The sequence below is a fragment of the Haemaphysalis longicornis genome, unplaced genomic scaffold (assembly GCF_048455015.1).
Source record: "Haemaphysalis longicornis isolate Haplotype H1 unplaced genomic scaffold, Haemaphysalis longicornis Haplotype H1 scaffold_1, whole genome shotgun sequence".
Taxonomy (NCBI): Eukaryota; Metazoa; Arthropoda; class Arachnida; order Ixodida; family Ixodidae; genus Haemaphysalis; species Haemaphysalis longicornis.
The window spans coordinates 255,313,983-255,385,888 of NW_027526203.1; the positions used below are offsets into that span (position 1 = coordinate 255,313,983).

At 49.7% G+C, this 71,906-nt stretch overlaps 1 protein-coding gene across 1 annotated transcript; it reads left to right on the top strand.

Annotated features, from left to right (window-relative positions):
- Positions 1-5,042: 5,042 nt before the first annotated feature.
- Positions 5,043-37,416, top strand: Mrps18b (mitochondrial ribosomal protein S18B). Its single transcript, XM_077676023.1, has 7 exons — positions 5,043-5,225; positions 5,625-5,778; positions 8,250-8,347; positions 10,679-10,750; positions 16,786-16,852; positions 24,600-24,659; positions 37,258-37,416. The coding sequence occupies exons 1-7, from the start codon at positions 5,073-5,075 to the stop codon at positions 37,359-37,361; spliced, it is 708 nt and encodes a 235-aa protein (XP_077532149.1). The 5' UTR covers positions 5,043-5,072; the 3' UTR covers positions 37,362-37,416.
- Positions 37,417-71,906: the final 34,490 nt, after the last annotated feature.

Here is a 71,906-nt window from a genome sequence, read left to right on the forward strand (position 1 = left end):
AGTGCTTCTGAACGGGACAAAGTTCACCTTTTTATCGGTGCTCATGAACTTTGTGAACCGCAAGATGGCTGGATCAAACTTCTCGGCGTTCCAGTCAATAGCAAAGGCAACGGCACTACCCGGATTCGAGAACTGCGGAAAAACTGGGACGCCAGAATACACCTTCTGAAACGAATAGGCAACAAATTTGGAGGGGTCAGCACGCAATTCATTCGGCTTGCAGGTCATGCTTTCCCTACATCCCGGATCACATACGGAAGCGCCTGTTTCAAGTTGACTCGTACTCAACTGAAACAACTTACAATCTTGTACCACAAGCTACTCAGATGCATTACCGGCCTCCCAAGACACACCCCGACTGATCACCTCTATACCTACGCCGAGCTGCCAACAATCGAATCTCGAATAGTAATACTGCAACGGCATCCATGAAGACCGTGGGACACTGACGATCCAGGGCAGACATCTAACACATTACGATGAGACACGCAACATCAGCACAGAACCGATCCGCACTCATCCGGCCACACCACTACCTCCACCTTGGCTTCGGATCCAACCAATCACGCATAAACCTTGGTCCCGCAAGGAACAGTGCAGATACAGACATCAAAGAGCCACGCTCTCCAGGCTACATCGCTGCGCAGAGCCAGGAACGTATGCCATTTACACCGACGCGTCCATAAGAGAAACAGCCATAGAAAGCGTCTATCATGATTCTGACCCATCATTCTCGGAAGTAGTCACTATCTCCACTGCCGCTGAACTGGACTCCACCGCAGCAGAACTGCGGGCTATCCTCCTAGCTCTCACTCATGCTCTGTAGAGACATTGGGAAAATTCAAGCTAAACACAAAACGAAAAGAATCAATATATATACGGACATCGCGCCCGCAATACAAGACCTCCAAAACCCCAACCCAGCAAGCAGCCTGACCCACACCATTCACAATACAGTGCAACGATTGATCAATCTTGAAGGCATCCCCATCTTCATGGAATGGACCCCTGGGCACCAGAACAACCCAGGCAACGAGGGATCATGACCAGGCATCTGCAGCCAATTCCTCCCTCCAGAGTACGTGTCTTTTGAGTGACCCGTTGGCTGCTCTGGATGTCAACGAAGACGCCATTGCGAGGAGAATTCGCCATAAAATTAGGCAACGAATGCTAAAGGAAAATACGCCACGACCCGACCAACCCATTCCTTTAAACATTCCGCGGGGCCTACAAGTCCTACTCTGCAAAGCGCGGACTGGCTATGCCATCACGACAGACATAAGAGAGGTGGGAATGGATGCGACGTTTTGGCAAAAAAAGACCGGACGGCACCATACCCACACCACCACCTTTCCGTCCCTGCACGCTATGTCATAATAGCAGATCCAGCGTTGAGCACCTTATATGGGATGAAGAAAGGTGGAGACACAAACCACACTATGTTCGAACATATGAAGAATGGATTCAGCCACAGCAAAACCAAATAGAAACGTACATGTCCCTCTGGTTTTTCGCGAAAGATGTCAACCTTGTTCAGTGGACTTGAGGTGGTCCGAGTGCGGGGTGGACATAAAAACACCACCAAGCCACCAGTCGATTCTCTCGGAAAGTTATAACTTTCCCCCGTGGTCCGTGTGCGGGGCGGATATGGGTCATTCCATGCCAAACGTCCCAGCCGTAAAATCGACCATCACGGATTTGCTCAGTAAAAATTGTGGGTCATCCTCGCATGGCCCACAATGCTCCCTGAAAGTATTTTTGTCCAAAAAATTTTTGTTCCCTTTCTAGCGGCCCTTTTACCTCCAGGGTTTACAGCAAACTTACGTCTGTGAAAAAATTCATGAAAAGTACCTTCTCTTACAATAGCCACCATTTTTTTGTGAATATCATGTTGACGCCCTGGGCTGCTCTATGGCGAATTTTTAAAATGTTTTTCCCTTTTTTTGCTGTGATTACGCCATTCAGAAAATACACGACGTCGAGCATTTTCAAACATTTTTAGCAAATACGAGCACATTCTCTCAGCTAATGAAGCATTTGTACCTGTATCTCAGCATTGTGGAAAATTGGTAAAAACTATATTTACACTGAAAAAAGGTGCAATGTGCGAGAAAACGTCTGTAAAACTTGGAAAAATCTCCTTTCTGGCCCATATTGACGTTGAAATTGCGCATTGTTGTGCTCGTAGTAAAAATATCAAATACAAGCCATTCACTAGTACAAATGATCGCAGTTTATTTCAGAAAGTTTAATCAGAACAGTTTTTTGTTTTAACAGAGAAAAAACTTTTTCAATTTTGTACAGTGACACAACTTCACCCAGTTGTTCCACAGAGCGTCTTCTCTGCACGGCATGCACCTGCCTGCCTGAAAAAGGCGCGATTCAGCGGGTTCGCGCTACAAGAATACCTTTCGTCGCAATGGTATTTGTAGCGTCAGTACAGGAAAGAGGAATAATTCGCGTGTTAGTGGGAAAAGTACAACGTGGAGCTAGCGGGGGTGCGCCCATTCCATGAGTACGGGTAACTCAACGGCTGGACGTCAGATGTGCATTTCGCTTAGCTTACCCGATGGCGCCATTTTTGTGGTGCACCCCTCCGCAATCATCCGGACTAAGGCGCTTCGTTTTGTGTAAGCATCCATGCGCAGGACAGACATTGAGTCGTGAATGTTTCTAATGAAAAAATTCGGGGTGGGGGGTTGGGGGTGAAGCCCGGTCAGCCCCCCCCCCCCCCCCGCTCTTTTTGCTGCACCACCACCATGCAGGGAATCATGGAGGAAAGAAAAAGCCACGGTAGAAGATCTCTGCCGGGCATGGAGGGAATACCAGAAGCAGCAGTAGGGTATGCGTTGGCTTAGTCGACGTCAACCGGTATGCACAAATCCGGAGGTAGAAAAAAAAAATCACGCCATATCCACGGAATGGATGATGATAAGTGGGGCGAAGCTCGAGAGGGGGAGATCATCGGTAACCGTAACTCTCCCGTGAAAGTTCGCCCATTACATCATTAAGAAAGACGTAAGACTGTGCGTACATTGTACAAATCAACTTTTATTTTCGGAGTCAATTGCTCCCAGGCCCAGACCTGGTGAAAGACCCCGCGCCATCGAGGACTACCCCGCACCTCCACACCAATTTGTCACGTAGGATGGGACACAACGGTAAAGAAAGAACTTTTATTTAGGGCGAACTTGTGCCCGAACAAGACGAAAGGAAACGAGCAAAGGTCCTTGCGTCTCGTTCGATCTCCGAGAACGACTGCCTGCGTTCGTGGCGTGATCTCTTGCCCGATATCCGGATCGGACTGACACCTATGTTGCCGTCGTCATAGCCGCCACTACCGGAGAAATCTTCACCGCCGGCAGCATTAGGGCTAAAACAACACAGCAGGCAGAAGAAGTAGCCATTGCCTTAGCGCTCACTAACCCTAAGTGCACCACGATACTTAGTGACTCTCGTTCAGCAATCCTAAGCTACGCCAACAACAACGTGTCTGAGAGTGCTGTGAGGTTGTGCGGTGCCCTACCCCCCAGAACTGTGACCACAACGGTAAAATGGTTCCCAGCGCACATGGGACTTCTCCACTCAACCAAGGGACACAGCAACCGCAATGAGGAGGCGGACCAGGCGGCGCGTGCGCTAACCGGTCGAGACGCGTCGGGATGTCCGGATTCTCCATCTGCGGAACAGGAGCCCGACGAAGATTCAACGATCAACACGTACAGTGGGGTCCTCGAATGGTATCGATCCAGCCGTAGGACCATGCCCCCGCCACATCCAAGACTTACAAGACAAGAAGCAGTGACCTACAGACAACTGCAAACGAACTCGTTACTTACTCCAGTGCTCGCTAGACACATGTGTCCGAAAGTGTACGCAAGTGATAAGTGCAAGTGGTGTGCTAGTGAAAGAGCTACTACGGCTCATATCCTATGGGACTGTAGAACTCATCCAACCGAAGCAAAAGAAAAAGGGATCCCACCGCAGTTCATAACTGCTACTCGGAGTTGCGATTACAACACTCAACTCCTGGCCGTCCAGCTGGTGACGGAGGCCCTGGATAACCAGAGGCCTGAAAGTGACCCATCAGATGGGTTACGAGTAAGCCCTGGCTAGGGCCGCTCGGTCACGACGTGAGAGGCCACGTCCCCAAACAGCCGGTGTCTAATAAAGTTGTTTCTCTCTCTCTCTTGCGTGATCTCCCCCTCGCAGTGCACGTGCGCTCGCGCCTCCGTTGGCGAACACAGACAAGCTCGCGCTCCCGGTGCCGAGTTTGCGCTGCCGGTTCCAGCCGGTTCTTGCGCGTGCAACGCGGCCCACTTTGCGACATCTCCGAAAGCATGCGGCGGTCACGTACCACGAGACACAAGGGATGGACAGACCCATGACTTAAGGAGCTTCGCCCCTAAAACTTACCCTAAAACTACTCATTTTACGTCGAGTTCGTTACTGTGCCCGAGAGAGTACGCGACGCTGCGGCGATATCAGCGCTGGCTCATCAGGCCCAAGGAAGGCTCCTCTCTATCAGATCTCTTAAACGACCCTTCCCAGAAATTCCTGAGCTCGCGAGGGCGATGCACGATCGAGTCAACGAAATCTGCATATAATTAAATTACTATTACAAACGAATTACTATTACAAAACGAATTACAAAACTATTACAAAACGATACAAACAAATTTATATTTGTTTGTATCGCAAGCAATTCACCAAGCCGGCCTCGCATTCTACTTTACCCGTAACTCTAAACTTCTGGTCAGGGAGGAGAGAAAACCTTTCATTCTTCTATTCACTCAAGTTGAGCCCTTCCCCGTTTTTTGTCACAGTTGGTTCCACCAGCAGTTGAAAGGGAATTTTCCTCTCATTTCGTGCTGGCATTCCGTTACTAAGTGTCAGATTGTTTTTGAATATTGTTCACAGCATGCACACGCCACACGCTTCTGTCGCCTCATCTTGTGACGAGTATTTGCTCACGTAGGTCACTGTCCTCGAGTTTGAAACAAAACCGAAACTGATGGGTGGCCACTGGCCACCTCGGTAGTTCACGACGCCGCCACTACGCTTTTCTGAACATGGCCGCGTACATGTGGCGTGCATGCTTTTCGCGCAGCCTGCGCACGGCATGTTCACTGTCTAGTCGCAACTCACTCGCAAAGAAATATGCGCGTTTAGGCGCGTACACATGGCAAGACACAGCTCCTGGTTTTCCATGCAGCCAGTTCAAGGTGAGAATGCAAATGTGGGCTAACCCATTGGACACTTCAAGAAGCATCGCAAAGTACTCATGGTTCGGTTATTGCTTTTTGACATCTTAACTAGTCCTTAACGAATCTGCACGGTGATGTAAAATACGTTTTGTCACCTCGCAGCTTGCGCAAGTTACTGCGTAACTACCCAAATTGCTTGATTGCAAGACTGCTTCAAACACCTGCGACGAAGAAATCCTGTCGGATCGAACTCACAGAAAGGGAATATCTTCCCCAGTTCAGCTACATTATAATGACGGCACCTCTACACTTTACTCGGAGCAACCTTGTAGTGACTGCACCGTTATACTTTGCTCTCGCGAAAATGCATTGTGGAAGTGATCAGCCAACGGCTGTGTGTCGTCCGGTTTTGTGCAGAGCTGCAGGCACCTGGCCACATCCCAGTGTCGTTTCTCCGAGGCCGACAACGAAGAAGAAGGTAGCGTGGACGCGGAGGGTGAAGCGAAGCTGAACGTCAAAAAAATCACGCTTCATCCCCCGGAGTTAAGCATCCAGTACCTCGAAAGTAAAGGTTAGTTGTATTGATTGTTACTGGTGTTGACTGGGAAGCAGGGATTTATACACCTCTCCAAACACTTCCCCAGAAGGATATCGACACCCTCCCAAAAAAGGTTCCACAACCACGAGCACCCCGCCCAGGGTGCTCGTGGTTGTTGGGTGGAGCACGCGTTTGCGAATATGTTCCTTCAGGAAGGGTGTCAGACGTCAGACACCATCTCACCAAAATTATTTACAACATGTCTGGAGGGGTATTTAGGAACCTTGATTGAAAAAAGTCAAGGATACAATATATTGAGAATATGCGAGCCACTTGGGATTTGCGGACAACGTTGTCTTGTTCACTGATTCTGGGGAACACATGCCAAACATGCACTTGGGAAGTTTGGCTGTAGTGTTGAAGGAATCAAAGGTAATGTTGAATAGAAGTGGAGGAAGCACTTGTTTGCAGCTTGGGTAATGAAGACCTTGAAGAAGTGGATGAATTAAAACCTTGGACAGGTTGTAAGGGTAGATCCCAGTCACAAGAAAAAAGTGTGGCACCAAATTTGTTTGGGCTGGGGTGTGCTTCGCAAGCAGTCTCGCATAATGACCAGTAGGCTATGTTTGTCACTGAAAGGAGTGGCACGCAATCAGTGCGCTCTGTCACTGATGGTTTATGGGGCGGAAACTGAAAGGAGTGGCACGCAATCAGTGCACACTGTCACTGATAATTTATGGGGCAGAAACTTGATGCCTCAGTGAACACTTGAGAAGAAAACATGGGTTGGCCCAACTAGCCATGGACGAAGAAGGATGAAAGGAAATGAGTATCTTGGATCAGGGAACAGACTCAGCTGAAAGGCATCATGGCCCAAATTAGCAGAAAGAAGTGGACCTGGGCTAGGCATGTAATGCAGTGAAATGACCACTTGGGTAACAGTGTGGCTGCCCATAAACGGGACTAGCAGTAGAGAAAGACTGGCAACTCTATGGAAGGAGGAAATAAGAGAATTTGGGGTCAAATAATTGACTCTGGATGTGCAGGGATGGAGTGGTTAGAGGCCTTTGTCCTGCAATGGGCATAAATAGGCTGATTATGATGATAAATTTGTGAAAGGGATGTAACGCATTGTTGAGATCCAACTGCACTGTGATGAACATTTTTCATATGTAGTTACCGTTCTGGCAGGTTCACGGGGGCGCAGCCTACATTGCCGTTGTGCTGCAACAAGACGTGGAATCTTCCGTGCGAGCAAAAACAAAATGTTGCACAAGCTTCGCAGGATGCTTAGAGGGAGTCAGTGCCTTTCTTCTGTTCATTGGCTGCCCGGTTGTCTCGTAGCTGCCTGGGAAACTGCCAAAGTGGGTCCCACATTCGCGGCATGTTTGAGAAAAGTATCAGTGCTGCTTAAAAAAGCAGCACTGATACTTTTCTCAAACATGCCGCACAGTTATTGTGCACAGTAAAAAAGCACAGTTATTGTGCGTGGTGGCCGCTTAACTGCGATCAAAAATTTATGCCATGAAGTGCCAGCCATTTTTTTTTTGTTACTCTTCTGGGCCGAAAAAATTATGTCACTTTGCTTTAGTTTCCTCTCTGTTGTTCTCTGAAATCACCACCACTTGTTTCACATTGTTATTTCATAGGAGTATGCTCCTCTCTTTAAAATGGGTAAAATTCACGGAGTGATGTTTATGCATGGTATATTTTCTCTTCAGGTGTGCGCAATACATGGTGCTGATTGCTGCTCTAGGTACTGTTGAGATAATTTTGAATGGCGCGGTGTGGCATGGCTAACTTGTAGCAGAGCCGAAAAGTCATGTCTTATTACGTGAATGCTCCTTAGGTTCTTTTTTCTTTGTGCAACCTGTATTGCACTTTACAGCAGTTAAATAACGAATCGCAGTTTAAGGCTTCATTTTTGTGAGAGCTGGCTGATTTTTTCCCCAAGTGCCGCTTCAACTTCCTTGCTTTTATACACACTCCTGCTGGCACAATACCGTACGCATGCTCTGGGGTGTAATGACACGATTACTTATTATGGTGATACGTCAGGAACGCCGGGTAAATTGCACCCAGGCATCTGCAACGATTGTGGCTGGTCGACTGTAGCGGGCTTTGCTTGAAGTATTTTAGATCACGCATACTGATAATTAGTCCAACAAAATCAAGTTGACAGAAAAGCGGATAAAAATGTTTTGTTGCGACTGCGTGTCCTGTTTCAAAAGTGGCTTGGGTGCAACTATTGAAGGAACCACTGGCACTGCTGTTTTTTTTTATAACACACACTTGCGGGCAGTGCATGGCTGTAATTTGCTTTCGTTCCTTAAAAAAAAGAAAAGAAGAAGAAGCCTTCTCGAGTTGCTTCAGGACCCCAGCCGTATCTATTGCAAAATTTCTGTGAGCTGCGACCCCCCAGTTTCAAAGACAATGATTGGAAGCCCTTATTAACACTTAAACTGCGGTGATTGTTTGAACCAGCTCCATCTGTCAACTTGCAGCCTACAGAGACACCTATGGCGATGATCCCGTCTGGACCAAGTACAGGAGAAACTTCAAAGGCCAGTTTCCCCCTGCGCGGACCCGGAAGTCGTGCATTGTATGTACCGCAGCAACGCTCTCCCCCGTTCTACCTAATTGGTGACCAGAAGAGGTCAACCAAACCTTGTAGTTTCATTCATGCATGTGAATGGCTGGATTGGTTGCTGTTGACTACCTTAAACTGATAGTGAATGCATGGGGGGGGGGGGGGGGGGGGAGATTTTTTACATTGGTCAAAATTAGTCCATTACTGCATTTGGGGCCGAGTCCTGATTTTGAGGGAAAAGAAACTGGTATTTACCTGCTTAATAGAGTTTCATACTTTGTGCCCCTCTATTCTGTCCTTGCAATAGTTTGTAAGGTACCAGGAGTACAGAAGGTGGTATCGTTGAGGAAAAGTGTTTGGGGTGGTTGGTGGTGATGCCAAAACATATTTGTGCATGCCGACCACAGCAGCCCTGGGAATGGAACTAGTGACTCGCACTCTTTAAACACTTTTAAGACTTGAGTGTGACCAGTCTGTCAATAGCAGACGTGGTTTAAGTGGAGGAGTTTTTTGGATGGGCTCCATTGCTGTGGTCTGAATTGAGTGGGGGCCCTGTCTCAAAGTTTTAAGGGATGGGAGGGATGCAAATTATCACAGTTTGTATGAACTGTACAGCCGAAGTTGGCTCAGTTACGAAATGGTCTCTACTGCAGAAGACATGTGAAGGCCATATTATTTTCTTTTCTTCTTTTGTTTTTCAAAATAACCAAGCTAAGAAGCACCAGCATTTACCTTCTACAACGGCAAGAGGTATTCTGGTGCAGCACGCAGGATTTCAGGTTGCAGTGAACTGAACCTGGTGAGGCCAGTTGAAAACATAGACATGCACACGCAAATGCACACTCACCCCTCCCTCCCTCCCCCCATCTCTCTCTCTCTCTCTCTCTCTCTCTCTCTCTCTCTCTCTCGCACACACACGCGCGCACGCACACACACGCACGCACACACAAAAATGGTGTTTAAAAACAAAAGTTGTTACTGCAGACAATCGCTACTGGCGGGGCCAGTCTTAAAATAGAGTGCAAAACTCATTGCTTAGTTTGCCACATAACAGCACCTGTAAGGTAAGCTGGACCCTGAGAGCTGTAGTCAATGTAGCTGTAGCTGCACCCCTTCTTTTGGGCAAATTATCAACCACAAGGAAATTTTTGATTAAAGTTGTGCTGGCAAATGCCATTACAGACGCTGCGCCGATGAACCTGATGTACACGTCTTAGGAGTAGCCAGCGTTCATGTTTTTCAAAAACGTTCTCCTGTAAATTCCACCACTGCTCTGTTGGGAGAAATCCCCAGGAAGCGTGTTTATTGTTATTTAGAGGCTGAGTGTCATGAACTTGGTACAAAATTTGGCAGCCAAGCAACTGCTAGCACATAACTCTACTGGGGTACATATTTTGCATCTCTTACTAAACAGCAACATCGAAGTACTGCTGGAAGGTAAGACCTTTTTGACTAAGCAGGCTCAGTGGCTGGGGCACCAATAAGTACGATGTACGATTTCCGGCTGCTGTGTCTTTTTTTTTTGTCAACGAAAAAACAAACGAGTTCATGTGTATCGTGATTTTGCCACCTGTTAAAAGTGGTTTATATTAATTAATATCTTTCTACTCGGTGGGCTTATGTGTTGGTTCAACTCTTAAGCCCCAATTTGAACAACTTTGCTGGCGTCTATGATTTTATTGCATATGTCTTCGCAGCACTCCACTTTATTGGAATAAGCAGATGCTTTATTGCACAACATTTTTGCTTGTCACAATGCCGCCTCGGTTTCGTCCATTTGTGTACCTTGTCACGTGCTCACTGCGCATTTAACTACATTTTTTGGGGGAAGCAAGCATAGTGGATCCGAAATTTGGTATTTTCAGTCAGAAAATTCATAGTATACAGCGTATTAGAAGCTGATTTTGTGTAGTACTATCTCCTAATACGGGTGTCCTATTCTCAGTGATTTCAACAATAAAAAACTTCCTTAATTTAACGCACCAACTGTCAAAACTGGTTGCAAAAAATGTCCGGACCAAAATGATAGATGGCTTCGTTGTGTCCAGACCACAAATATGTAGAACTAACAAGACTAGGGAATTGGGCTTGCACCATGTAGGGCCACCTTTGTGGTTTCGGGGCTTTGCATCTGTCTGCGTTTGATACGGTCAGTCGTGACACAAGATGTGAGAAACTAGAAAGGGTGTACTTCTTTTCTCTGCATTACCGCATGCACTCCAGTCCACCCACAAGACCAATCGCACGTAGAACTGAGTTGGGGCTTCAAAAGAGGCAAGTGTTATTGTGTGTTTCAGGACTGTCTTTACATGCTTTCCCCCCCCCACACTTTTGGTGTTTCAGAAAAACGGTGTGATCAGCACCGGCAGCCCTTGCCCTCTGTGCAGGGACGAGTACCTCGTTGTTCACCACACGGTAAGCACAGGTGCATTGAAGTTTAAATCCTGCTTGTGTTTTGTAATTTCAGAATACGGCATAGTATTCCTCTGAACTGGTGGCTGGCATGCACATCTACCTTGGTTGATGTGCATGGTTGCACCGTGAATTCATAACTTGTACTAATTGCTCCCCCCCAAAAAAGTGCTCGATAACAGAAGGCTTGCACAATTTTTGCGTGTCACAATGCCGCCTCGATTTCGTCCATTTGTGTACCTTGTCACGTGATGTCATTCGTTGGCATCCCTCATGACAGTAGACACTGCTGTGATGGCATAGTGGCCAAGGCCTGCTCCGAAAAATAAGTTGCTTGCTTGTAGCTGTGTCATGGGGACTGTTGCTCTGATGGAGGGGGGAAAAGAAATAAAGTGCTAGTTGCACTCGGTGGAAATAATATTACCATTACCCTTGCTCAATATTCCTATACCTTGAATGTGCCAGAGACCTATTGTGCACTTTCAAAAGTAACAAGCAACTGGTTTGCTGTGGCATGTGCACAGCCATCCCAATTTTTTAAAACCAATTTTTCGTAGAAGTAAAAACGCGCAGACTCGCATAGAGTAAGAACAAAAAAGTTTTCATCTGCATAAATTGTGGGTGGGTAAAGCTCACAGAAAGCATTTATTCGCATTGTAGTTCACGTTCAGTTGTCGTGTCCGTGTTTCACTGGCACTGACGTCAGGGGTGCCTTTGTCGAAGATCTCTTTCCACAGAAAGTCATTTTTGGTGCTGTCAAGTGCATTTGAGATGCTACATTTCTTATAAGCGTAACTGATGAGTTCCTCAGGGGTGCTGGCCCAAGCATCCACGATCCAGCTACAAAGCATCAGGGGAGGCCCATGTCAGCCGTCTGGTAGCTGTTAACTTCCGGGTCTCCCCACCTCATCCACTCTAAGTAGCAGAGCTTGATGTGGCGATTGTTAATGCAAATGCCCAGCGGTTCCAACTAGGATGTCATTCTTCCAAGTATGATGACGAGTGCCGTGCAAGATTCGCGCAGTAGTTCTTTCTAGTAGTTCCCAGCGGACAGTGAAAAGCGTCCAGCACAAGTAGTAATGGCCACCTCAGCTGGGCTCCCTGCTGCTGACACCAGACAGACTTCATCCAATCAAGCACAAGTGCGTGGTTCATCTGCCCTTCGTCCTGACATTGCACATTTTTTGGCAGTGGTTTCTGCCTAAACTAGATTGGGTGGAAGCTTATGACCATCCGCTGTGCAGGAATAGCATTACGGTGACCCTTGTCTTCTCGTTGGCACTTGACGTTGTGCAGACTGGCTTGGGGCTTTTCTCCTGGGCTGTGAGCATCGACAGCATGGTGCAGTGGCATCTGATATGGCTGATCTAGTTTAGCTCAAACGTCAACATTCTACTGCACTTTTCTCACGTGCACTATAAACCATGAGCGGTTCTCCATAACTCTTGGGAAGTTTGTGGGTTCAGCTCAACACCCAGTTTTTGTTGGCCTTGAAGTCATTCCGCAGCAGTCCTTTCTCCCGGGCAGCTTCTCTGGGCTTCATTTGAGCAACTCTATGTTTACAGCCAAGTCTGCAGGTTATTTGGGTCGCACAACAACGACCCGTTCAATCTCGAGAAATTGTTTGTTCATTGGCCCCCGTTAACTTCTCAAGCTGTTGTGCGAAAAAAAAATTGCTTCCTGCAGCCGCAAATGCTGCCCTCAGTGACACCGTATTGCCGCCCTAGGTGCTATTCGTGGTCTCGGCAGCTATAACTTTTGTTGTAAAGGCATCTGGGTCCTGACTTTTGGGTCCCGACTTTTGGGCCCTGACTTTTGGGTCCTGATTTTTGGGTCCTGACTTCTGGGTCCTGACTTCCTGGTCCTGACTTCCCGGTCCCGACATCGTGTGCGATGCACTGTTAGTGAATGGGTTGATTTCTAAGTCGCGACGTCGTGTGCGATGCACTGTTAGTGAATGGGTTGATTTCTAAGTCGAGCGCGTCGCAGGGTTGCTATGGCCAAAAAAAATGCCAGTTGAAGCAAGAAGTAGCCTTCTGAGTCTACCAGCACCACAAGATGATGCTTCTGCTGCTGCAGGTCTTGATGATGATAGCATTGAGCAATAACGAAATCGGAACTGCAAATCTTGTGCTGCAAACTTTGGTATCTGTATGGGGTGCAAGGCAGAAGTTTCTCCTAAAATTTAGAAAAAAACCTGGTGTTATATGTGGGTTTTTTTCGGTAACCCCCTAACCCCCTCTGTTTTAAAGGGGCCATGGACACAAAATTAAATTTTGTTTTATTCGAAAGATTTGGTGTTTTATAGTGCCCCCCAGCGCTTGTCCGGCAGCAAACGATGCTTTATTCACTGAGAAATTAATCAATTTAAGTTTAAATTTTTATTCTCCCGCCAAATCATGTGTTTTGTGATGTCTGCGATGACGTAACAAGGACAGGCCTTCAAGCGAACCCTAGTAGGCTGTTTACTTTGCAGCAAAATGCAGAACGCCTTTTTACCGTTAGTCCTCTTAGGTGGCACCACCATACTGCGCAGGACCGCTGTCTGCCTTTGCTTTGTTTCTGACTGTATTTGCACCTGGCTTGTTTTTGTTATGGTGGGCAGTAATTGTTTCGTGAAACATGGGGTATGCTCGACAAACAGGGTCACGTAAGACAATGTTGCTTATGCCAGTCGGCCTGTGTCGTGGAAGGCAACCCCAAAGCACCAGACTGCTGTGCAGCTATAACAAGCATAGTTCGCGCAGTACCAAAAACAGTACGCACTGGTACTTCTACGTTTACATGTACTTTCATAACTTCCATTGTTTGTCCCACCATTATTACTGCGATAAAATGAATATGCGTTAAATTTAAATTAAGCGAAAATAGCTCGTTCGGCAAGCTTATAAGCCCTGCCTGCTTGCATTTGCTTTTGCCGGCCTCAGCCAACCGCACAGCTGGGCATATTACGAAATATGTTCTAGCGTGGGAAATGAGTTAGTGAGTCGCATAGCCATTTGAGCAAAGTTTACGTTAAAAGTGGTGTCAGTATGATTCTAGCGAGGCAATCTTTCAAATGAACCAAACTTGTATTTTGTCTGCATGGCCGCTTTAAGCACAGCCCCTTCTCTGCTATGCATTCTCCAAGGTTGCCCTCTCCCTTCCCCATTACAGAAGAATATGAGGGGGTTCTTAGTAGGCAATCTGCATGTTTCGAGAAAATGTGACCTGTTCATCAGAGTGGCTTGAGGTGGAGCTACAAGGTGGGGGCCATGAAATTATGTGTGACATTGGCTCCATCTGCATCACTCGTGAAGGCTGGCAGGGCAGCAAATCATTTGCATCATTTCAAGTCTGCTCATGAAATGAGGAAAGCAGCAGATGATATTCACTACAACTTTTCGCGCACAAAATGGAAACTACGCAATGCCTCCATAGTGTGACTACATATTTGCAAAAATTTAAGGTTCATGGGACTGCATGGTGTAACGACAAAAATCTGGCTGGCTTGTTGATGTTAGAATTTGTCCAGCCTTGGCATGTCAGTGTATCCTGTGGCTTGGGTATAAAAATAACGCCTTCATTTATTGAAAGCATCTTCACCCAATCATGCATGCCTACTGCGGGCATTGAGCTAGTTATTCATGGGAGCATTGCAGCATTTGTGGATATGGCTGTGTGTGTGGCTGCAGATTGCAGATTTCGTTGAGTTGTTCAGTAGTTTTCAAGTACAGTGAAAGCTTGTTAATTTGAACTTTGCGGGTACGCTCAACAAGTTTGAAATAAACTGTATTTAAACTAGCGAAATTCACTGAAAAAACAGCAAAAATTGAGATCGGGTTGCTTGAAATCTCTCGAAATGTTTATTGATGAAAATGGTCCATAATGACTTTCTGTTTGTGTTCCTTGAATGTGATGGCCATGGCTTTTGTTCTCCCAGTGCAGGAACGGGATAGAAAGCATACTCTCCCCCTCCTCGAAGCTAACAAATAGGCGCGCGACACCCATAGCCTCTATTAGTTGCAAAGCTGAAGGCCGCATCGGCGCCTGAGTGTGCCGGCACCGGCACAAAGATGGACAAACATCTGCAGCTCACAAAGGACACCAACACACGGAGACTACAGAGATATCCTGCACAGAGCAGCACACGATGTGAAGGAAGAGCGCAGTGACATAAGTTAACACATGTGGGCGCTGCACCGACTGAGCGCTCGCGCCCTCTATTGTTACGCCAAGAAAGCTTGCAGCGGCAGTATGAAATACATGTACACGGTGGCGCGCAGTTCGAATTATCGATAGAGGAGCTAATGCGTATGGAAATTAATGAGTTGGTTTGCCCATAGACGCCTATGTATCATGACTGGACCAATGAGCGTCAGTTCGAATTAACATGAAAGTTCGAATTAATGAGGTGTGAATTAACAAGCTTTCACTGTACTGGTTTCACTGGCAGTGCTTTCGTGTAAATATTTCCTAGATAATGGTTACTACCTGTGCAAATTTTCCGACACAGATAAACCAAGCCGCTGGCATTCGTGAAGCACCGCTAAGTAGCTACAAAATGGCAGCAAAAGAAGCAGTTGCCTTGCAGACCTAGGCAGGAATTTTTCTTTGCCAATACTTTTCACCTCGGACAAGTTTTGAATGCTTCCAAACATTTAATGTTCTGTTTTTCACATTGTGTTGTTTATTGTGGAGCATTTATACGTCAACGTGCCAAGTTTTGGGGTTGGTTGGTTGGTCGGTCAGTTGGTTTGTAACCAATATACACAGAGCATTCACTGGCACGATATTAAAAGAGAAGAAACAAAAGAGGTGCAAAAACAGAAAGAAATGAAAAAGGCAATCTAGAAAAAGGGAATCAAGTGGTGTAATAATTGAAAGGAAGTTTTGTGCGGGCCACTGATTGGAATGTGTAATATATTGTGTCCAGACTGGCTTGGGAATGAAGTGCATTTGCTCATTAAAGCATCCTGACGGGCTAGTTGGTCTGACATAATGAAAATAAACTTCGTGCTACAAGGATGGGACGAAAGAAGAGGACACACCACACAGCGCAGACTAACAAACTGTGCAGATTCCACGCACATATGTACTACTACGCGTAGACATGTGGAACCACCATGTGCAACCACCATGTGGAACCACCAACTTCTTTCGTCCCGTCCTTGTAGCGTGAAGTTTATTTCCATTTTGTGCATTTGCTGATGGCCAAGCTAGCTGGCCGAGTGCCAACTCTGTGCACGCTGCTCACGCTACTTTCATTGGCCAATGCCAAATGGCCGTGCACAAACCGACAGATGGGTTTTCGTTTGCATGAGCTGCATGCCTTCTGTATTTGGCTTCCTTGCACAACTTTACTGTTGTGCAAAGCAGCCAACTTCTTGCAAAGCTGTTGCAAAACTAAAAATGAATCTGCAAGGAGAAGGGGTTTCAACCATACCAGAAGGGCGTTGTGCATCCCCTGAAGTGTTTTTTTTTTACTGGACCTTGATTTGAGCACCATTGTCCCAGCTGGTCGGCATTAATTGACTAATTCACTACCCTTCACTACAGCTCGTAGCCCAGGTCATGATGTGCCGTAGTGGTTGTCAGCCGTGAACGTATTGAGGGGGTGCCTCGTGGGCTTGCAGGAGGAATGCGAGAACCAGTGGGGAAGAAGAGAGGGGATGTTGGCATGTGACTTATTGTCTAAAGCAGTTGGCTACGTAGCCGGAAGTTGTTTGTTCACGTTTTGTGCATGTCTTATGTGCATTTTGCTTTTTTGCACTGTTCCATTGTCATGCATGAAGGAAACCCAATAAAGTTTAACCCTGATTTAAAGAAAACTGGAACTTTTGAATTTCCCATATCAGCGAACTAATCCGGATTAAAGAACTAATTCATATGGTGGGGCGAAACTGCCATTTTGAAATGCTCTGCTTTCAGGCAAATTACAATCTCCCGCTCCCGTTCCAGGCGGGGGTTGTCAATTTTTTTGTATTATCTTACCGACTCTTGTTTTTGTAGTCGTTCAGTTGGTTTGATTGCTTCCCTTTTGCTTTCATCTGGTGCAGAACACTAAGTTGCTGACGCAGTTCATCTCGCCGCACACCGGAGAAGTACTTCGGGGCAACAAAACTGGTGAGTGTTTTGCTGCAGCCCTTAGAGCTAGCTGCAGCGAAATTTCGCTATGACCACATTTATTCTGAACTGCAATAACAACATAAAATGAAGGATTCTTTTTTTTTTTTTTTTTGGCAAATTCCATCTTGCTGTTTTAAACAAGGAGTGAAATGCTGTTATCAATCAAGCATTTAAAATTGCCCCCTAGCAGTCAACACGGCTCCTATTGGTGTAGGGCACTAAGAGCCGTGAAGCAGAAGCGACACCTCAACTGGCGTAGTCCACTAGCAGGCTAGGTGGTCGGAGAGCCGGTCGAGCGCCCCAGGCATTTCTCCCAGTGCGCTTGCCTGGCCGGCTGTGCAGTCACTTCAACCGTCACTTCCGCCTGGCCAAAAATGGCAGTCCTTTCTCAATTTTAGTTTCAAAATTGTTGATTTTCTCTCGGCACTGTAACTTTCAGTTTTTTTTTGCTCAAACTGTACGTAAGTGGTGTATTCAAGTTGTAATTTTTGATGCAGTTGGTCTTTAAGCTGCGTCAATTGTGCACGCAGAACACTATCTATGTTGGTGTTCGTAAGAACATCACTGCACTGCAAGCATTGTTGTTATAGCATTGTGATAACCAGTTGAAGTGATAGGCAGCCTAGAAAAATTCTTCTGTGGCTGAACCAAGCATCCAGGCATAATGTATAGAGCTGATACTAGGAAATATAAAAGTGTTAGGCCTTGTCTTAGAGTTACTGGCGCGAGGTAATGCACTGTGCTTTCAAGTAAAGCAAGAAATCTCGGCCATGGGGCAGTATGCTTTTAAATTTAATGCAATAAACTCTAAAGGAACACGGGTAAGGGTACATATATACACTGCAGGGCTATTTTCTTAAGAACGCGGCCTTTGGCTACATGCATACTTTATTTGCTGAGTACTTGGTGGGTTCGTTGCTCACATTTTTCATTTGCCTGGAGCAGGGGTTCTCAGGCATGTTGGTCCTAGGGAACCCTGCTACGCTCCGTGAAGTACCAAGGAACCTCCCCCCCCCTCCCCCCTGCCATTTTTCATTCCATTCATGCTACATTCACGTGCAATAAATTAAAAAAAAAGCAAGCTTGCTTGCTTTTGAATTTATTGCATCTGAATATCGATTTTCTGCGAGCGCGTACGCTAGCGGCACCTTTCTCCAAACAAGAGGAATGCGCATGGGGGTAATATAAGGCCAAGATTCAAGTGAAATTGTTTAACCACGCGGCCCGTTTTCGCAGTCTGGCTGGCTACAAGCAGCTGGCGGGATTTATTGCGTAGTTCACGCTTTTGTGTTGCCTATGCACTGAGATGTGCTTACTGACGCTCGGGCATGAGTAATGGAGGTTCCTTCGATTGATCGCACCTCGGGTTCACCATCTAAGTTACTTGGCAACAAGGGAAAATTTATCAGTGGGTCGCGGAACCCCGAGGATGAGCCTGTGGAACCCCTAGTCCCCGCGGAACCCACTTTGAGAAACCATGGCCTGGAGGACTAAGATATGGTAATTCACTCTTTAAACAATAACTTGTGGCTAAATATTCTAATGGAGGGTGTGAAGTCAGTTCCACTGCTTGAGCACAAGAATCGAGATGGTTTGGTGCTCTTCAGGCAAATTTCTTTACAAAGCATAAGCATTTGTGTGGCCTTGACAGTCATCATTATCATTTCAAGCAGCCTTTGTTGCATTTGCTTGCACCATGCACATTTGTACAGCACTGCCTGTCAGCATTGCGTGGCGTCTCGGGGGCGTTGGAAGCCAGTGTCTGAAGTGTTCTAGTTTGCGCTCCCTGCATCCAAGAGGCCCAAAACTTTGTGGATTGATGCTTGAAGTGGAATTTGGGTGCTTGTTACGGCTCGCCAAATTCTAAACAATTATTTTGAATAGAAAATGCAGTGGCATTTACCTGATTGTGAGCGCTATTTTGTTATAATGGGTGGAGGTAACAAAATGTTGTGTTTTTTTGTTTTTGTATTCATTTTTAAAAATTAGGTGTAGTGCCAAAAATTTACGCATTCATTGTAAAAATTAGTTTGTGGGGTCGAATATTCCAGACTGCATACACATTTGTATGAAGACGTCTGTGATCTTTGCCCAGCAAGTGCTGCTGATATGCCTCAGCACAAACACTCCAAAAGTGTCCACTTTGCCTCGGTAACCCTGCTGCAGTGCCAAGGGGATTACGTATCTTTCTTATGCTCTCCTAAATGCCAGCAAACGATTGATTGACTGTGGGGTTTAACACACCAACGCAACGCAGGCGATGAGACGCGCTGTAGTGGAGGGCTCAGGATTAATTTTGACCACCGGGGGATCTTTAGCGTGCGCCGAAATCTTGTACACACGAACGTTTTTGCTTTTTGCCTCTACCAGAAAAGCGGCCACTGTGGCCGAGAATCGAACCCGCGTCCTCTTGCTCAGCAGCGCGACGCCTTAGCCACTGAGCCACCGCGGCGGGTGCCAGTGAAAGATACTGTTTCTTCGTGTCAGCTCGTGAGTTACCTCTCAGTGCCCCATATCAATCTTGCTGTTTCCTTCCTTCACAATGAACAGTGTGTTGATGTTCTGATCGGCCATCAATTCATCTGACATGCATCCTTTGTTGTACTGCACATAGTCTTCGAATGTCATTGCAGCACCCATGGCGAGGTTTCTGTGTCTTCATCTCATAGGTCATTTGTGTCACATTCTTTGCTGTCTTGCACACTGTATTCAGATTCAGGTGGCATCATAAGCCGGCCTGCCTTCTGGATGGTATCGTATTTACACGATTGTAGGTCGACCCTTTTTTTGAAGTTTGACAATCCAATGTTGGGGGGTCAACTTAGAATCGAAATTGAACTTTGCGCCACTTGTAACGGCAAGAGAAATGAGAAATCAGGGGTGCTACGAGCTGGGGAAAGTGTAACACCCTTGTTTGTATGGCTACGGTCGAAGCGTAGCGTTTACCATTGCATACATTGTGGCGTCAATAAAGGTGATGCCAACTTTGAAAGTTGGTGTGGCCGATCTGTGCCCTTTGTCCACCATACTTAGAACGACTAACCTCCCACCTTCACGTACGGAAGTGTACTGAACAATGTGATGTCATTGTGGCTACGTTAGTGCCGTGCATTAAATCAAGGAATATGCTAATACTCATTTTGTTTATTAGAGATGAACAAAACGGTTCTTGAATGTGAGTAACGTACTCACGAATCAAAGGAAATTGTGAGCAGCCGCTTTTGTCAGCCGCCATATGGTTTGTTCTGATAATGCGCTGCAGTGGCCGCTGCCGGTAGCTTCGATGGTTGTCATCTGGCAGCGAATGTGCTCTCATGATTGGGAATAAAGTTTCCCGCTCAACCCACAGCGCATGGTTATTGCACGTGCTTATGCAAAAGCTTTTCTTTTTTAACATCTACTGTGCGCACCACAAGCGTACGGTTCTTGTCGGAGCATCGATCATTGATGGACGAGCCGCCGTGTAGGGTAGTTGACGGAAGAGATTCTCTTTGTGACACGTTTTTCTAGGCGGCGAGGTTGCCGCATGCTTGTGTCACTTGTGTTGTGCTGAATCGTCCCGTCAGTAATGAGTGTTCTGGGCCCGAAGAACTCTCTCGGCGCTCATTCACAGCAGCGTTCAAACGGGCTGTGTTCTGCGCTTGATTTCTTTTTTTTTTTTTTTTTTTTGAGAGAGACAGATGCAATTTTGGCGAGGGTCGACCTACATTCGAGTCGACTTACAATCATGTAAATACGGTAGTTTTCGTTACCCTCCACCTGGCCCTGGTAACCATTTCTGCGGCTTGTTGCACACGTATTGTGGTCAGGAGCTTCATTTGAAGTTAACCAGCAGTCATTGAGTTAGACACCGCCAAAAATGCACCTTTAAGCTCTTTATGACGCCTTGGTCAAGCGGTTGGAGAAAGGGCGTATAGCTGGAAGGCAAAAATTCCAGCCCCACATTTGTTAAGTGAGTGTTAACGTGTGCTGAGCAGTTATCAATGATAATCAGGATTTTTATGCCTGTCCACCTTATCTGATCGTTGGTCTTCATCCAGAGTACAGCTGTCTTGGCATCCACACATGGTAATGTGGTAATGACACCACATTCTTTGTGCAGTGAGGCTTTTTGTATTTGCTGACCACCAAGGGCCTTAGCTTCTTGATACTTGTGGTATTGCAGCAGAGCAACACAAAAATATTTTACTTTGGACTTCTTGCCTCCCCTGCAGCTGCTTCCCTTACAATGCACGGTTTTGTCAGGAAGCATTCGTTAAAGATCCTCAGGTGGTCAAAATTAATCTGGAGGCCCCCACTACAGCGTGCCTCATCGCCTTCATTGCGTCGGTGCATTAAACCCTACATTCAATCAGTCAATATTCCTAGACTCTTCAGAAGCAGGGAACAAGTTGACCGCAGTAAAAAAGAGCTCTCTAGAATTATGTACACTTAACCTTTTGCGGTCTGGAACTTTAACCCACTACACAGTTCCCACTACACAGTTTTTTTACACAGTTTCCCTCCTGCCTCATTTTGCTTTTCTATCACTACGAACAGCACAATCCTTGCTGCTTCATCCTGGGAGCTTGTAGATGAAATGGCTCTTCCTATCGTACCTTTCCTCGCACCCCATGCATGCAGACGGGCCCCACCTTTTTTCTCGAGCCCTCAGATCACCCACCAGCTGTTGGATGAGGTTGCAGTGGTACTGCAAGTTTCACTGCTCTTCCTTGCCATGATTTTGCAGCTGTGTGCGCCTCCAAATAAAACAATTGACAATGAAAGCCTCTAGATGCCAGGAGAAAAGCTTTCACCACCATTTCATTGTCTTTCGACAAAATGCGTAGCTCACAGAGTAATGATCTGCACGGTGCTGTCTCCATCGCCGTTGTGGTCTTCATCACTCGCTTCTGTCGAATCACTGTCATCACTGACTGATGGAGGCATGCAATTCTCTTCCTCACTGAAGTCATCATCGCTCTCGCTAAGTGCACCACCATAGAACGCATGCCATGAGAAAGCAGCCATGCTTCTCAGCGAACAGCGTGCACATGAAAACGCTCTGGAATACAGAAGGCCCGTGCTGAACATTGGGCTGCACCCTAGTGCAAAAAGAAGAAAACTTCAACAAACAAAGTTCACTTATCCTTCAAGAGATGGCACATCATGTATACGAAGAATGCGTGTGCATCGCAATAAGAAAAACCTCAACCTTGAACACCCAAGCCGGGTGTATCCTGACAGCGGACTGCTACGGCCTTGTTGCGTTTTGGGGCAGGGCCTGACAACAGGCCGCAAAGGTTTGATTCTAGCGGAGTCCAATTCCTGTGAAAATTTGGCCTTGTCAATACCTGTCAAGTTGGAAAGTATGTTGTGCAGTTTGCTTTTTTGTGAGGGTGAAATGCATAGCCTTGTACAATCGGCAAAAGGCTTGTCTATAATACTCGAGCGGCGTGCTCCGGACTGCGCGGGACACACCTATAGTGATAATGCCTGGTTTGAGATAGGTAGAATGTGAGCATGCGCGGCCCGTATCAGCGCGATGGCTCTGTCCCTCCCCACTGTGCCCGTCGCCTTGGCTTCCACACCTTCTTTGACCGTAATAAGCGCTGCATGCCTGCGCTGCCAGGCCGGGAAACAAAGTGGAGATAACTTGCGCTAGCGCGTGCGGCTGCATTAGCTTTGGCGCACAGCTGTTCATTGCGTCATCGTTTTGCCAATACGCTGCATGAATACCGCGTGCACCACTACACGGTTTCTGCGCTTGGCTTTGCATGTCACTGCTGACGGGCTAACGCCACAGTAATGCATTGTGCAAGCGATCACGGACCAATATCTAGTCACTCCAGAACACCGGTAGCGACGCGTTTTCGGCGATTGTTGTTCATTTTCTCGCATGCAGAAAAAAAAAAAAACTCCTGTCTAAATTCCGAAAATTAAGCGGGGTTGCACGTAATTAAACGCAGCCGACGATGTACTAACAATCACTAATCTCCACTTTTGTTTCCCGGCCCGGCAGCGCTTCTCATGGCGAAAGAAGGTACGGATGCCAAGGCGACGGGCAAAGCGACAAGGGAAACAGCCATCGCGCTAATGCGGGTCGTGCATGCTCACATTCTACCATTCTCAAACCAGGTGTTATCACTAGATGTCTCCCGCGCAGTCCGGAGCACGCCGCTCGCGCGTTATAGACAAGCCTTTTGCAGACTGTACATAGAAGACAGTTTTAAAAAACTGAGCAGTAACTGGGACCAGCTAAGACCAGCTGGGCCCAGCTGGGAATTTAACCATAAACCAGCTGGGACCAGCTACCATTTTCTCTTGGGTGTTAATACCTGTGTCAGTGTGAACTGCTCCATGGTGCTTTTTTAGTAAGACACGCAAAATGACCTAGTATGCAGCAGTTGTAAATTATTGCCACTTCTATTATTTGAACAGCAGAGCTGTTGTTGCTGGCCATAATGTGTGTGGCGTCATCATAAAACACTGGGTCATAGTTACTCCTGTGGTTTACTGTGCGTGTGGGCATGTGCCTCACAAGGAGCACCTGGCGTTGTCCAGGCTTCCTCGTGGCACTCGCAAAAAAAAAAAAAAACAACCCACGAAAACAGTTCACATCCGTCCACGCCTCAAAGGGGGAGAACACAGCTTGCACTACAGACGCCCAGTTTGTGAAGCCGGTTGCTGCCGGTTCTAGCATGTGCTCACGCGTGCCACTTTGGGAGAAATGTGAAAGCCTGCGGACAAAACGATCTGGGCCCACCAGTCATGCATGAGGAAGATGACGATATAGATGGATATGACGATGATTACTACTAGCACAGTGAAAAGCGACGACAGAACATGTAAATAAACAATTTAAAACCTAATGCAATGCATGGTGGTGTGTCCTTCAGTGCTTACATAGAAAGAAATCTTCCAGCTCCATTATGGTTCAAGACTTTTGCAGCTTAGTGCAAGCTTCGTCAACTTCTTTTTTGCTTTTTTAACGCTGCAGTGTTGACTGTAAGCAATTTGTATTCAAGTGTCATGGGCCACTTCTTTGATATGCATTACATCTGGGATGCAGGTCCTGAACGAAACATTGATTTAATTGAACACTTCTAAGCCATATCATCCTCTTTGTTAGCTGCATATTTTTATCTGCAGAATTTCTTCTAGTGTGTTTCGTACTGCAGCACAGCTTATTGGTTGGCTTGGTAATAACTGTGCAAGGTTATTTAAGTATAGCCGAGTAGTTAAGCCACACAGATATCGTGTGGTTACAGCACACATTTTTGCCACCGCTGAAAACGCCAAATTCTCCTCATGTTGTTGCCCTGAAATAGAAAAGCGGCCATGTTGTGTTTATGCCATGATGTCGAACCCATTAATGTGCTCCTTTGCACCAACTGCTAAACAAAAGTGTGTGTGACCTATCTACCAACCTTTCTTGTACGTGCAAGTGCTCGTAGCAGTGTGCAACACAAAATTTTAAGCAATCCACATTAACGCTGTGTGAAATGTTTGATCTAGGTACAGTGTTCATGCTATTTTGGCATGTGTGGTTTATTACTGATAACGTGCTAGTTTGTGGTTTTCACGCCATATCTCGTTCCTTTCTCGCTAACACTGGGAAATAAGAGTTACTTTGTGTTTTTTCGCTAGCGGCTTTGCAGCTGTTTTGTTAACGTAAAATGCACTAAATGTTTCTAGTCCTCTGTTTTTATTTGTTTCTCCAAGCAGCAGGCTTTACTCTGCTGAACTTGTTCCGATTTTACAGGTGTGTGCCAATCGAAGCAGTTTCAGCTTGATCTGGCCATTTTGAAAGCCAAAGACTTGGGTAAGTTCATACTCTGATGCTAGTCTCTGTTTTTTTACGCTGTAAATGACAGATAGGGGATTGTTGTCTTGCAATTTTCGTACCTTGGCTGTGCCTGAAATATGGAAGACGAAGTAATAGCAGAATTTTTAGCAGCGGATGCTTTTTCACCTATGTATGTTAACTCCCAAGACAATTGTCGTATAAATATGGATGACAGTGCTCTTAGAAGAGTAACCAGCTTCATAAATTGTGACATGGCTGAGTAATAATTCTGACCGTATTCTCACCATTTACACGACTTTTGCTTGACATTGTAGTGGTGTACCAGGGAGGGCGTGTGCTCAAAGTTGCCAGTTCAATTCCATTTGGTAGAATCTGTTACTCTGATGAAGGTAGAAAAAAAAAAAAAATCCACCTATGTGCTTAAGATGTTGACGTGTGTTCATGGGCCTCTCCCAGCACCTGTTTGGTGCGGTACCTTTCACGCTCCATGTTGGTTTTTCCTGTTCTATGGAGTTAGCTGTGCATTGGACTATTGAGATCGGTGTGAAATTAATGAAGAAAGTAGTTTGGTCTCGACATTTTAAAGTGCAAGCCGAGGAAATGGTGTCTTCAACTTAAAGGTCAGAAATTCCCAACCTTTATTCACCATGATCGTGGCACCAATGAGGAGGCCCCCCAGAAGATATATGTATTGTATGTAGGGCAGGAAAGTTTTCCTTCTGTAACCTGACCTGGGAACAGGGGCGGATTATCTAGGGTTCAGAGGGTTCAAACGAACTGGGCCCTCCAAGCTTACAGGGCCCTCCCGAGGGCTGGAAAATGTGCCACACTTCATGGTTTAGTTCAAAAAAGTTTAAGCCTCTTGCTGATTTCCCCTGATTGAAACAGAGATTATCTATTTTAATTATGAATGCTTCAAAAAAGCTGTTCATTGCGTAATGTGCATCATCCTGAAGGCAGGGCACAGTTCTTCAGTCTGAGGTAAAAATGCTGTGCTCGCCCAGAACCGTACATGGCGTAGAGCAACGAAGCTGATTCAGCTGATGGACACAGAGCAGTAGGACTGGGGTTTGAGTATGTATACAGTCCACCAGTTTCGGAATGCACATTGCGAAGGCGCATAGAGAATGGTTTCTGTTTGAAATCTCGTTCGCCAAAAAAAAGATTACGAGATATAAGCTCATACAGGAGTTTCTATGCTTCATGAGTGTCCTTGCATGTCTATGGATCCCACTGACTAGTTTCCCTGTGCTTAGCCACTCGGGGCCGGATTAACAGTGCTGAGGGGCCCAGTTAAAAAAAAAATATACCCAAGGAGCACCTCTCCCCCCTTCTATTCTTGAGACATGATGCTTTTTAGAATTCGCTACATAAAGCACATGCCATATTTACTCGAAGAATCTGTGAAGTGTTTACAAACGTTGCCTGGGCGTCCACTTTCTCGCAGAGCACGTGGAGATATTTTCATCAGAATTAAACTATACCAGGAGACACATGGACAGGATTAAGAGGAGACAACACGACCGCGGTTGTTTCAAAGCAAGTCTCAGACATGCTGTGGTCAGTTCGAGCGGATGCAATGAGGGCCCTCATCGCAGGTCCTAAGGAAATCAAAGCAGCCTTGATGGAGCCATCTGAAGATCATAATGAATGAGCACAAAAGTAGCAAGAGGCAAATTCTTTGCTGCAGGCAATGACAATTTGGAAACTGTGCTAGTGGTCAAGTTTTGTGATAAAGTTTTGCAGTGCTTTAATGCCACCACAAGGCACTCTAGAGCCTAACTCTGTCATTGAATATTGTCGTAAGCCTGATGAAATGGTTGTGTGATTATGCACCCGGCATAAGAGAGAGGTTAGATGAACTGAAAATCTTGCGAAGGAAGCGTCGGACAATGCTTCGTAGAAAGCAATCACCCAGAGAAAACGAAAACAATCGACACTATGCGACAGCATTGAAGGCATGAGCATGCCAGAGCCACAAGATCCATCAGCTAAGTTCTACTGTGAAACCTTCTACATCATGATTGACAATCTCCTGCATGCTCTCACAGCTCGCTCGAGTGCTTACACTAAAGCCAGCCAACAGTTTGCTGTTACAGTCGAATCCCGCTAAATGAAATTTATGGGATGTGCGAAAAATTTAGTTGAGGTGAAATCTGCCCCAACACACCACAGAACGGCAAGAAAAATAGCCCCGTATATTTCTGCATCATTGGTAGCATAATACAATGTTTAGAAAAAGAAGTGACGTGCAATAACGTCGTGTTTACTTGGGTAAGAAACATACCAACGGTTATTTGTTTTTTACCTGCACGTGAAGAGTGCAGGGGACGGGGTGGAGAAATGCAGACGCAAAACGTACTGTTGTACAAGAAGGCGTATCCACTGAGCTGATTACTTGCAGATAGCTGCTAGGCCGTCGGAAGCACCCCTGTCACTTGTGGCAGAATGTATGTAGGTATTTATTTATTGTTCTTAGGAAAAGGAAGATTCACAAACAGGCGTAAATTGTCTCGCCTAGGGGCGGACACTGGAACGCCTGCTGGTGTAGGGGGGGGGGATAAGGAGAAAAGAATACATAGGAACAGGAGGATAGGGGAGAAGGCTGACATTACAATGTATATAACACACGCAAGGGTAAATATAAAACAAAAGAGAAAAAAAGGAATAAGAAAAAAATTAGCCCCATCTCCCCGCGAGGGAACCCTAGTGTGATGCGACGCATCTGGGGGTTCAGTTGGCGTTTCCATTGGGTTGATTCTCTAAATCGGGTGAAACGTGTTGTGAACGCGTAGGATGCCTTTCCATCACATGCGGGTGTTCTCATACACGGGACGATGGGGGTAATTTTCACAGCGCCTGAAGGAGAGGAGACAGCGGAGGAGAGTCGCGCATGCGCGCAAAGCGAGCGAAGCGCGCGCACGCAGCTGTTGTTTATGATAATGAGACAGAGTGAGAGTGTTGCGCACAGCTGTCGGAGAGAAGAGCGGAGGAGAGGTGCGCATGCGCAGGTGGCGTGCGGATGCCGCCGTTGCCGACGCAGGAGGGACATGCCTCAGAGCAAGAGATGCGTCGCATCTAAAAAGGAGTTACACATTGAGAAAATTAGCATTACAGAGAAACACTACAGATATAGACAACACATGAATCTACCAAGGACAATGTTTAGCACACATGTAAAAGGGGACACACACACACACACGCACACACAAGTACAGAAGCTGCTTCAGCAGCAGCACTCCACCACAATCTGGGCAGTTAGGCAGAGTTGTAGAGTGCGCTGTGCAGCCCCGAGGCCCGCAGGTATGTACCCAGGGCCTCGAGCACTTTGTCTAGCTCCCTAGCACTGCCTGGGGGCCAAAGCAGCTCCTCAAGTGGCCGCACTCCGTGAAGCACAACCAGCAGCTCTACCCACCCTGCCGCAAACTTGGGGCACTCGTATAGACGTGCGGCAGGGACTGCATGGGCGCTCGGCAGTGAGTGCAGGCGGGGCTGGTCGCCTGCCTCAGACGGTGCTTCCGCTCCGCCGTCCACACGTCCCCCACGCGGAGGCGCAGAATGGCCGAGCGCAGTCGTCAAGGCAGGCGTGAGGCCCACACAGGCGGCTGGCCCCCTCTGACACGCAGCCGCGGGTCCGGATGCCTGGTCCGGATGTGTCGCTGGATGAGCAGGCGGGCGTCGTTCGCTGCCGCCTGAGCCACCATGTCCGACGGAGGCAGCGCGTGTGCCCCGGGCGGCCAGCTCGTCCGCCCGCTCGTTGCCATCCAGATCAATTTGGGCGGGGACCCACTGCAGGCACAGTTGTGTGCCCCGGTCCGCCAGCTGTGCCGCCTTCTCCCGGATGCCCCGCACCAACAGGGAGTGCGAGTCTCCGTCCTGAAGACGCACCAGGGCCACTCGGGAGTCGCACAGCAGGGCACAGCGCTCCGGCAAGGGCTCCATCTCCAGCAGCAGATCCAGGCCAGTCCGACCCCCACCAGCTCAGCCATGGCCGAAGAAGAGGCATAGGGCAGCCGCGCCTGTCGGGTGGCCTCCCCCAGTACGGCGGCCGCTGCGGCCGACCCCTGCTGCTGCCGCACCGAGCCATCCGTGTAAACTAGGGTGTGGCCGTCTAGGTCGCCCCAGACGACGCCCCGAGCCAGCTGCAGTTGCCTGCAGTGGGGCGTCCGCCGCTTGCTGCGCAGCCCCGTAATGTCCAGCCGCACGTCAGCTGCCAGGACAGGAGCGGGGCCACCAGGTCCCGCGTCCACGGGGGCCACCACCTCCTCGTAGAGCACCAGCATGCGCCCCATGCGCGAGTGGTGGTGGCACCTCAGCCGCCGCAGCAGCGGACCGCCCCCCTCGGCGCGCCGCAGCCGGTCAATCTGGCCAAACGCCCGCAGGTCAGCTGTCATCTCTAAGGTCCACGCCCCCACCTCGGCCAGCGTCTTCTCGCACGGCGAGCTCTGGGGCAAGCCGAGGCAAGCACTGACCCCCTTGCGGTGGTCTCCCTCCAGCTGCCGCCAGGTGGGTTTCCGGAGGGTCACCAGTGGGAGCGCGTACATAAGGAGACCCACCGCCGAGGCACTGCACAGCCGGAGGGCCATCCGCTGCGAGCAGCCACTGTCCCGGGCCACCATCTTGTGCACTGCCGTGGTGGCCAGCTGCGCCCTGGCTCGGAGCTCCTCGGCCGCCTGCCAGAAGTTCAGTCAGTGGTCCAGGGTGAGCCCCAGGTACCACACCCTGGTCCTCCACTGGAGCTCCTCGCCATCGATGGTCAGGCACCGGGTCCATCCATGGGCGGCGATGTCCGGATGCACCAGCATGGCGTCTGTCTTTGCCACCGACAGCTGTAGGCCGACACCCGCCAGCTTGGCACGGTCTTCATCCATGGCCGCCTGCAGTTGCCGTACAATGGCTCGGCCCTGACCCTTGGGCCCCAGTACCCACAGGGCGATGTTGTCGGCGTACACCAAAATGTACACTCGGTGGCCCCTCCTCTGTGCAGGCAGCCTGGCAGGGCTGCCATCACCAGGTTGAAGAGGAAGGGGCTGATGACGGAGCCCTGTGGGGTGCCCACGTCTCCCGGCCGGGGGGCCGACAGGGCGTCTCCCACCTGCACCTGCGCTGTGCAGCCCGTCAGGAACGCCTCGACGAAGCCCCGCAGCTTGCCCGCAATGCCAGCCTCTTCTATGGCCAGGGAGATGGCATGACGCTGCAGGTTGTCGAAGGCACCCTTCATGTCCAGCAGCACCAGGGCCGCTACCTGCTTGGAGGCCCTGGCGTGTTCAAGGGCCGCCACGACGTCGGCGATGGAGTCTGTGGCTGCTCGGTGCCTCCGGAAGCCCGTCAGCTGCTCGGGGATGGCCTCTTCCTCCGCAGCGATGGCCTCCATCCTCCGCAGTGCCACCCGTTCGAGCAGCTTGCAGCCGCAGGATGTGAGGGTCATAGGCCGGTACGCCGTGACTGCCACAAGGCCCTTGCCTGGCTTTGGTATGGGTCGCAAGATGGCCAGCAGCCACTCAGGTGGCAGTTAGCCCGTGTCCCATATGACATTGTAGGCGGCCAGGAGCAGGCCGAACCCCACCTCATCCAGATTGCGCATCATCTGGTAGTTGAGGCTGTCTGCTCCTGGCGCCGACTTACCTTGCAGCTGCGGAGGGCACTGCGGAGCTCAGTCTCTGTGATGGGGGCGTTGTTGAGGGGGTGGTGCACCTCCCCCATCCCAGCAACAGCAGCAGCGGGCCCTGATTCTGCCTGGTGTGGCGGCAGGAAGTGTGCAGCGAAGAGGTCGGCCAACTCCGCAAAGCTGGCCTGCTTGCGGATGGCCATGGCAGCCAGGGGGTTGCGGTTTCTCTGGTGCTTCAGGATGGAGTTGAAGATGCCCCAGAGGCGCCGGCAGCGTGGGTCGGCCTCCGAGCTGATGCATAGCTTGGACCAGCGCTTCCGGCTCAGGCGGTTGGCGTGACGGCGGCAAGCCGCATCCACTCGCCGGTACACTGTCCAGTCCGCCCGCTCCCCCGAGCGCTGGGCCTTCCTCTCCATGTGGTTGCGCACCGCCCGCAGTTGCAGCAGTTTCAGGTCCGGCGTGGTGGCCCCCTCGGCTACTGTGCAGCTCTGTGGGGCTTGCCTGGCGCAGCAAACCAGGCCCCGAAACAGCTCGACTCCTTCCCCCAGGTCCTGCCTGGCGAGGCAGCGCTGGAACCGGTCCCAGTGGGTGATGTGGTGCAGTGCGGCTCGCTTGGCTGTCCTGTCGGGTGGTGCGATGTGCAGTGGGTAGTGGTCAGAGCCCCAAGTGCTGGGCTCCCTCCTCCAGGTGGCCTCAACCCCGGCTGACACTAGGGTGAGATCAATGGTGGTGGCTGCGCAATTGCCATGCCGGAAGGTGCTCTCACCAGTGTTCAGCGCAGACAGGTTGAGGCGCAGCATGGCGTCCCACAGATGCTCTCCGCGAGCGTCCATCCGGCCATCTCCCCACACAGTGTGTGTGGTGTGCGTTGGAAGTCACCATAGAGGAGATGGCGGGCTGTGCACTGGGACACCAGCCGATCCAGGAGGCACGCGTCCCAGGGCTGACCAGGGCGCACGTACACACTGCACACTGTAATATCTGCGAAGCAGTGCCATCATCTTATCCTCTGACTGGGCACGGCAGCAACTGACCTTGGCAGGCAAGCCGTGCGCGCCCGCATTTAAGGCGACTGCGCCTGACCACTCACTCGCGACTAGGATAGGATGATGCGGGTTCCAGACTAAGCACGAAAACATTATTTTTGGCTTTGAAGAAGTCTGGAAGGAAAACCGTAAGGACAGCTGCTCACACTGCATATATGACAGCGCCGCACCAGCAGCAGAGCACATTCGCGCGATTTCAACTGGATATGGATTGGCTGTAGCTGCAGCTTGGTGAACTGGGCCTGCGCCTCATGTAAAGACAGCCAGCCACATCGTTATCACCAGCAAACAGTGGCTTCCACCTATGAGTCTGTTTTTGTTTGAAGTGGTGGTTGTGGGTGCGTGGCACACGTTTACGGTGAAACCAAGTGTCCTGAATCTATAAAAAGTTACAGGTAGCTGCGGTATGCTTATTTTATTGTAATACAAAAGTTCAAACCCAGCCCCAAATCTCGTTGAAACGAAAGCAAGCCAGACAAATGGTTCGTTATGGTGAGGACTTTGTTGCATTGACTTCTATGGCTAACTGATGGGGAATTGGAAATATTTCGTTGAAGCGGAAATTTCGTTGTAGCGGGGTTCGGCTGTATTACAGATTGGAGCTGCTCTTCCCCAGCGCAGAGGTGCCTGCAGGCAATGGACATTGGTGAAAAAGTATCCTTCTGCTCTGGCTGGCACATTTCCCAACAAGTTTGAACAGTTGATTTCATTTTCGAGCTACGAAGGCTGTTCTTCTGTGGCTGACATGCTGAAACTTTAAATTCGTGAAAAACTTGAAGGTTCATTTCTAGATGTTCATGTTGCTGTTAGAATTTTTTCTGACCAGTCAGTGAAGTGAAATTGATAGAGAGCAGGCTTCAATCAACGATGAGTGACAGCCGCCTCAGCTATTTGTCGCAGTTGAGCGGGGAGACAGAGATTCTTTGGAGGGTCAATGTTGAAGATCCCATCGCCAAACTGTCCTGGCAAAAGGCACGAAAATGCTTATAGAAACGTACATACATTTCTTTCTTTTCCTAAAAGATGAATAACAAGAGAAAACATGTTAATATGTATAATAAGCCTCTGTTGGCACTTGATGGCTCTGGAGTGGCCGTGCTGCTGGGATATTCCACAGCAGGCAAAGGAGGCAGCTGTTGGCAAAGGTGGGCCAACAGCTAGCGGCAGCTGGAGCAGAACATTTTGGCATGGCTAGCAAAGGGGAATAAGATTCGAAGCTTGTGAATGAGAGTCCAGTTTGTAGGCGGGAAGAGGTTTTCAAAGCCTGTCTTACCACCGTTGGGCGTGCAGAAAGGCATTTCTGACCAGAGCCCCATTTATTCTAGTCAACGCTTCTGCGGAATTCAAACTGTTCAGAAAACAAATGGGAGAAAGAAAGCGAGTAGGGGAGCAGGGCTGCCAAAATAAGCCACAGGCAGTGCCCCAAAGTGCTCAAAAGGGTGCCATTTGTTTTCAGCTTGTTGTTATTTTTGTTTTATTCCTAGCATCTGCGCTTGCACCGTTATTCCGATGAGAGAATAGCAACAACAGATAAATTACAGCTCGCGCTATCTTGGTGAATAGCGGCATTCACAGTAGAGTGTAGACTGCTTATAAAGTATGTCTCCGGAGCCATGAGAATTTGCACTACAAGTGGTACTGCATTATAACCAAAACATGCACAAACCAAAGCACATGCACAATCTACCTTCTGGGTATCATTTAGTTAACATCACACAAACAAACACAGCATTTAAGCATAGCCAGGACGTCCTTCATGTCCTTTTGTCCGTGTTTATTAACAGAAGAAGTTATCTTTGCTTGGCGTTCCCTCTTAATGGCATTCTGCACTGCCTACTCCTCATATTTCCACGCTCGGTTCTTCCAAATGGCAGACACGGTTGTGCCAGTGATGCCAAACTGCTTCGTAGCTGACACCTTCTTCGCTCCACATCCGATGTCTTTAACAATGCTCTCGTTCGTTTCAAGAGACGAGGGACGAGGGCAGATGTCATAGCAGCAGAATGCGTGCTAGAGATTGCTGTGCGGCTGGAGCAAAGTGGTCAAAGTGCAGTCTTTCTGCACATCGCTGCATGAGAAACACCGCGTTTCCAAGTCTTCGCAGATTGTTCATTCACTTCTACCCTCTTCCTTCTCCACATTTCTCCGTGCACCACAGGGAAAGGGGGTTGGTGAAAACATCTATACCCTCTTGTGGGCTTTTCCCTGGGTCTGCCAGCCTCCTCCACCGCCATTTCTGGTCCTGCTTCGCCTCGCCAGCCTTGCGGTGCACGTGTTGTCAAACTGCTTTTAAATGCAGAGCATTTCAGTAACTCACGATGTCACCCGCGTTGGCGTCCGTAGTCCGCATCGCTCCCCGTCGGTCTGGCATTGCATTGCATTGGATTGGATTGGCTTGGATTGGTTTTGGATTGGATTGGATTGGATTAAAGTGGATTGTTTTGGATTGTGTTGCGTCATAGCCGCGCCACGTTGCGTCATAGCCGCTCCACGTTGCGTCATAGCCGCGGCAGGGGGTTCACGGCACGTTTCACCATCGACTTCATCGACAATGTCTACGCGGGAAGAGAAGGCGGCGCGGCGGCGTGCTGCGGATGCTGAGCGCAAGCGCCGCAAGCGAGCCGCCGACGCCGAACTTCGCCATCGAGAAGCCGCAGCCATTCGTGAACGTCGGGCGGCGATGCGGGAGGGAAAACAAGCACAAAACGAACAGAACTCCTGCTGGCGCAGTTTCAAGCAGGGGGCGCGCGAGCACTGCGAAGGCGGGAAATTTGAAATGCGTTGGGTGGTAGCAGTGAGCGGATAACGGCGCTACAGCCCATTATGGCGAATCAGTGCTCTGCATTTACAACAGTTTTCACGTAGAGTGGAACGGCTGTAACTTTCTCAAGCCGCCGCAGTCGGCCCTCCAAGGTCGGGTGGGCCGGCGGCGGCGGCGGTCTCCGACTCCGGGGCATCTCTCGTGTTTCGTTGGCGGTAGCTGTTCCCCGTCCTTCCTGCATTTGTCTGCTCGGCGATCTCATGCCCGTGTGCGGGCAGGAGTGCCGCGTACGTGCGGAAGACAAAAGCCGTGGGAAAAAAAAACCAACATATAGCAGGCTTCGCGACAACGGGCCGCAGAGCAGTTTCGAGCAGACGAAATTGAAGAGCGCGGCGGCCCATACAGAGGCGGTGCGGTGGGGTCACGTGGTGCAGTGACGCCTGGGCCGACTTCGATTTTACTTTTTTGCTTTTTTGTTCTCTCCCGCCCATTTCGTAGCACCTGTACTTTTGCGACCCTCGAACAGCGCGCTAATGGCTCTGGCAATTGGTGGGCTCTTCGAAAAACCGCACTTGAGCGCTACTGTGCTTTGCGGTGCCACATTGTAAGCGTTATGCCCATACATTACATTATAAGGGATGCGAACTGGTGGTCACTGAAAGTCGCGTTATTTCCAGTCCTGCACTGTAAGCGGTTACGTTATACGTAACCGCTTATAGTGTATAAATTAAGGCCCATCCAGTCACAGGGACAGTTTGGGACAATTTTTTTGCCAGTGTATTTGATACTTTAGACCAGCTATTCTTTGCCAATGATGGTTTTGCTGGGTTTCAACAGCACCACGAGAAATTATTTAGAAACAGCATATTCAGAGCAAGGAATGAGGTGGTGGTGGGGGGGGTTGGGGAGGAGGGGTGTATTTTCGTCATGAACAGAGAGAAAGTATTGTAGTGTCAGCCTTTTTTTTTTTCTTGGCAATTATCACTTTTTTTTTCTTTTTTGTTGTTGGTGCACTGGCTTCTGGATTATGACCAAGTTTGCTAGGCATGTCTGATTGCAGTGAAGAGAAACCTCACAGCAGCAGCCCCGAGTTTGTTTGCTGCACTTCACCTAAAATGGTTGAAGATGAAATGCACAATAAACCATTGCAACCAAACAAGCTGTGAGGGAAATTCGGGACAGCTGGGAAAGCATTACCTGCTCATGAACCTGATTAGTGCATGTTGTTGTCTGGTCTTACAATTGTGTGTAGGGAAAGAAAGGATGAGCTTGGAGCTGCTTCCAGTTTTGACTGGCATGTGAGGTGGACTTGAATAAAACACTTCGTAAGCCAGTGGGATACCAGGTTGCTTCACCATTATGGCAGTTAAAACAGTGTACTCATACTGGTTTATATAGCACACAAGCGGAGGCACAGGACACATGGTAGTCCTTTCGCAGACATTCGCGAATTTGTGTTCCAGAACTGATGCATGCAGCCAGAGGTACAGGCATAACCACTCCCCCAGTACCCCAGAAAGGTACTCCTGCCGAAAGCCAACTTCCACATGTGGAAAGGGAGCTGATAGTATAGCGTATAATTGCTGTAGAAGTTGCCATTAGGACTTTTATTGAAAGCAGAAATCAAATATCTGTTGATCAAATATGGTAGCCCTAAACGCCTTCAGGCAACTCAGCTGCTCACACCTGGTGGCGGGGCAGTCAAAACAATTCCTCCACTGGCCTCCGCGCTGTTGTGACGTCTGCAGAAAACAGTGAGGTCATAATGGGGCTTTGTCATACGTGCCCTCCTGGCTGGAAGCGATGAAAACCAAAACTGGTGATTTTCAGGCCGTTCTACGTAATTAGTTGCCGTGCACTGAAGTATTTACATTACTCTTTTGGGGTTGACAGGCCATTAAGCATCGATAAAAGCAATAAAAAGGGAACATAGAATGCACAGCATACAGGTCATGTTATTCCTGTTTAAAAAAAAAAAAACTTTGTTCCAAGAGCTTTCACTTGTTCTTGTTAAAACACTGCATGTAGAGCCTGTTTAGGGTCTACTTTTTAATCACTAGTTTGACAGCAAAAGTTTTCCTTGCACTACCCCACCCCCCTTTAGAGTGCTTTCTTCCAATGACAGTCACTCTGCATTGTGGTGTAGCATTGGGGTTATGTGGTTTATTTTCTCAGCAGCAGAGGATATATGCGAACAACCGATTTTATTGTTCTAGAAATATTTGCTAAAAAAAAGCACTCTACACATGGCCAGTGCAAAAAGTGGAATCATAAAAGAGCAAGCACTTTTGCCGATATTTTGGTAGAGTCTGGTATTAAGACATCAAACGCAGTCATTTTATTTTGTGAATTTACAGGAGTGTCGTTTTTACTCCTCTGTAGACCAAAACTTTGTTTTGTGTGGCGAGGTTCATGTTGTCCTGAAGGCAAGGATGGCTCAAGCTTCCTGTATTGAATTAACTTTGGCAAAGGTCTGGCAAATCAAATCCCATGACTTCAGGCCAGCCAGGTTTTGTTATTCAGTGCTTCACTTTTTAAGAAATACGCAGTGACATTGGGAATATTGTTGATCATGCCAGTATACTCTATGTCAGTGGTGAACGAAACATGATATTCTCTCAAACGAATGGGACGCCACGGCGGCAGCAACATGCAGGTGCTCGGCCCACAGACGGGGTAATGCAATCCTGCCTGTCATGCTTTCGGTAGCCAAACATGAATGGAACATGGTTTGTGGTGTTATTTTGGTAATAGTGTCTCAAGGTATGCAATTTTTCCTTGTGCGGTAAGTGTACAAATGTTTGCAGCAGCAAGTTGCTGAACTCGTGTGCTAATAGCCACCACTAATACAAGGAAATTGGAAATTGGGCTTCTGAGTTCACAGTTCTGCAGTGAGGTGGTGCACCCTTATGGCGTTTCCAATTTTGGTGTAGCCTTTAAAAGGGCAAAATGTAGTTCCAGTAAAAGGATGTGTGCTAGAATGTGAAACCTTTCTGCGTTAGAAAAAGACATGATAGTACATATTCAGGAAGTATTGAAAAAAGTTTCACAGTTCTGTTATGCTTCTTCCTTGTCTTTTTCTGATTTTTTTTGCTGATGCTTTCATTGTTCCCTTGAAGAATTTGGTGCTCTGCTTGAAGCGTTCATTTCAAACAGAAGTTTGTAGCCACCCTTTTTTTTCCCTGCTCTGCTTTATAGGCTTGATCACCTACCACGTGCCATTTAGACACTACAACTACGAGGAGTACTACCCACAACTTCGAGAACCACGTGGGGAGAAGACTGCAGTTGTGCCAGAATAGGAGATGTTTGAGTAGCTCTAATTAATTAAAGTTGAATAAAGTATGCCTTGTTTCAGCTTCGCCTTTCGATTGGTGCGTGCAGGGAGGTTGATTTTTTATGAAGCTAATGAGAAGGCATGTTTGCGAATTACTTTGACGAGTATGAGAAAGGGCCAAGAAGAAAGGGGGAGAAGCTCTGGTTTAGTCTACTTCTGCTGTGCCGCTTTTACTCCATTGGTCTGCAAATTCATACCACCGCTTACCATTGTGAAGTACCGTAAAGTTCCGAAAGAACGCTAACCCGAAGTACAGTGATATCAAGTGGAAAATACAGGGTGAGCGAACTTTCGGGTCAGGTGTGAAAAACTACAAAAAAATGGCCGCACCCTCAACCAAGACTGCGGAGATATCAAGAAAAAATACGATATGGGCAAACATTTGGGGGAAGTGCGGAAAGGACAAACGAGTGCCCACATCAACACATGAATAGATGATTCGCGTTTATTTTGTTCACTCATAGGCGCTAAAGCCATCGATTTGGGGGGGGGGGGGGGGGGGGGGGGGGGTTGGGCGATCTTTGGGGTCTTCTAGCATCTTGAATATTTCACCCCTTAAGGAGGGTGGGTGATGTTTCGGGGGAGGGCGTTCTGTCAGAACTTTACGGTATGTTAACGTTGCGCGACTCTTCCAGAAGGACATTCATTTAAAGTCAGAAGAATAGCATCTGTTGGATCAAACAAGAATTTTAAAGAAATTTTAAGGAAACGAATTTTAAAGTACTTCTTGTGAGGTAATGACACTGTTTACAGTTCTGTCCTTGATAAATTTTTTCTACCGTAACTGTGAACAACATTGCTTGATTATTACCAATATTAGTGTTCGGGCCTTCTGTTAAAATATAAGGTCGGTTGTAAGCTGACTCCGAAGAAGTGCTATTGGGATAAGAATAAAATCGTCTCTTGGCGAAGCGGTAACCTGCAAACCTTTTTAAGACATCAGAATTGCTGCAAAAAAAAAAAAAAAATGATAGCAACAGTTTCCAACAGAGCGATAACTATTGAAGTGTGCAGTCTACATTGCATTGTTGAAATGTCGAAGGTAAAACACCTGGTAAATTTTATAATCACCCAGAGATTTATGTACCTGAAACAGTAGGCAAGAAACTTGAGCGCATAAATAGTTTCACTGTTGTTGAATAACATTTTCATGCTTAATAATGAAGTCTTAATACTCTACATTTTCATGCTTAATAATTAAGTCTTAATGCTCTACAGGCGTTTCAACCAGGTACAGTAAATGGGCTTTCAAACTGCTGTATTCCTTCAATTGATCTGTTATCAACATTTTTTCAATCAAATTTTTATTATGGAAAATTTCTGGGAAAAAGGAAGTCTTGGGGCAAATTCAAGGACTTGGTTCTGTAATGAAAAAACGTGTAGCAACATCCGGTTCATGTACTAGTGCCTGATAAAGAAATGGTACAAAAAAAAAATTAAGACATGGCAAAGTAGTGGAACAAAGATTTGGCTTGCATGAATACAGGAACTATATTTTACTGGTCCCTCCAGGCACGCTAGGGGTGGAAAGACCTTCGGCCAGCATTGACAACTAGTAGTAACTCTGGCTTCCACACTCATGCCACCATACTGACGGGAAACTTATTTTCAGCTTATAAATTCTGCACAAGTACCTTGCCATTACAGCTAAGTACGCACGTGTTTAGCACAAAGCTTACACGAGGTAGGCTTCTTTGCACAGCTTCCACGTCGTGCGAAAAAGCGAACCCGAAAGATTCCGTATTCTAGGGCCACCTTGCCAAGGTTTCAGGGGGAAGCCCTTAGAGGCTGGGGCTGTTGGCGTCTGCTGTCGTCCTCTCCTGTAGTCATGGTACTAAAACACCGGGACACTCGTTTTGCAACGCCTCTGGCTAGAACGTTTCATATATACGAGGGCGAAAACGCGTACTAAAAAGAACACACCGGGACACTCGTTTGCCAACGCCTCGCGCTAGAACGCTTCGTGTTTCAAAGAAACGAGACTTTTACAGCAAAGCTGTATACCCCAAGGGTTTCATCTCCGTGCGCAAAATTACGGCCAGTCTCGAGAGGGCGCCACCGCCCCAGCAGGCGCGCGATTGCTCCTCCCACCCGCCGGCGCTTCTCTGGCCCCCAGTGACCCAGCTACTTCGTAAACCCTTGTGTCGGCGGTGGTTCCCGTGGGTGACCAGTATGGGGTAGTGGTCAGACCCCCACGTGCTGGCGGCGGTCTCCCAGGAATAGGCGCACCGCTGCGTCACCAGTGTTAGGTCGATGCATAACTGCTGGACCGTGCCACGGCGATGACAAGGGTGGGCGAAAGCAGGGCTGCCGGTGTCAATTGGACACGTGTAGTCCACAGGAGGTGGCGGCGTCCAGCAGCTCATATCTCGGCCCCTGCGGGTGGCTCGGTGACTCCCCCAGGCCACGGAGCAAGAATTACAGGCCGGGTAATGTGCGTTGAAGTCGCCGCACACTACAGCGTCCGAGCCCATGCAGGTTTGCGCGCAGCCGGCACAGCTCCACGAACGGCGTCCCAGGGTTTCTGCTCCCGGATGTAGACGCTGGCCACAGTGCTGTCCGTTGTCCCCATGCGTACCGTCACGGCGGCACTCTCCATGGGGCCGTCAGCAACTGGGGCCAGCTCAACAGGAGCGCTGTTGAAGGCGGTCCTCGACTTTCCCGGTGGGTGGGTGGCGTCGCGGCGCGGTGTGCTGCTGCAAGACCTCAGGCGGCAGCTGGTGGCGCTCAGACACATAGCCCGGCTGGCGCGGGGTGCCGCCGTAGACGTACACCTCCTGCAGTGCCAACACGTCGAAGGGCTCCCGCAGCAGGGGCTCAATCAGCTCCGCGCTGCGGTGGCCCAGACCGTTGCAGTTCCACTGCAGGATGCGTGGCCGCTGGCCTTTCCCACAGGGTCTGCTAGTTCACAGGTTCAAGAATGAAGTCAACTAGTTCGTGTCAACTTTAGAAACCTGTGAACTCATTTGTCGCTGTGAAACAGGGCAAACTTTAGAATTAAGAGAAAGTGAGCAGACGGTATTGGGAGTAATTTTAGAATCCCCTATAACGACAAATTTTGTTACGATGGTGCAAGTTATGTGAAAATATTGACAAGAATTAGAAAGAACGAAAAAATAAAAGAAATGCTGGGACGGAACGTTCGTGTAGATTAATTTATAGCCTTCCCGAAGTTTACTGTCGCCCCCCAAAATAATTGCTTCGGATTGGCAAGGAAGGTCTAAGCATTCCCGCACACAGTGGTGTAGCTTTGTAGGTTGTATGCAGTCACTAAAATCGTAGGCATAAAAGGGGGGAACAAGTGTACTATAGTGGTGTTGCGTACAAGGTGCTTTGGGCGTCTCTAAATTGGTCCCCGTCCTAATAAACGGCTGTTTTTTTGGCTCTCGGCTACTTCAGCGTCAGGTTTGTCAATCATCTGCCCTCAGTGGCCATCCGCTGCTTACTTGGAGCATGCGCCCCCGGAAAACACATTTTAATGCAGCCGATAGGATCCACCCTGGAGTCGTCGTGGTATTTCGCTGAATAAGGCAAGGAAAATTCAAAAAAAAAAAAAAAAAGCCATTCCATGTGAAAGCTGTCGGAAGTGCAGAACAGTGATTCGCCATAATGGGCTCTACCGCCGTTATCCGCTCACTGCTACCACCCCATGCAATTCAAATTTTCCGCCTTCGCAGTGCTCGCGCGCCCCCTGCCTGAAACTGCGCCAGCGGGAGTTCTGTTCTTTTTAAGCTTGCTTTAATTTCGTATGCTGGAGCTGTTTTGCGTCATTTCGAACGCGTAATTTTTAAATGCAGAGCATTTCAGTAACTCACGATGTCACCCGCGTCGACGTCCGTCGTAGCCCGCACCGTCGTTGTCCGCACCCCTCCCCCTACACTATATAAAAAAATACTATCCGGCGCCTGGTTTCGATCCCTCGACCCTGCGGGCGGAACGCAATGTACATGGTGCTCTACCCACTGCGCCACAAAGCCGACACAGAATGGGAGGCTACGAACGCGCCTTATACACCATTTTCCATAAGCAGCCGGGAAAGGGGGAAAATACTCTCAAACCAGTTCTCTCGGCGGCCGACCAGCGTTGCCTGTGCGCGCTGGGCTGTTAAAATCGCCCGGCGCGGTGTGCTCCGCTGCGTAGTTCAGGAGTATTTCGCACCGTGTGCTCAGTTTTTGCGGAACTTTCAACTGTTTTAGTCAATGCTGCGATGCCGTTCAAGGCGCAAACGTCGCTTGGCCAGCACTGCGCGGTGGTGGGTTATTGAACAACCAGAGAAAGCGAGAAACAGTCACTGACAGCACGCATGTGCACGACACTGCCTGGAGAAAATGCACTTCGGTCGCGGCATGTTTTTGCTGCATCGCTTCCCAACGCACACCGAGTTGAGATATCGGTGGATGCCGTTTATAAATCGCAACGACTTTGTACCAACGACCAACTCCAGGGTTTGTTGGGTGCACTTGGACGGCAAGCAGACGGAGCAAAATCCATTTATTACACGCAATGCTGTGACAGGGAACGGAACCCCCTGAAATGTTAGAAGCAACTTTATCTTTTACAATATAGCATTGATTGATTGTTTGATTGATTAATTGATTCATTATGGTGTTTAACGCCCCAACGCTTCATGGGTGATGAGGCGCGCCGCAGTGGAGGGCTCCGGGTTAATGTTGACTACCTGGGGATCTTTCACGAGCGCCGATACAATACAACATTACAATAACTTCTGGTTCCTTGTAGTCAATTTAAAATACCATATATCGTTTGTCATTACAGCCGATTGGCATTAAACAATCCCCTTTTAATTTAATCTAACCTTTAAAATCACGGCGTTTTGTTTACTTTTTTTCAGGCCAACGCATTACACTGCCAAACGATATGAAAAGATAACTTTCTCCATCACACACTGCTGGTCGATAGCAGGATAAGCAGGCAGCCCAATGTGGAAACGCAGCTGGAGATACGCGTGAACGCTGCATTTGGAAAATAGCTCAACCTGTTCACAACGCGGTCAGAGGAAAAGCTTCTATTCCTTTTGCGTTGGCACGGCATCTAAAGTATTACAATTACAAAACAGTTACTGCTGCTCGCGTAAAGCATTTGTGGTGCAAGCAGCGGTTTTACAAAGGTGGGCTCCGAGAGACAGGCCACATGCGCTGCGCAGAGTTAGGTCAATCATGATCACGATCATGATCAACCAATATTAACTCGCCCGAACTTTGACCCTTCTGCTCAACCTTCGAATAGTAAGTTGACTGGTTGTGCGGTCGTGTTATTTTTCCGCCCAGGTAATTTCGTTTTGTCAGTAACCTTAATAAGTCTAGTTAAGAAAGATTTATGCATTGCAATGTCAACAGCGTAGCAATCGCCTCGTCGAAAGTCCATCGCGAGCACGGATCACCGTGACCCACATATGCTGTGCGCGCTCCGCATTCGACGTCCGCGCTTTCGTAAACATGACTAATCGGTGAACATAACAAGCACGGTGGCATTGAAAACACGTATTTACTCCGCGATATCGATTTCAATGTCAGTCGGTGCCATACCGGTACGTTTGCATCGCGGAACTGCGGAGCACCAGCGGCACCACACCACACTGCTACTGCTGCTTGCAACAGCCGGAGTCGGCATTTTCCACTCTGGCAGCACATTAGGACCTAAAATCCGTACGCAGATGTTGAAAACAAAACAGAACACACACACACACAAGCACTGCAACCGCTAACTTAACGCCAAACCACTACGGTTCACTCGGTAATGCACGGGTACCGAGCAGACGCACGGAAAGAACGGAGCACTTAACAGCCCAGCGCGGAGGTTTCGGCGGTCGCTTCATAGACGGCGCTAGCGGTCCGGTCAGAAAAAGCAAATGGCGGCGCCCACCTCTAGCAAGGAAAATGGTGTATATCCTTGACTAATTCAAACTACGTCAAGAAGCTGCTGATACAACGCATTCACTACCACCAACTCCCCAAACACTAAACGTTAACGCAATACACCCACCCCCTATGCGACGCATTTACTCGAGTCCCCCTCGCGGGGAGATGGGACCGCCAAAACTCCCACCTCCCCTCGCGGGAACCCCTGTGTAGATGCGACGCATAGGCGGAGCGCCGAAGGGACCGAGTTTTATAGCGCGCATAACGTTGAGGGGACTGCGTAAGCCGGTCCCAGTCGAGGACGACGTTGGCGTACTTGTAAAGCGGCGTGGACTCTAGGTGTTTGAGCCAAGCGTGGATGTTGCTTCGCCGGAGAAAGGCACACCGGTTATATGCGCAGCGCGCCCGAAGGAGAGGAAACCGCGGAAGAGAGAGTACTGCACATGCGCCGGCCCCAGCGCGTCTGCCGAGGCTATGACGCAACGTGCCACAGCTATGACGCAACACAATCCACTTTAATCCAATCCAATCCAAATCTAAGCCAATCCAATCATAGCCAATCGAATCCAATCCAATGCCCCTCGCGAGAGTGTGTTCGCTATCGGTAAGCTAGTGAGAAACTCTATGGCTATCGGAGAGGATAGGGGGTGAGCGGCGGAGAGCGCAGCTGGCGCGGCGAGCGGAATGGGGGAGGGGTGGACAACGCCGACGACAATGACGACGACGACGCCGGAGGGACAAGGCGAGTGAATCAGATGCTCTGCATCTAAAAACAACGCGTTGTGGACTGCGCAGTAAGGTGCCGGCACGTGCGAGAACCGTTCGCGTTTTCTTGCGCGGCCGCTTTTTCCGCTTAAAACCAACTCAACGAGCGTTCCTAACTAAATGAACGCGGGCGTTGCCGGTTAATTACGTATATTTTGCCTCATATGTACCTAAAGTTTCAGATGCAAAGCATCTGATTCACTCGCCTTGTCCCTCCGGCGTCGTCGTCGTTGTCGTCGTCGTCAGAGGTCGTCGTTGGCGTTGTCCACCCCTCCCCCATTCTCCTCGCCGCACCACCTGCGCTCTCCGCCGCTCACCCCCTCTCCTCTCCGATAGCGAACTCTCTCTCGCGAGGGGCATTGGATTGGATTCGATTGGATTGGCTTGGCTTGGATTGGATTGGATTAAAGTGTATTGTGTTGGATTGTGTTGCGTCATAGCCGCGGCACGTTGCGTCATAGCCGCGGCAGACGCGCTGGGGCCGGCGCATGTCCAGTACTCTCTCTTCCGCGGTTTCCTCTCCTTCGGGCGCGCTGCGCATATAACCGGTGTGCCGTTCTCCGGCGAAGCAACATCCACGCTTGGCTCGAACACCTAGAGTCCACGCCGCTTTACAAGTACGCCAACGTCGTCATCGTCTGGGACCGGCTTACGCAGTCCCCTCAACGTTATGCGCGCTATGAAACGCGGTCCCTTCGCCGCTCCGCCTATGCGTCGCATCTACACAGGGGTTCCCGCGAGAGGAGCTGGGAGTTTTCGCTCATGTGACTCGAGCTGCTCTTCTCCGCGGAGGGAAGGACCCCTGTCCCTTTGTTCCCCTGGGAACAAAGCGCCCACTCGTCCGGCTGCGTTCCCCATCGCAACGCGCGACAGCGCAGGGAAAAGAGGAAATGCGGGTCTATGGAGTGAGCTCGGCTACGGAGGGTTGTAGGCATTGTTGGAAGTCGTAGAAATGGAGAGGCGCTGAAGCCCTAAAAACAGTGTCGACAGGCTACTGGTTGCTGGGAAAAATGTGAGGAAATATTGACAGAAAATATATCAACTGAGGATGGTTAATAAATCACCCTAAGCGCAGAGCACTTTATAGGCTCGCCTTGACGTCGTAGCTCTCTAACGGTCGATTTCAAGCGACTTCCAGAATCCGGCGGCACAGCGAGATAACGGACTGAAGTATAGCCTGGTGTACCGTCGACAGGGAGTCACGCTGAGGCTTCGAAAACCACGCGGTTCAAAAAGTTATAACCGTTGGAACCTCGTGAACCGCTGGCGCTTGACATACATCGCCCCGTTATTAAACAAAAAAAGAAAAAAAAACTCCAAGTACATTTCAGGCAAAATCTGTGTGCATAACCGGCAGCCTCCGCGTTCATTTAGTTAGGAACGCTCGTTGGGTTGGTTTTTACGATAGTAAGCGAAAAAACGGCCGTGCACGAAAAAAATGGCGCGTTCGAAATGACGCAGAAAGGCTTCAGCCGCGCAAGAAAGAAATGTTCGCAGTGCCACAGAACGGCTCCAGCTGCGCAAGATAAAAAAAGGCGTGTTCGAAATGACGAAGAAAGGCTGCAGCCGCGCAAGAAAAAAATTACGCGTTCGAAATGACGTAAAACAGCTCCAGCATACGAAATTAAAGCAAGCACAAAACAACAGAACTCCCTCTGGCACAGTTTCAAGCAGGGGGCGCGTGAGAACTGCGAACGCGGGAATTTTGAATCGCATATTCATCAAGAGAGGAGTGATACAGGGCAGCGAAGAGCATGATGGGTGGTAGCAGTGAGCGGATAACGGCGCCAGCACCCATTATGGCGAATCACTGTTCTGCCTTTCCGACAGCTTTCACATTGAGTGGAACGGATTTAACTTTTCTTTGCGCTAAGCAACGGGGAGATGTAGGACAAGCGCCAGCGGTTCACGAGTTTCGAACGCTTATGCCGCTTGGCTTTCGAAGCCTCTGGGGTACGCCGCGACGACAGCGCTACAACGGAACGCACTGTTGCTCTACTTGGGTCCAGCCACAGCCTCCGCGATCGGCTGCCGGCGGCGCGCCGTTGCTAGCAACGGCGCGCCGCCGGCAGCCGATCGCGGAGGCCGTGGTCCAGCGAGCGAGCTACGACGACAAGGCGAGCACCTAAAGTGCTCTGCGCTTAAAATATTAAGACTCGCAGTACGTGTGCTGAAACCAGCAAAAGGGAAGAATTTCTGTGCATGCTTCGTACATACCTTACTGACTGCAGTAAACAAGTAAACTAACCAAAATCTACCGCTCCAACGAGGACGCCGCCTGATGATGATGATGATGATGATGATGATGATTAGTGGCTTTCCCTTTGAATCGGGGCGTCGGTTGTCAGCAACCGACTTGCCGGTTTTATTACATTTACTTGCCCTACTCCCAGCTAACCTATAGATTTGCTTCCTCCCTCCCATCTCTCCCTCTTATCTGTTTTAAACTCATCGCCCCCACCCCCCTTTTAAAGCAAAGCTTTTTACCTCTACCCCCAAGGGTTCTTTCGCGACCATTGGTTTCACCAGAAAACTCCAGCGAACAAATAAAATAATTTACTGGCACCGCCGGGAATCGAACCTGGAACTAATAGACTAAAAAAGCGAGAGCCCGTTGTCTTGCCGATTTAGCTACGAGCCCATGCGAAGACGGGAAAGACAGGTGGGGTACTCACCAAGCATATCTACGGGTTTACCCCCTGCGTTCTCGCTGAATGCCACTTGAAAGCGTCACGCGACCACTCACGCCCGTCTAGCGGTCCTGTGCGCACCTTCCTCATGTGCTAAGAGTTACAAAAATTAAAGGAAACTCACACCAATGCATGGCTAAAGCCTGTGCTAAATGCATGTGCTAAAGCCTGTGGCCTCCAGTATTCACGCAAAAAATCGCAGCTCCTTGTCGTCCGCCCTCACGCCAAATCAAGGAATACATTCAAATACTCCTTGATGGCCAGGTCATCACTCCAAGCCCCAGTATCAAGATCCTGGGCCTAAATCTCGAGGCTAACACCAAGAGTGACATCTCCTTGCAGCGCCTCAAAAACAGCAATAATCAAATCATACACATGATCAGGCGAGTTGCCACCAAGAAGCGAGGCCTAAAGGAATCCGGTACCTTTCGATTAATTGAAGCTTTTGTCCTCTCGAGAGTCACTTACGTCAACCCCCTGTCTTCTTCTCGACAAGGAAGACATAGAGATGCTTTATGTAATGATTAGAGAGGCGGTCGAGCAGGCCATTGGTATTCTCATGAGTGCGTCCACACAGAGGCTGCTTAGCACGGGGCTCCACAACACGATGGAAAAGCTGATAGAAGGCCATCTTTCTAACCAGAAGGTCCGACTCAGAACTGCGGTGGGTAACCGCATGCTTCACCAGATTGGCTGGGCAGCCCAGAATGTCACTCCGCTTGACGTACTCCCAGACTCTTGGCGACTAAAACTAAAGATGCTCCCTTTGCTTAGAAATATGAACCCCTCACATGACGAGGGTCACCGAAAAGCACGGTCTGAAGCGCTAAACACCACCCTCGGTGGGGATCATGCAGTTATCTACACAGACGCCTCCAAACATCGAGAGGCGTTGTGCATCTGAGCACGAGGTCGCGAGTTCGATTCTCGGCCGCGGCGGCAGTTTTTCTGATGGAGGCGAAAAGCAAAAACGCCCGTGTGTACGAGATTTCAGCGCACGTTAAAGATCCCCAGGTGGTCAAAATTAATCCGGAGCCCTCCACTACGGCGCGCCTCATCGCCTGCGTTGCGTCGGCGCGTTAAACCCTACAATCAATAAAACAATCCAAACATCGAGGGAAGCAATACGCCATCATCGTGGCTACCCCCAGAACCAACCTCGTGTACCTCGCTTAGGACCCAAGAAATGATGGCAGCAGAAGAGGCAGCCATCCCCTTTGCTCTCACTCAACCAGGGGTTCGGAGGGTAGTCACCGATTCTCAGCAAACCTACTGGAATTACCAGTCGGGTTGGGTGTCCTGACCTGCACTGCGCATGCTAAAAAAACCACCCCCCAAAGGGTTCCATTCAGCTCATCTGGACACCCCCTCATGCTTCAATGGAGGGCAACGAATACGCACACCCAACAAGCCTGCGCTTTTACCTCCCGTGCTATGGAGCTGCACGAGGACAGTCACCCGCTTATCACGTTCAGGGAGATAACCCAGCATTGTCGCCTTCTGAGACAGACCGTACCTTCGCCTTACCCTGACCTTTCCAGAGAACAACAAACTACCCTACGGCTCATACAAACCGGGCTCCTTCCCACAGCCTACGCGTCTTCACTTAATGCATCCGAATCGCTACGACGCTGAATGTAAATTTTGCTCAGAAGTAGGAACACACCGCCCCGTAATCGGGGTGTGCGACTTTAGCCCTGAGCACCCTCCTCTCTACCCAACAAGAGCAATGCGTGATGATGCTGTCCAGGCCCTCTCTACCTACCCAGCTTCAGCGGGTGGACAGATCACAGGCCACGCGGAATGCATATGGGCCCCACAGAAGAGGGAATCACTCCTCAGGGCTGCACTCTGTGCCGTTCAGAAATCTGAACAGAAGTATTTCTTCCTCCTCCTCCTTCTTCTCGCCCGCAAATCTCGTCGCCTCCGTCCGCGGCGCAGAGACGGATAAGTCAGATTGTCTAACACCGGGTTGGAGCTTACATTAATTTTATATAAAAAAGTTTCCATTCCTGTGCTGCACCAATACAACTCAACCAACCACCGTTCATGCATCATGCATTGATTTAACCTTACCAAGAATATCTCTTTGAAGTAATAAATGGTGTGGTTAAGTGCATTTCACTTCTCTCTTGTTTTACTATTTGTAGAGCGATGTGAGTGAATTTAAGTGACGTCGCATGGGTAATCGTTATGGGTGCCGTTTACAGCTTTGCTTTCCAACCACATTCACGGGGTGGATTGGCGCGATTTTTTTTTTCTCCCCTCGCTGTTCTAAATTCTCATCCGTATGATTACTCCGCCTGCGTACCTATCCCTTCCCTACTTTTCCACCACCACTCCAGTCGCTTGTTCGTCACCTCTATGGCCTTGAAGTTGAGGTTCCCCCTCGCCCCAAATCCCAAAGCCTCCGCCAGCGTCGTTTCCCCCTCACCACGCGGTGGCCGTATCTCTGTGCAGCTCCTGACAATATGGTCTATAGTTTCCCGTTCACTGCCGCAGCATGCACACGTTTCATCCTGCTGCCTGTAGCTACCCGTGTATGCCCGGCTTCTCAGGCACCATGCCCGTGCCTCGAAGAGCAACGCACTGCCTCTCGTATTGCCATAGAATCCCTCCTTCTTAATTTCCCGTTTCTCTGCTCTATAAGTCTCCAGGGTTTTTTTCGCTTCCATTCTCTGTGCCCACTTAGTCGTCTCTGCTGCCTTTGCCTGCTTTTTAACTGTTGTGTAAACCCCGCTTTCCCCTACCGACTTTCCGTACCGCTTGGTCAGCTGTCTGGTCCTCCGTCTCCACCGCGTGTCCACGCTCCTCATATGCAGGTACTTAAACACCCTCGCGGCCCATTTTTCGTCCTCCATGTCACGAAGTCGCTCCTCAAACTTATCTTGCTCTGCGCCTCCCTCGCCTCGAAAGACGACAAGCTCATATCCTCTTGTACCGCTTCATTTGTAGTTTTGCTGTGGGCCCCTAGGGCCAATCTGCCTACCGCCCTCTGATTTACTTCCAGGCCCGCTTGGGTCTCTGGCTTCATGCACAGAACCGAATTAGCGAAAGTTAATACTGGCATAGAGTTTCTCAATATCACACTCTATGAATACTGGTACCATGACCCCTTTCCAGACTCCCCTTACCACCTCGTATCTGCTGTATCCCCAGAGGTCTCTATGCTTCATTATAGCCGCGTTCCGTCTTCCTTTCGTCTTAAGGTGAGCCTCATGCGCCTGCGTGTAATCTTCGCTGTTGTTCAGCCATACTCCTAAATATTTATACTCTTTCACCAATGGTATTTCTACTTGCTGCACTGGTACTGTTTTGTGCTCCTCGCCGTCATTAAAGACCATGATCCCCGATTTTTCTCTGCTAAAGGATATCCCTAGGCGCGTCGCTTCTTCACCGCATATATCCATCAAGCCCTGCATACTTATCCGGTTGTCCGCCATCAACAATACGTCGTCTGCATACATTAGTCCCGGAACCCGCTGTTCCACCACCTGCCCGTTTTTCATGTAGGATAAGTCGAACCCCAGCGTGTTGACTTCTAGCTTCCTTTCTAACCACGCCATGTAGATCATGAACAGCAGCGGAGAGAGAGGACATCCTTGTTTCAAACCCTTGTAGGTGTATACAGGCCCATTGTATGTTACCCCCTCCCACACTACACTATTTGCACTTGGTTCTCCCGGTATAGCTCCCGGTATAGCCCCATCTTGCGTGCGCAGCGCCCTCTGGTAGCTAGCCGATTTGCTGGCTTGGGCGTTTGCTCCGCGGCACATGGGCGCCAGCGGCGTCTCGGTGAATTTTTTGTTGTATTGGGTTGTACGTTCTTTTCCGTAATATACTTCAAAATGGGAAAGTTGTTGCATAGGACCAGTTTAAGCGATCTGGCTCAAATTGGCGGCTATTTGGGCCACGGTGCAGCTGAAATTCGCCTCGAGGTAGCGTGGTCCGCGCTGGGGCGTGTCGAACATATGTTTGCGATATTTCGTAACATTATTTTTTTTTTGTTTGCGCGTGTGTGCCCGGGATCGCGTATAGCTGGTATTTTGATTGCTTTACTGCAAAAAAAAAAAAAACTGATGTTTGTTAAAACGATCTAACCGTGATACTTTTTTTTTTTGCGATAGAATGTCCGTTGGCATAAAAACTTATTTACAAATATACATGGGCACCCGTCTCTCGAAGGAAGTCAAGAAGGGAGCGGTGGTGGGGTCCCCAGAGCCACCGCTGAAGGTCGGGGGGTCTTCCAGGATGGAGGCCTGTGCCTCTCAGGTGTCGCTTTCTGGCTGAGGCCAGTGAAGGACACGCCCATATGAGATGGTCCGCATGATCCGCATCAGCTTGTGCGGCCGGAGCTGTGCAGAAGGGGCAGGTGTCGTCGAACGGGGCATAATAGCGTAGTGGCCACGCCCGGGTCACAGCAGGTGAAAGCGCCACTCCAACGCGAAGTCTGCGCAGCAAGACCTCTTCCCAGCGAGCAAGTCGACTGGGGAGGTCCGTTCCACACGGGTGGATGAGGGCACGTGTGGCGCGACGCAGATCGTGCTTCCGTTGGAGAAGGTTTTCTATCGGACCGGTTGTTAACATTGGCAGCGGCCGAGGAATATACGTCGGGTGACAAGCCATATCCACTGCAATGTGAGCGGGGAGCGTATTCCACCTAACCCACACCAGCCTGAGAGGGCAGGGGTACGCGTCTAGTAGTGTGGGGATGTCCCTTGAAATAGTACAATTGTTCGATACTTGGCGTAAATCCCGTATCGCCGCGGTGGAGTCCGTATAAAGATGTAGGATGGAATCCATGGCGGCGCGCTGTAGGGCCGGCGTTAGTGCCTGTAGGCCATCCCGGATGGCTGTGAGCTCCGCCAGTAGAGAGGGCAGGGTGCGGATGGTTTGGGAGAGGCAAGTTTGAGAGGCGTCAGGATAAACGGGACACTGTATCGCCGTAGATAAAACGCCATCCTGGGCACCAGCGTCCACGAAGGCCTCTATCGCCTCGTACTGGGTCGCAGCCGTCAGTAGTGATCCTCTCGCACATGCTTTTCCGGTAGTTCGAGTGTGCAGTCTAGTCAGTGGTCGGTTGTCGGTCACCTGGTGATACCGCTACGGCGGCCTGGTTACAGGGCGATCTGGTGAAGCAGGTAGGGCACAGCCCATATAGCTAGCCAAGGCCGCTGCTTCCGCAACAAAAGTACGTTTGTGTATGCGGGCTGAGCGACGTTGTTCGACGAGTTCGTCAAGCGTGTTCAGCTGAGCCTCAGCTTGGAGCGATGGTATCGGGGTCATTGCAGGGAGGCAGGTGATGGTGCGCATAGCGGCTCTGTTGATAGCCTCAAGCCGGGCCCACTCCGTCTGAGTCATGTACTGGAATTGGGCCTGATAAACCAGTCGAGGCTGCAGTACTGACCTCACCCGGAGGCGAGCCATCTTAGAGCAGGAACCACCAGACTTCTGCGAGATGTGTCGAATCAGGTGAAGCATCTGTTCTGCTTTTTGTCGGGCAGATCGAAGCCGCATGGCAGCCGACCCAAACGCAGAGATTTCCAAACCTAGCACGCGAAGAGATGCGGCGGTGCGTACGGTTTGGCCGGAAAGTTGCAGTATGAGGGGAGAAATCACTAGTTTGCGACGGCCCCAAGCACTGGCCACAGGCAGAACGGCTGTTTTGTCCGCTGAAAGTGTCAGTCCAGCGTATTGACACCACGTCTGCGTGTCTCTCAAGGCCTGTTGAAGGCACACGTTTTGGCGATGCAGGTCTGGGTGGACGGTCCATACCGTTATGCCGTCCGCGTAGACGAGGAAATGCAGGTCCGGTATGGAGACCAGATGCCAGGCAAGCGGCAACATCATAATATTAAAGAGGAGGGGTGAAATAACTGACCCCTGGGGTACTCCTCGAACTGATGTGAAGTGGCCGTAGCTTGCCCCGCCGATTTGAACAGAGAAGGATCTTCCAGTAAGAAAGGTCGCAATGAAAGCGCACACCTTGTCTGGTAGACAAAGACTTCGGAGAGTATCCAAGATTGCCCCGTGGCTGACGTTGTCGTAGGCCTTGTGGATGTCCATAGCAAGGACTGTCCGCACTTTGTGTGAACGACCTCCCAGTAGCACCATTGACGACAAATGGCCCAGCCCATCCTCTGTACCCAGACGAGGTCTCAACCCGATCTGGGCTGGGTGGTACCATTGGAAGGTGTCCAACCACCATTGAAGGCGGGCTGCCAGCATGCGCTCCAGAGGCTTGTAAAGCGTGGACGTCAAGGCGATTGGGCGCAAATTGGGAAGATGGTCGGGTGACTTCCCTGGCTTCGGTATAGGGGCACAATGTCTGCGTGAAGCCACGACTCTGGTATTTGGGCAGAGAGCCAAACCTCGTTGATGTAGTTGAGGAGATGGCTAAGCGCTGGCTCATCGAGGTTCTTGTACACCTCATATGTAATGCCGTCCGGTCCCGGAGTCGTCCGAAGTTTTGCGTGGTCAATCGCAGCTAGGAACTCAGCCGTTGTAAAAGCAGATTGAATTCCATGAGCCGCGTCTTCAGAGGGTGGTAAACCAACCCAATGTGACAGAGGAAACGGGCACGGGCTACTGGATGGAAGGATGTCATAGGCAGGGTACAAGGCGCGGGCAACATCGGTGGCGAATTGGTCGGGAGTCTTGCCCGATGCCAGACATGCACTGGCTGCCGCATCCGGAGTGCGGCCTCCACTTTCCATCGCCCGAAATGTGCGCCAGATGGATGATGTAGTCGCCGATGGGCCGAGTGATTCACACCAGCTCAGCCATCGCTGCCTTGAGAGACGTTTCTCATGACGCCTGGCAGCCGCAGTCAGTCGTTGCAAGCGTATTCGAGCCTCCACAGAGGAGTGATCTTGTGAGGCAGCCACTTCAGCTTGCTTGCGCTGAGCCCATATCTGCAAGAGTCGGAGGTCAGGTTTTGTCCGGGACTCCTCTACCCAAGTTTTCTGAGAGGCGTCATTCAGAGCATGCCTGATAACAACGATTGGATCTGGGCTGAGCGCCGTGAGGTTTGTGTTGGTTTTACCCCGAAAGTCATCCCAATTCACAACCGTGCAGCTACGCCGAAGGCGACGCGTCGAGCTCAGGGTAATGCCAATCGTAATGGGGTGATGGTCACTGCCCCAGCAGTCTGCTTCTCGCTGCCATGATACCGTATCACCCCCAAGCCACCATGTTAAGTCAGGTGAGTACGGTGGCATCCGAGGATGAATACATCGACGCGTAGGGCACGAAATGTCATTAAGAAGCGTGAAGTTAGCATCACTGAAGTGTTCTAGTAGCACACGCCCGCGTTCACTTGAGGTGGGGTACCCCCAGTCACAATGAGGAGCATTGAATTCCCCAGCCACAAATATGGGACAGGCTGCGTTCGAACGGCGCAGAGAGATAGCCAGCCCAATCGTAGCCGAGGTGCACGTCCGCTGTGTGGGCGCACATAACACAACACAAGAATCACAGCGCACCGGGGCAGTTGCACCTAAACCGCCACCACTTCTTGCCATGCCGTGCACCACGTGTGTAAGAGGATCAGAGTTTGTGGCAAAGACGTAAGTACATAAATGGCGGCTTTGCCTGGCGAAGGGGTGGTGGGGCTACAGCGCCGATCAGGTATGGATGGATTAGCGTAAGCGGTGAAATTGCGAAGACGAGGCAGGGAATTGGTCTCTTGTAAGAGGAAAGAACTAAGTTTGCCCAGGCGAAGACGTTCCCGAAGCTCTCCAATTTTCGTTGTGAGCCCGCGACAGTTCCACTGCACTAAGTATTGTGGTTCAGGCATAATGGAGTTCGGCTGCTAACACCGACACCAATTGCTGTAGCTGCTGCACCACAAAGTGTAGGAGGTCTTGGTGGTTAAGGGCAGAGGAGACTGGCTTTGCCGTGGTCAGGCTGGAGGGCGAGAAACGGGTCTGATTGGAATGACCTTGTTGTGGAGGCTGCTGGCGTTGCGGGCGACGAATTAGCCGAGCACGGCGCTGGGTGAGCTTCGTGACCTCAGCTGGCAGGAGGGCCAACTGATGGTCTACCTCAACCAGCTCGTCCATATCCAGAGATTCCTTTTCGCTTTGACTTTGCTTATTCCGCTGGCGGCGGGAGCGGCGGAGCACGTCGCGGTACGTCGGTCGGGACAACGTTGTAGTGACAGATTGGGCGCTCTCCGGAGGATCCACATTGTCTTCCTCCATCGTGTCCTGCTCCTCATCCTCCAAGCAACCAAACCGGTTAAACGTAGGAATTCCGCTGGGACCAGACTGGCGCCGCCACGCCTTTCGCTTAGCACGAATAGCTTTGCATTTAGTGGGACATTTTTTTATCCGTGATCGCATGGTCATCTGTACGACACAGACCACACCGAAACTCGGTCTGCGGCGATGTAGCCGACTGCGTAGCTGGTGGTTCTGATGCATCGGTAGCCGGTGGTTCTGGTGCAGGGAGTGGGCACGACTTGCTCATGTGTCCCTGACGAAAGCACCGATAACAGTGCACCACTCCGGCTTTGTATGGACGTGGGCGAAGTACGCATCCGTTGTACAGGAAACGGTCAGGTGGCTCCAGCGGGCCTCGTAGAGTAACAAGGCACGTACGGCCGGAGCCCATGTACCGAACAAGGAGCACCTGGTGGGTAGCGCACCGGATGCCACACCGGAGGTCTTCTGGATTTTCTGCTGGGTCCACGCCGGAAACGACATAGCGCCTGATGCCAGTTCCTGATAGCAGGCACGCTTGTATAGACAGGCTCTTTTCAGGCGTGAGAGGAATACAATCCAGGGAGCACAATCGTTGGACAGCCTCAAGAGATGGCAACCATACTGATATTGAGTTGGTGAGATTGTGGTACGCGTAGCTGGTAAAACCAGATGTTCCTAGGCAGCAGACGAGCGTCTGTTGCAATGTCTTCGTTGGAAGCGAGGAAATGTTGAAGCGCTCCCGAGGCTTGATTGCAACCTTGTACGTCGAGGGTTCGTGCACCTCGGGAACCGCCGGTCGCTCTGTGGGGTGGAGGGGCAGCCGCTGACGTAGCTTGTTCACCCAACGGTGGGAGTGACGGGTTTGTGGCTGGTGTACACACCCGCTTGGCTGCAGGCGCAGTTGTGTCCACTGTCGGGACTGCGGGTGCTGTTGGTCCGACAGGCGCTTCGGTAGACTGGACGGGTCAGCCGGAGGTAGTGGGAGCGGTGGCGTTACCTCCATTGGTAGTGAGCCGTCGAGTGCCATGTCAGTAGCGGCGTCTGTAGCAGTGGGCGTCGCCAGCAGATTCGTGGATAGAGCTACGCCTAGCTTCTCCGACGTGTGCGACATAGCCGCACGGCGCCGAACACGGCAGTGGTACACCGACTGGGCTGCTAGGCCTAGCGACCGGTGAGCTGGATCCAACGCAGCGGACGGCCCCGAGGGGTCATCCTGTTGCTTGCCGACGGACCGTGGAGGGGCCAGGGATGTCGCAGCGTCGATAGAGAGCAGTGGATGCAGTCAACCAACGGAATTATACTTGTTCAGGCGAAAACAACGAGCATAGGAAGAACACGAAGCAACCGCTCCTTATTCGTCGTCGTCGTCCTCCCGCTCGGCGCCCATGGGCAACGAGCAGAAGCATAGGCGTGCGCAGAGTTCTCGATTAGGAGGGGCAAAGTCGTACCGCTGCGCCCCCCCCACCCCCTTTACAGCAACTCCCGACCTCTTCCCACTGAAGGCCTAGCGGTCCGAACGCAGTGCGAAGAGGAATGGTTAAAAAAATTTTATACTTTAATATTTTTACACATACAAAATATTTCTGAACAGAAATTTTTACTTTAATGTGTTACTTTGGCAAAATATGGGCCAATTTGGCGCCCCCTTCAGATGATTAGGGGGGGGGGGGGGCGGCCGCCCCCCTTGCCCCCCCTGTGCGCACGCCTATGAGCAGAAGCGCGCGTCATTGTAACAGGCTTCTGGCTTCATATCCCCGCAGGGTGTCATACAGGTAGTTTTGGGTGAACTTAGTAAGTATTTGGCATATTATATAGTTTGCATTGAATCTTATCGATATATCAACACTTCACCCTCAGCCACCACTGCCGCCAACTATAAACACAACTTCCTCTCTCTAGATCTCCAAGCTGCTCTGCAGCATAATTTAGCCGTGCAACTATTGTACAACATAAATAAAATAAACAACACGACTACTAGCCGTGCAACTATTGTACAACATAAATAAAATAAACAACACGATTCCTGGGAGCGTCATATAAGGACTTATTATGCGTCCGCCGTTCGCCAACCAGACAAGCTTTCGCTTTTGCGCTGCTTAGTTTGATGTTGCCGACAAAGAGACATCAGTAATAGACTGAACTCTTGGCTGGAGTGAGTGAGTGAACAACTTTACTTCGCCGGAGTCAGGGATGGGGGAAGAAGGAAGGCGGAATCCTCTTCAGTTGCCCCCCCCCCCTTCCCCTCCGATTGGTTGGGAAAGGGACATTCAGGGAGGTCGTAGTCACTGTGAAAATCGCCGAGGCCAGCCCACGTAACACTTCGAGCTGCGTATGCCGCAGTATGACCGCAGCAACGGTGGAGGTGGAACTAATACCATCTGCGGCACAGGCAAGTTTCAATGGCCCATTTTACTTTAGAAAGAAGGTAGAACAATTTTTTGCACTACTCCAAAGTAGGTGTACAGAAAGAGCTCAGCATAGCAAAATTACGAGATATCTTGTCTCCTTTAAAGTGCTCCACTCACAAGCTGCTAGTCTGGCTCATTTATTAGCTACATTTAAACAAAATAATGCGTAAATTAGTGGTAAACCCGCCCGCGCGATGCCTACATAGCGCAGTCAAGGCAAGGCAGCAGCCGCGCCGGGCCCGCAGTGATCGCCATGGCGCGCACACTCCAGAGAGGCAGAAAGGCGGCCCGCGCGCCGCGACCGCTGAGTGCGAGAGTACGTTTCCCCCTCGCCAGATGGAACGGTCTATAGACACCTGCCCATGCTACCCCCAAGCGCAATGAAGCAGCTCAAGACGTCGTTTACGAATTAATTGATTTGATGGCAGGGTTTAACGTGACGAAGCTGCACCTGGGCTATAAGGGGCGCCATAGTGCAGGGCTCCGGATTAGTTTTGATTACCTGGGGATCTTCAACGTGCGCCGAAACCTCTACACACAGGCGTTTTTGCTTTTCACCCCCATCATAAGAGTCACGAATAATTATTACAGCGGGCTATGGTTAAAGACCACGACAGAGTAGTACAAGGCCTGCAAAGCTCCCTTCAGCCGCTCAGTACACAGGAATCCAGGTGAATTGCCTTTACGAACGTTGCAAGTTCAGGCACCTACAGAAGCGCCTCACGAGAGAACAACCTTTCACGGTCAGAAGCCCCCCTCTTCCCCCCTCCAAAAAATAATACTCCCGGCCAATTCACCCCAATACTTTTGCGCACCAACTACCTACCCGTCGCTCTCGCACCACTGTTCTCAACCCGGTGACCTGGTGGTTCGTAACCTGGTACCGCACATCATGTGGTTGTGGGAGTGCTAGCGAACTCAAGACTCTACTCCAATCCCCAACCCATCTATTGAGCTGTGTATGGCTACCCTGGCCAGTGCTGATGCCGACATCCAGTACCAATTCGTCAAGAGGGCGACGATTGCCAGCAGCAGCCTGTTTATTCCGGAAAAAGGAGGGCTGCCACACAGAGGGGCGCGTAATAACGCACTCTTGCACATTTAAGTAAAATTTTATTCAATGAATCAATGCCCAGGAGGCTGTGGAAGATAATTAACGAACATCAGTCCGAACAATCACCTGGTCTGTAGACGGCACTCGGGCGACTATTTGTAAATAATTTTCCCATCTTGGATGCGAATATCGTGACCAGCTTCATCAGACAGCTAAATTAGGGGTGGTTACCCGGGAACAGCCATTTTGAGCTGAATCTTCGGTGATCCGTGGGATCCGAGGCTCAGCCAGCTACGAATGGTGACGCGTGGAACGGGTTCGGTGAGCCGGTGCTTGGTAGTGCGCGCGACGAGCAGACAAGCAGGGCCATGAAGTTCAGATAGTGAACTGCGAAGTGAGCTCGAGAGGGATCCTGTTTACGGTGCAGACAGGGCTGAGAATTTCCTCGCGCGCGTGGTTCCCCGTCATTACCTGTGCTGCCTAGCGGACGCTCTTCAGCCGGGCCTGGTTGTGTATGGAGGCAACATCCACGATAAGCTTGCAAAGGACTCCTTTCTAGCCCTGGAATGCCATGGAGTCGGTGGCTGATGGACTCGGGGCACCTCCTTTCGCCGATGCTGGCCAGGACAGCCACTGATCGACCTCGCGACCGTCCTTTTCGGGGAGTAGATCTTTTCTGTGGTTTGTGGAGAAGAATGCTACCGAAGGCGTCGAGGCTGTTCTTTTGGCCGTCTTCATGAACACCATGACTTGGCAGCAAGGTCCTCGTGGTAGTCGGGGGCTTCTTGGTTCCGTCGTCGAAGAGGACACCTTCGCTGTTTTGAATGATCGCGTCTGGCGTTTTCGTCAAAGATCCGCGGCTGATCTCTTTTTGCTCTCCGACTGGTCGATGCCTACACTCGTGTACGACGTACATTGCGTACCTGCGAACGCACATCGTCTTTCCACGGAATGCAATCTCGCGCAGAATCACAACTATCGTGTCGGGTTTTTTCCAAGGGTTAGGCAATGATGGTGATGATGATATTCTCCAAAGGCCAGCGCGTGTGCATGAAAGTGGATTTGCCATGCTCAACCATGCACTGCGCTGAACACGCAGCTGTACATGGCCTGGCTATTCGAAGTGAGGAGATCCTTGCGGGAACCTGGGACGACTGACGGAAAAATTCCAGTGCACCACACGAGCTCTCACACACCTGTGTGGTTCAAACATACTTGGTGACCTAACTCTAACTCGCCGAGAGGCAGTTGTCCTGCGGAGGCTACGCGTAGGAATGGCCGTTACGCCGTCTGTAACTTCCTTATAGCCATCGCAGTACCGCGGCTAATACGGCTCCACCTGTTCGTTCTGCGACGCCGCCATACAGGAAGCAGAAGTCAGTGTGAAGCATCTGCTCTGGACCAGCCAGGGACTGCATCATGTACGACTACCCCACCTTAGTTGAACCGGCCTCCACCATGGTGGCCGCGCAGACCTCCAGCGCTGGGTTCACAAACCGTTTCGTTGACAACTCCTGGATTTTATACACAAATTCAACTTGTTCGTGTCTGTGAACTCGTTTGTCGTTTTGATACAGGGCAAACTTTAGAATTAAGAGAAAGTGAGCAGATTGTATTGAGAGTTGTCCATTAGCGTATAAACGTTTCCTAGTCAGCACAGCCAGCCGTTATCTGAGCTTGCTATGGGGTTACATCACAGCAGAAACCTACCTAAAGCACACACAACCACCCGAACTGCAATAAATAACAGCCAAAACGCACCCAAAAAGGGTGAAACAATGCAATTGCAAAAATGTCGTACGTAAATGCTTGCGGCAGCTAGCTCAGCCAGCCCTTCGCTGACATATAAGGGGAGTCGAAACCAATCTAAAGCGGGCAAAATCACCAAAATTAAAAAAAAAAAGTTCAGGTGGGCTTGCGCTCACGCGCAAGACTTGAAAGGCGAAGCTGTTGTAGGTGAGCATTGCCGGACACATAGGTAGTTAAATTTCAGTATCATTATTTATTCGGGCAGTTGCAGGGCTAGTACTCGTCGTATGCATCGAAGAGGTCTTCGTCTTCTCCGCGGCGAGTGGTGGATGTATAGTCATCCTGAGCATTGTAGACTTCCACCAGCTTAACTGTCGACGCTTGTACTAAGTCGCGCAAGGTTTGAACCATAGCGAGAATTTTTTTATACGTGAGCACTGAAGGACACATCACCACGTATTTGTACAAGTTCGAAATTGTTTATTTACATGTTCCGTCGTCGCTTTGCACTGTGCTAGTACTAGTCATCGTCATATGCATCGATATCGTCGTGTTCCTCATGTCAATCATTACAGGCGCGGTAGCGTTTGACGACACTGCGGGAGTTCTTTTTTTTTTCTTTTTCGTCACCATAATGTTATGGAACGGGACGCGGACGCGAGGCCATGGCTGAGCCGGACCGAGGTTTATTAACTTCTTTCTCCGCTCTCCGATAGTGATGACAGTTGCCGTTTAGCCGCCTTTGTCCTCTTCGGTGTAGCGCTGCGCCTAATAAATAGGTACATCGCCATCCTGCTGTATGCACCTCCGCTTACTAAGACGCAACACTGGTGGAGGAGCAGGGTTTTCTGATGCCTGGATCCCTTTCCCGCGCCAGCCCAGAAAGGGAGTGTTTCATCGAAAGTTGGCGCCAGCTAGGACTCTCTCCTGAATTACCGTGCCTTTCCAACGTCCGAAAGCACTGCGCGAGCCGGGCACTGCGCGGTTGCCGCGAGGCACGCGCTCACGAACGAGCGGCATTTTATCGCTCCTCGTGGTTTTTGCCCGTTTTCTTTCGTTTCTCTCTTTTTTTTTTTCCGAAGCCACTGCGCGTGCTTGGGACGGTCGGCGGTCAGGCACCGATTGTACGCTCCCGATTTATTAAAACGCCAGGATTAGCTTCCGTAGCGCTTCGCGGCTTCGCCTCGCCAAATTGCCCATTTTAAATGTACATGCTGAAAGAGCTTCTGCAAAGATTACGGTTGTAAACAAAGAACGGCATCGAATCAATGAAGAAAGGAAATTATATGTGTGTTTACTGCACTTAGTTCAAGTCAAAGGCTGCCAAGAATAGCGGTCGGGCAGCCCGCGCATGCGCAGGTCGATACTGAAAAAGGTCCATACAAGGACTCACAAGAGTGAAATTTGGGGATTCAAGGGGGGTGTCCAGAAAAACTAGGGGGGGTCTACACACCCCCTAGGGGGGGTTTAGGGCGGTAGCACCGAAGTTGCGGCTTTTACAACAGCTCCTCTGCTAAAAATGGGAACCGACCCAACAGGAAGCAACCATGGCATTTAAAAATATTCACCAGAAACAGCTGAAACCGACCTAAAAGAGGCAAAATCACAGGAACGTGCAAAAAACAGTAGCTGAAACTGACCTAAAGGTAAAGAAACCACCAGAAATTCAATTTATATTGCACAAAGGTGTCGTAAACAAATTATATGCGTGATGAAAATATCAATCTTCAAAACTATTAAAAAAAGAAAAAAAAAACAGTGCAAACTGGATTATAACTCGGGTTTGGTTGTTTGCTACGCAGGAGCAGAACGTCTACACAACGAAACGATTTTTTTTTTCTTTGCTGGATGGCGAACTTGCAGTTATTACAGACTACAAAAGTTATCGGTCGTTCAAGAAGATGCACATCACTTCAGCTAAAATAAAGAGTCGGTCAAAACTCCGGCAAGCAGACATGCACACGCGTCAAATAGATGCAGCCATTCTGGTGGGTCACCTTGCGCCACATAAATTCTTAGCACCAACGCAACCTGCTCCCAAAAAATGAACTTCGTTGGGCGAGAAGATTCCGTATCCGCTCAGTCATACGGCGCTCCTGCAAGCTATTGGCGGTGAGCACGACCACAGGCGGCGCTGCGAACCGCGCCTCCGTAACCTCCGTGACGTCGGCTTAGGGATTCTCGCATTTGTCGTCTGCTTCACTCAAGCTCTCTCTCCCTGCTGTTTCTTTGCGCTCGGTTGACGTCTGTTGCTTGTCCGCACCAGCTTTGACATGTGCGTAACTTTTTATTATAATAATAGACATAAAATCACATACACTATAGCTCAAGGCGTGAGTTAAAGTGCATTTTTGGATACCGCCACGGCAGAAACATTGCCGGCGTCACGCCATTCCTTGCGAAGCCCGTCCTTTCGGGGCGCGAAGAGTCGGAGCTAGGGGTCAGCTTCTGTATTAAGCAATCTTTCGAACAAAGGGAACGGCCAGCTGATAATAACCGACAACAGCGAAATTGCAAGACCAAAACAAATACCAGGCCTTCAGGGCTATCGGCTTTGGCAGGAGGCATTAGGATTCCCGATAATCGTATGTAAGGTAAGAGTTTTTGCAACCTTGCCGAATTCTCGAAAGTATTGTATCACATCACTTTACGTTGTCATGGCATAAAAGTATGCCGACATGCATTATGGGGCTGCAAGAACTGTAGGTTGAGTTCCGAATAACCCACTGTGTATCGGCGCGTGCTGGTTTTATACCAGGCTTTTAACCAGTATGGAGGTTTATTGAGCAAAACGAGTCACGTCTACGGTAAAGATACAGTAAAACTATGTTCAGACCTGGAGGGATATTTCAGTACATTCTCCACAGCCATGTCTTCCCAGTATTCAGATTTGCGTTATATGAAAACTGCACTCAATAGGAGGAGGAGGAGAAAACTCCATTTAACAGCAAAATGGGGTTGATTAGTGGTCCGGGTCCTCATTCCAGGACAAATAAGTAAGAACAATTTTTTTTTCCAATTCATAGATCGTCATCCCGGGTTTGTTCTTTACGCCTGGAAGAGTTGAAAAGATTTCAAGAGAGCTCCTTGGAAATATTCATCGGTTTCGATTCCTGGAATATGTGCACGTATATTATTTATTGCGTTCGTTAGCGAGTATGTCAAACCATGTCATAATTTTCCGGGTTGAGAGTCAGTTCGTTATGATAACAATGGTTACTATAAAAATTCGGAGCATAAAAGCCGCCTTCGAGTACTCTGGACAACGTTTCCTGGTGCGCGATCGTGATGGGGTAGCAAAAACCTTCTCATTTTATTTGTATGTGAATAAACAACGCATCTGCGGATATGCATTTTCTTGCAAGTAGCCATAACGGAAGCCAATTTGTGAAGGGAATGTATGCCATGCATAAAGCCTGAAGAAAGTATCCTCACGATCTTAGTGAGCCTCCCAAACATCCCCAAACCTACTAATAAGACGTTGGTGTCGGTTAATTATTATAAGAATTAATGCGTTGGGCACAGAAAAAAAAAACATTTATCTGATACAAGTCAACAACAGCGAAAAATAGAAGACAGCCGCTTTATTCCCTCCATTGCGATGCGCGTGTACGTAGCACTAGACTGTTGAGTCGTCATAAGAGCGTCTCAAAAATATTGTAGGGAAGCCAACACATTTTGAATACTTATCTGTGCGCTGAACCTCGCGAATAAGCTAGAAAGGACGGGTTGAACACGAGCTTCTTGCCGATGCTCTGAAGAAAGTTGTTCTTTATCTCCTCGTGTGTTGCAAACTTGTTGGGGATACAGCTTAAAATTATTGAGACATGTCAGAAGCTTGCAAAAATGACTGAATTACTAAAAAAATACGCTTTTTAATGCACTAAAGTATCAAAGCGGACGATTCTGAGCACAGGCACTGCTGTCCCTCACAAACGGAGTGTAGCAGACGACGGAGGCACGAGTCCCTAAGCCTACATCAGAGCCAGGGAGCGCCACTCAAACATCTCACCGCCAATACAATCCCATCACAACAAATATATCACAGGGCCCTCCAGCAGCATCTCGAAAAGGCAAGAACTGGTTTAAATGGTATAATGTCCATGTCCTTTTTAACCGTTCGTTCACCCATAAGAAAAAATTCCGGTTGATCCCTCTTTCATAGGAATCGGTAAAACACGAAAGTGAAAGGTGCTTCAAAGTCCACAGGAGCAGTTGAATGTTAAAGGAACTTCCTTCATGTGCGAAGGGTTCGAGAGCCTGACCCCTCCAGAGGAAGTGACGCCGACACGCAAGAAAAAAAAAAACCGGTTTATTCCGGGTCAACAAAATAAAAAATGACATGCACAGAAACAGCATCTTAAAACACAAGGGTCATGGGAACAACGGCACAGCGGAGTGTGCCTCGATTCACGCGCGTCCCCCGTACACGAAGGCGCTGGCATCGAGACGCCACCTGTCGGCGCTCATTGGCGTCATGATGCGCTACTTCGCTTCGTCTCCCCTAGACGGCAGCACCATCTGAATGAGTCATAGCGAAGGACATAAGGCGCATAAACCATAAACCAAAGGACATAAGGACATAAACCAAACCAACGGGCGTCCTTAAGTAAAGGAACGCGGGCGCTGCCGGTTAATTACGTATATTGAGAGACGTCGGCCAGGAGTCGTGGTGAAGCGTTTATTGCAAGGCAACGGTGCAACCGGCTTTGGTGTGAGACCAGCCAAGACGGAGCCCGAAACGAACGCGCTCGTCGGCGAGGTGATGATGGTAATGGGAGTGTTCCTGGTTGGTTCAAGTTGTAATGAGATTGACCAGTGCAGGACACGATATCCGATAGGACTGAGTAACTGTGCTCACACTATTTCCCCCCCGGGCGGCGAGGCGGCCACCTGGCTGAAAGTCAAAGGGATGGAGAACGGTAGACGAGCGGCTTCATACGTGACACGTGCACAATCTCCACGCCGCGACACCGGCGGTCGTGACAGCACAAGTAGGAGCTACTAAATAGTTCACTGGAGAGGTACGCTGAAGAACTTTGTAGGGGCCAATAAAGCGGGGCATAAACTTTTCGCACAGTCCTGGCGCACGGAGAGGCGTCGAAAGCAGCACTTCATCTCCCGTTTGAAAGGAGACATCTCGGTGAGCTGCGTCATAGCGAGATTTTCGGTCGTTCTGGCATGACTCAGTGCTCAATCGGGCGGGGTTCCGACAATGCGCTAGCCGGGAAACAAAATGGTCCGGTGCGTTGTCTGTTGTAGATAAGGGGCAGGAAAAGAAAGAGGAGTCCAGAACAGAAGGGGGGTGGCGGCCATAAACAAGATAAAACGGTGAAAATCCGGTGGTACTTTGAACGGCGGTATTGTAGGTGTAGGTTACGAAGGGAAGGATAACGTCCCAATTCTTGTGGTCGGGGTCGATGTAGCAGGAAATCATATCGGAGAGGGTACGGGTGGAATCGTTCTGTCAATCCATTCGTCTGAGGGTGATAGCTTGAAGTTGTTTTATGGGCAGTACCGGCCGATCGAAGGACTTCCGCAAGGACTGCCGAAAGGAATGTTCTGCCATGACAACTTAGAAGAGTGCCAGGAGGTCCATGGCGCAAAAAGATAGCTCGGAGGAAAAAATCTGCCACCTCGGAAGCGCACCCCGTACAGAGAGGGGCAGTTTCCGCATACCTGGTCAAATGGTCTACAGCGGTCACGATCCACCGATGACCAGTCGGCGTCAGAGGAAGAGGTCCATACAAGTCGATGCCAACAATGTCAAATGGAGCAGGAGGACAAGGAAGAGGTTGTAGAGGTTGTAACAAGGACAAGGACAAGGACAAGGAAGAGGAAGAGGTTGTAAACGCCCAACCTCGGCCTGTAGAGGTCCAACCTCGGCCTGTAGAGGCCGAGGTTGGGCGTTTACGGAATTGGCACGAAGGGCATGACGCAACATATTTAGCGACGCTGGCCGAAAGGCGCGGCCAAAAGAACCGGCTTTTGATTCGGTCGTAAGTCTTGTGGAAAACAAGATGTCCAGCTGTCGGGTCGTCATGGAAAACTTTTAAGATCTGGTTCCGAAGGCAGCGAGGGGTGACTGGAACCCATCTGTCGCCGGTGGGATGATAGTTGAGGCGGTAAAGAGCTCCACCATTCAGAAGACAAAATTTGTTTAGTCTTCGGCGGGAACGTCCGTTGGATGGTAATTCTGAACCTTCCAGTTGGTCAATGAGTGGTCGGCAGAACGTGTCGTCGCGTTGTAAAGATAGAAGGTTAGAAGGGAGAGCTTGTCCAGTGATGTACAGACGTGCCATTGGCAATGCTGTTGCGGAATCGGAAGAGGCTAAAGTATCTGGTGGGGATGACTGTGGACAACGGGACAGAGCGTCAGCATCCTTGTGGGTTATGCCGGACTTGTAAGTGACAGAGAAGTCATACTCCTGCAAACGCAGAATCCAGCGGCCAAGACGTCCCGATACATTTTTATGCGACGATAACCAACAAAGGGCGTGATGGTCCGTTACAATCGAGAAATGCCGCCCGTACAAGTAGGGTCGAAATTTTTGCACAGCCCAGACAACGGCAAGGCACTCTTTTTCTGTTATGGTATAGTTCTTTTCAGCAGGGGACAAAGTGCGGCTCGCGTAGGCGACAACACGTTCCGAGGAGGCATCGGTACGTTGGAGAAGAACAGCACCAAGACCGTGCCCACTGGCGTCGGTATGAAGAACGGTGGGGGCGGCCTCGTCAAAATGGCATAGTACAGGTCCAGAGGTGAGTGCCTCTTTTAGGGTTTTGAAAGCTGTTTCACAGTCTTCAGTCCAGGGAAATGAGGTCCCGGATGAGAGCAGCTTGTTAAGTGGAGAAGCTATTGTTGCAAAATTACGAATGAATCGTCGAAAGTAGGAAGCCAGTCCAAGAAAACTACGGAGTTCTTTTTGACTAAGAGGCCGGGGAAAATTAGGAACTGCATTATTCTTATCAGGGTCGGGACGGATTCCGTCCTTGCTAACAACATGACCCAAGACTTTTATGGAAGTACTGGCGAAGTGGCATTTTTTTGTGTTGAGCTGAAGATTGGCTTGGGCTAGACAGGTCAGTACTTTGTCCAAACGTTGAAGATGTTCCGTGAAAGTGGCAGAAAAAATAACAATGTCATCAAGATAACAAAGACAGGTCTTCCATTTCAAGCCACGAAGGACGGTATCAATCATGCGCTCAAAGGTAGCTGGAGCGTTGCAGTGGACCCGCTAGGGGGCCGCGGCGCTCACATGCGTTCCACGTCGGCTCTGTGTTTTTCGCTTCTAAGTGCGGGAATTCGTTACCCACAACAACATGAGTGGTACCAAAAGGATACAGCAAGGTGCACGGACCCCCTGAACACCAACCGCTGACCTTTCGGACCATTGGGTTGCTTCTCAAAGACTGTGCCACGTTTTCCGGTGAGCTAAGCCTAACAGGCCTAGCGCGCCTTTGAACTTAGCCGGCAGCGCCGGCACGCCGACTGCAGCTTTCTGCAGTTGCCGCGTAAGCCCCCCAATGGAAAGCATCGTCGAAGGAGAAGAAATCGACCCGGCGGAGCTGGCCCACCCTGACTGGGCTACCGTTCGCCGAAAGCAACAAGCCCTCCAAGCACAGCAAACTACAATGCAGGCAAGTGCGAACCGTGTTCCTACCAATTCCTTACAACACCAACGGCGTCGACCAGCCCGGCGCAAACCACCGGCTCAACCACTGCCTGAAAATGATATCGAAATAATCCTTCGCCCGCATGGCGGTCTTGCGCTCACGACAGTTGCTCTAGCCACATTGGAAGATACCATTCAAAGGCACGCGGGCCTTGATCCATGTAGCGACGACCAGGTCCGCATACAATCAAGAGCCAACTTTGCCATCGTTAGCACGCCCTCCGAAGAACGCGCTAGAAAGTAAGAGAAGGTCGCTTCCCTCACGCTGAAAGGGCAGCAATATGGGGTCTCTACACACGTAGCGGCCCCAGCCAACACGGTAACCGGGGTGATCTTCAATATCCCCCAAGACGACACGCCGGAACAAGTACTTAACAGTATTTGCCAGTTCAACCCTGACCTCCGGATACTGGATGCCAAACGCGTTAATACCTCCAATATCGCCCAAATTCTCTTCGATGGCACCAAAGTTCCCTTGGATCCGCTACCGGGCGGCAACTTATCGCCCGCAAACCGTTTCGCAGAAAGTCCGAAGCTTGCCCGGCATGCTGGCAGCCAGGTCATCGCCGAGACGTGTGCCCCAACGCCCAGGCGCCTCCACGCTGTCCCACCTGCGGAACCATCAATACCCCTGAGAACCACAAATGTGTACCTCGGTGCATCGTCTGTGAAGGCCCTCATCTCACTGGAACTGTGGACTGCCCAAAACGTTATCAACCACGTCGCGTTCCCTTCACCTACGCACAGGCGGCGGCAATGCACAACGCAGTACCTACTGAGGACGCCTTCCCCCCTCTTCCGGGCAAGACACATCAGGCTCCTACCGACGTCTCTCCCCGAAAGAGGAATGCAACCATGGGTACTTCACAACGCGAACTACCCCAACAAGAAGACACCGAAAGAAAACAGGTGAGCTACCCGCGCACGCCTCCCAGTAGCTCACCACAGTTTCAAATTCCCATCCACCCCGCACTGCATTCCGCCCCTCATCCTGACCTTCTCAAAGAGCTTCGAGCGATCCGCGCAGAAATCACCCTGTTACGCCAGGAGAATGCAGCACTCAAACGCGAAAATGCAGCCTTGAAGAAACAGACTACTGCTAGCATAACAGAACCTACCCCGCAAAGTGAACCGACAGGAGCAGCTGCTCACGAAAGTTCCCGTCCACCACCACCTACCAAAATGAAAGCAGTGACTAACGAGACTGCTCCTCTATCTCCCATACATGTCGAGGGTCGCATAGCCGCTGTAGAAGACGCCTGCAAACAAGCTCTGGCCGAACAGAAGCAGGAATACATTCAACTCCACCAAATTCTCTTAAATAATCAGAACACAATCCAGGCTACCATTCAGGAACTTAGAGCCGAAATGCACAATTGCATGCAACAGTTTGCCAACGTCGGTGCACCTGCCAATAGCGCACCGCCATCATTAGCCTTCCTCAATGGTCAAGCTCAATGAATTGATTCCAATCTGGCAGTGGAACTGCAGGGGATACACCAGAAAACGACCAAACCTACAAATTCTCCTATCGAACACATTGGATACCCCTTTAGTAATTGCTCTTCAAGAACCAGGCCCTAATATCAAACTCTTAGGATATCAAACATTTCAACGTCCCGATAACCCATTCACAGCCACCCTTGTGCATAGAAACATGCCTGCAGAATGTATGCATTTCGACAGCATAGAAATACCCCACGATATTGTCGTGCTATATCAGCCTAAACGCACTGCTTCCCGAATGTACATACTAAACGTATACAGCAGCCCTCGTGCTCATACACACAATTTCTCTCAGCTCTTTAATCTAGCAACGCAGGCAGCGGGTCCCCACCCTCTAGCCATCCTGGGAGACTTCAACGCTCCCCACACGGCGTGGGGTTATACCAGAATTACGCGAAAAGGTCGCCTACTATGGGAGCTGGCGCAGACCAAACGGCTCACGATTGAGTCCGATCCGTCTATCCCCACGAGAATTGGAAATAGCGCGCAGAAAGGCACTTCCCCGGACTTATCATTCACACACAGAATCAAAAACGCCAAATGGAGTTGCACATCCCACACTTTGGGCAGCGACCATTACATAGTCCAACTAAACATCTCCCTCTCTTCCAACCTGAAACCACGTCTAAGGCAACAATACATCACCAACTGGGATGCGTTTAGACGCACATGCCAGCAAATACTCCCGCTGAAATCAATACCGCAACACTGGACAGCTGGGTAAACCAAATAGTCGAAACCAAACGACACCACGACCAACCACTAGACCCGGATATCCCAGCGGAAACTGTGGACGCACACCTACACCATTTGTGGGAGGCATACACAATCTTGCAACGCAGATGGCGACGCCAGAAACAGAATCGGCGTCTTCGTCTCAAAATAGCAGAGCTCCACAAAAAAGTTACAGCCGTTCCACTCTACGTGAAAACTGTTGGAAATGCAGAGCACTGATTCGCCATAATGGGCTGTAGCGCCGTTATCCGCTCACTGCTACCACCCGACGCATTTCAAATTTCCCGCCTTCGCAGTGCTCGCGCGCCCCCTGCCGGAAACTGCGCCAGCAGGAGTTCTGTTCTTTTTGTGTTTGTTTTCCCTCCCGCATCGCCGCCCGACGTTCACGAATGGCTGCGGCTTCTCGCTGGCGAAGTTTGGCGTCGGCGGCTCGCTTGCGGCGCTTGCGCTCAGCATCCGCAGCACGCCGCCGCGCCGCCTTCTCTTCCCGCGTAGACATTGTCGATGAAGTCGATGGTGAAACGTGAAACGTGCCGTGAACCCCCTGCCGCGGCTATGACGCAACGTGGAGCGGCTATGACGCAACGTGGCGCGGCTATGACGCAACACAATCCAGCACAATCCACTTTAATCCAATCCAATCCAAACCAATCCAATCCAAGCCAAGCCAAACCAAGCCAAGCCAAGCCAAGCCAATCCAATCCAATCGAATCCAATCCAATGCCAGACCGACGGGGAGCGATGCGGACTACGGACGCCAACGCGGGTGACATCGTGAGTTACTTAAATGCTCTGCATTTAAAAGATTGAGTCTCACGCTGCAGAGCTGGCGAAAGCACAGTGGGGTGAATTCTGTGACAAAATGCGGGGTAATCTTGGCATGCGTCGCACATGGGCCATACTCCGATACATGCTCGATCCTAAGCAGTCAAAAACGGCACATCACCATCGCCTAACACAAATAATTTAAAACTACCCAGGCACCAATCAAGAACTAATAGAATAAATCCAAACCCTCTACATAGCGCAGGGCTCATCTGAGCCCTTACCTCCTTATCGAGGACCAGACAATAGCGCGTTGGATCTCGATATAACTGAAGCTGAAGTCAGAGCAGCCCTGACTCGTCTCCGTCCAGGGTATGCACCAGGTATGGATGGCGTGACCAATAAGATGTTACGAAACCTCGATGACAACTCAATTACCACGCTAACCCGATACTATAATCATTACTGGTCATCAGGAAGCCTACCCCCCGCGTGGAAACATGCTAAAATATCCCTTATTCCTAAACCGGGAAAGCCCCTCAGACTAGAACATCTACGGCCAATTTCTCTAACTTCGTGTATGGGCAAAGTGCTGGAACACATTATTCACGCACGATTAATAAAACACATAGATCAAACAGGTGCACTTCCCAACACCATGATTGGCTTTAGGGCAGGACTCTCCACGCAAGATGTGCATCTCCAATTGCTTCATGACATAACATCCCCCCTTCAAAGGTCGATGCAGCGGCCATACTCGCACTAGACCTCACTAAAGCATTTGATAGAGTATCCCATTTAGCTATACTTAGCAACTTGGAATCACTAGCTCCGGGACATCGCACGTACAATTATATCAAAAACTTCTTAACGGCTCGAACGGCAATAATGCAGATTGGTGACATCACCTCGGACACCATAACTCTTCCCTCTATAGGCACCCCACAAGGCGCAGTTCTGTCACCACTTCTTTTCAATCTTGCTGTGCTACACATCCCTCGGCAACTTGCGCAGGTTCCCAATTTACGACACAGCATCTACGCCGACGATATTACCCTGTGGCCGTCAGGGGGCAG

What these genes read in the sequence shown, in the direction of transcription:
- Mrps18b (XM_077676023.1), top strand. Translation starts at nt 5,073, where the DNA reads ATGGCCGCGTACATGTGGCGTGCATGCTTTTCGCGCAGCCTGCGCACG. An exon ending in GGACCCGGAAGTCGTGCATT is followed by an intron (nt 8,348 to 10,678) that starts GTATGTACCGCA and finishes TTGGTGTTTCAG; the next exon opens with AAAAACGGTGTGATCAGCAC. An exon ending in TTTGAAAGCCAAAGACTTGG is followed by an intron (nt 24,660 to 37,257) that starts GTAAGTTCATAC and finishes TCTGCTTTATAG; the next exon opens with GCTTGATCACCTACCACGTG.